Source organism: Lycium barbarum, chromosome 4 (assembly GCF_019175385.1).
Source record: "Lycium barbarum isolate Lr01 chromosome 4, ASM1917538v2, whole genome shotgun sequence".
In the NCBI taxonomy this organism is placed as follows: Eukaryota; Viridiplantae; Streptophyta; class Magnoliopsida; order Solanales; family Solanaceae; genus Lycium; species Lycium barbarum.
The window spans coordinates 5,506,753-5,564,987 of NC_083340.1; the positions used below are offsets into that span (position 1 = coordinate 5,506,753).

Below are 58,235 nucleotides of genomic sequence, written 5' to 3' on the forward strand. Positions count from 1 at the left end.
ACCAAGCAAAAGCGGGCAGCCTTGGTCCGTAGCGATCGTGACTCCTTCAGGTCCTTTGGGAGCTTCCCATCACGCAAGTAGTCGATGTACTTATTGCGCCAATCCCAGGTCAAGCCCATTGTGTATATTTCGGCGTGCCCGGTTTCTATGGCCGTGTTTGATAAGTGCACCGTTGCTCCAAGGTTGATTTCCTCCCCCTCGACCGAGGATCCCAAGTTTGCTAATGCATCAGCCTCACTGTTCTGCTCCCTCGGTATGTGCTGCATGGTCCACTCTTTAAATCGATGAAGTACCACCTGTGTTTTTTCGAGGTACCACTGCATCTGTTCATCCTTTACCTCGAATACGCCGTTTATCTGGTTCACGACCAGAAGCGAGTCACACTTTGCCTCGATTGTTTCGACCCCCATGCTTCGAGCCAATTCCAAACCTGCAATCATAGCCTCATACTCGCCTTCATTGTTAGTCAACCTAGTAGTTCTAATGGACTGTCGGATGACCTCCCCGACTGGGGTCCTAAGGACGATCCCCAGGCCGAAACCTCTAAGATTCAAGGCCCCGTCCGTATGTAGAGACCAAATGCCCCCGGTCTTCCCCGAGGTCAGCAAAAGTTCCTTCTCGACCTCTCTTATCACATATTCCGTTTCACCGGGGCCCATGCCCGGGGTAAAGTCTGCCACAAAATCGGCCAAGATTTGGGATTTGATGGCCGTCCTAGGCTTGTACTTGATATCGTAACCGCTAATTTCTACAGCCCATTTTGTTAACCTACCGGATAGCTTAGGCTTATGCATGATGTTTTTTAAAGGGTAAGTGGTTACCACACATATGGGGTGGCATTGAAAATAAGGTTTGAGTTTTCTGGAAGCGCTTACCAATGCTAATGCCAGTTTTTCCAAATGGGGATAACGGGTCTCTGCATCCCCCAAAGTTCTACTTACATAATAGATAGGGAATTGCGTACCTGATTCTTCTCGGACCAAAACGCCGCTTACCGCCATTTCGGAGACTGCTAAATAGAGGAAGAGTGGTTCACCGGACCTCGGTGTGTGGAGCAACGGGGGGCTGGATAAATACTTCTTCAATTCCCTTAGGGCTTCTTGCACTCCGGTGTCCAAACGAAGTCGTTCTTCTTTCTGAGCAAAGAGAAGAAACGGTGACTCCTGTCCGAGGACCTCGAAATGAAGCGACTCAGCGCCGCTATCCGTCCGGTGAGCTTCTGTACCCCCTTTATGTTGTTCACGACCTCGATGTCCTCGATGGCCTTGATCTTGTCCGGGTTGATTTCAATTCCCCGGTTTGACACCATGAATCCCAAAAATTTACCAGACCTGACGCCGAAGGAACACTTCTCCGGGTTGAGCTTCATGTTGTATCTGCGGAGTACATCGAAGGTTTCCTGCAAATGCTTTAAATGGTCCTCTGTTTCCAGGGACTTAACAACCATATCGTCAACATAAAATTCCATCGTTTTCCCTATTTGTTCTTCGAACATCCCATTAACTAGGCGTTGGTAAGTTGCACCGGCGTTTTTTAATCCGAAAGGCATGACGTTATAACAGTAAGTCCTGTAACGGGTAATGAAGGATGTTTTCTCTTGGTCCTCCGGGTGCATCTGGATCTGGTTGTACCCGGAGTAAGCATCGAGAAAACTCAACATTTCATGCTCGGTCGTCGCATCGATCATTCTGTCGATGTGAGGCAATGGAAATGAATTCTTCGGGCATGCCTTGTTTAAATCCTTATAATCGACACACATTCGAAATTTGTTACTTTTTTTGGGCACCACCACCACGTTAGCAAGCCAATCCGGGTATTTCACCTCCCGGATGGAACCTATATTCAAAAGCTTCGTTACCTCGTCCTTCACGAAGGCGTGCTTCGACTCTGACATGGGCCTTCTTTTTTGCTTGACCGGGAGAAACTTCCCATCCAAGCTGAGTTTGTGTGATGCTATTTCCGGTGATATACCTGTCATATCTATATGCGACCATGCAAAGCAATCGGCGTTAGCTCGAAGAAATTCAATTAATTTACTCATGAGCCCCGGGGTGAGCCCCGTGCCCAGGTATACCTTTCTGTCCGGTAAGAACTCGAACAAAATGACCTGCTCCAGCTCCTCCACGGTTGACTTGGTCGCATCCGAGTCATCCGGCGTGACAAAGGATCTAGGCATCCCGAAGTCCTCCTCCTCGTGCACTGGATCCGATCCAGTATACTTTAGTTGCTATTGGGGTCCTTCCCCTCCGGTTGTACCCTTCTCTTCTCGAGCCGGCTTCTCGGGCCGGGGAGCTGCCTCATCTACAGTGAACATTTCCTTTGCTGCGGGCTGCTCGCCCCGGATGGTTTTCACCCCCTCCGGAGTGGGGAATTTCAGCAGCTGATGCAGCGTTGAAGGAACTGCTTTCATACCATGTATCCAGGGTCTGCCCAATAATGCATTATATTTCATGTCCCCTTCGATCACATAGAACATCGTTTGCTGAATGGTGCCATCCACGTTTACGGGCAACGAGATCTCTCCCTTCGTGGTTTCACTTGCCATATTGAACCCGCTCAATACTCGGCCCCGGTACGATCTGATCGAGCAGTCCCAGCTGTTCAACCACTCTCCATCGGATGATGTTGGCCGAGCTACCTGGGTCAACCAAAATACGTTTGACCTTAGTTTTAAAGACAAGTATAGAAATTACCAACGCATCATTGTGGGGTTGAGTGATGCCCTCAGCGTCTTCGTCATTAAAGAAGATAGATCCCTCGGTCGAATGACCCCGAATGCGTTTTTCACAAACAATAGAAATCTTCGTCCGCTTCATTACCGGCCCTCGAGGGGCGTCAATGCCCCCCACTATCATGTTGATTGTATGTTGGGGTTCGACAGGTTCGGGCCTTTGGTAAGATTCTCTTTCCTTATAATGATTTTTGGCCCGCTCGCTCAGCAGGTCTCGGAGGTGACCATTTTGCAATAACCGGGCTACCTCATCTCTCAATTGGCGGCAATCTTCGGTCCTATGACCGTGGGTTCCGTGATATTCACAAACTACGCTCGGATCCCGCTGACTCGGGTCCGACCTCAATGGTTTAGGCCACCTCACATCGGGGACACGTCCAATAGCCGAGACAAGTCCCGAAGTACTAGCGTTGAAGTTGTATTCCAAAATTTTTGGCGGAACTTTATTACTGGCGGAACTTCCGGCATCGCTCCTAAACGAGAGTCCCCGACTGTTTGACGTGCGTTCGACCCGCTTGCTGCCCCGTCCAGAGAAATGTCTTGGACTCTCGATTAACTTTTCTCACCTGAAATTTTGTCTCTCCGAGTGGGAATATGGCCGAAACCTCTCTTTCGATGATTCGGGCTTCGTTTCGTATCCCTTCCTTGGTGTTTTGAAACCTCTATTTACTTTGATCCTTACCGGTGGAACTCGAATTGATCGTCCTCCACCCGGATCTTCGACTCATACCGATTGTAGACGTCGGCCCATGTTACGGCCTCGTATTCTAGCAAACTTTCTTTCAATTTGGCCGAAGCCACCGAACTTAGCATGTTGAGACCCTTTGTGAAAGCCTGCGCGGCCCACTCCTCTGGCACCGGGAGGAGTTCCATCCGTTCCCTCTGGAACCGGGTGACGAACTCCCGTAATAGCTCATCGTCCCTTTGGGTTATCCGAAAAATATCTACCTTACGGGCCTGCACCTTTATGGCACCGGCATGAGCTTTTACGAAGGCGTCGGCAAGCATTTCAAAAGAAATGATCGAGTGCTCGGGTAGATAGTCGTACCACGTCAATGCCCCCTTCGATAGGGTCTCTCCAAATTTTTTTAGCAATACCGACTCTATCTCATCTTCTTCCATATCATTACCCTTTACAGCGCAGGTGTATGAGGTCACGTGCTCATGCGAGTCTGTGGTGCCGTCATATTTCTGAACATCCGGCATCTTGAATCTCTTCGGGATCAACTTGGGGGCCGCACTCGGAGGAAAAGGCCTTTAGATATATCTTTTTGCGTTTGCCCCTTTTAGCAAAGGCGGAGCCCCCGGTATCTGATCCACCCGAGAGTTGTACGTCTCGACCTTCTTTTCGGTGGAATCCACTCGCTGCGCCAAAGTTTCGAGCATCTTCAGAACCTCAATGGAGGAACCGGCTCCGGAATCATTACTTTCGACCGCCCGTGGCCCGTTCCTTCCGATTTCCACTGTACCCTTAGCCTTTTCAGGCCCAGCTTCACCCTTTCCGCTCTGCAGTTGGGCAATCGCTAATCCTTGCTCGGCGATTGCCGCCCTTTGTTCCTGCAACATTTCAAAGATTAAACGCAAGTTAATGCCATCACTTGGTGCGTCCGGTTCTCTCCGGCCCCGATCCCGGGACAATGTAACAGAATGGTGAGTGTTTAGGGGGTCGGTGGGACGGCGTTCTCTTGATCTACGGTATTTTGCCGGTTGAGTCCTTCCCTTGGATCAACGGGGTTCGGATCAGCGGGGTTAGGCAATGCCCGCAGTCCGCTCCCTTCATTTTCCGCCACGATCTCGGTATTATTGACATGACCGGATTGTTCGACGTCAGCCATCTGGACCGTTTTCACAGAGATGGGCAGGGACGCTTTTGTCTTTGATGAATATGGTAGAAATCAAGGCCAAAGACCACTATTATCCTAGCCCCACGGTGGGCGTCAAACTGTTTACCCCGGTTTCGGGTAATCAATTAAATTTATAGGTGGGTATAGGATATGTGTTTTGTTCTTGATGTGTGCTAGACAAGGAAAACAAAATATTTGATGATTCGTTGGTAGAACGGCTAATGACGACGATTGACTAGCGATACGGAGGTTTGTGAGCAATGTATGATATTTGATGGATGAAATGCAATAATAACAATAACAGGCGGCCTTGGCCGAATTAAATGATGAAAGAATTTGTATATATGGGTTCTTCTATTACAAAATGTTCTTGGAAAAATAAGAAGAGCCAACCCCCTTAAGGGAGGAGGATATACCCTATTTATAGCAGTGAGCCCATGGGCCTCATACAATATGAACTAATAAAATAGCAATAAAAAGGACAGCCCCTGCACGGATTTGGTGGGATTGGACTGACGGCGCCGTCTGACACACGCATAGTTGGTAGCCGACCATGATGTGACACCACTGATGCGTTTCAGCAACGGTCATAACGGACACACGGACAAACGGTTGTCCGGATCAACGATGACGAACCCTCGGGAAGAGTCCCCGAACCATCGGTGGCATAGAGACCGGGCCAAATGGCGTTTCTGCTCAGTTTCGATTGAAGCTCTTGTCCGGAAAGGTATGATGCCCCTCGTGCGAACCCCCGGCAGTCTCCTTCCTCCTCTCCATAGTTTCCCCGGATTGACTCGTATCCGGTTTTTACCGTATACAATAGTATTGCCCGATAAATTAAACTTCTCAAACTTTGTTTCTAGTTTCAATATGGAGGAGAGCATATGCATTTCAACCCTTCTTTCAAAATCATTTCAAATGATCCTAGAAAAAAGATCGTTTGAAATGAGTAAAGAAAATTATTAATGTTGAAACCTGCATCTGATTTCAAATGCTTCCGTCCAAAAACAAAGATGAAGGTCGGACCTAGTGTACAATATTGTGTGTCTATAGGCAAGGATTCACTAGGACTAACTCGCACATATGCTCAAGAGTGTAACATACAATGACTGAAATCAGAAATTTTGTTAGATATTCATAATTTTATATATATGTATAAAAAAAAAATTATCCTATTTATACAGTATAATTTTTTGGCCACGGACTACCTTGAGCCCATAATGTGCTACTGATATTTGGATGCATTGATTGGTATTCTTCATATGAATTCAGTAACTCTTATCCTAGATCCACCCTCCAAAATGGATCCTAAAGTAAACTGACATCCAAACAATTCAATTAACAGTAGTCTGCAAGACATGGCCCTTCTGGAAAATAGGCTGAGCACGCCAGTGTGGGTAAAGGGCACATGCTTTGGAATTTGGAAGCACTCAACAACCACCTGTAATATGCTCACAGTGTATTAACTGTATATGTAGTGGCGTCTTCTATATTTACTTCCAATTATTGTTATTGTTATTATGTTTATATATGGAAGAAAATAAAATTATATTAACAGGAGGAGGAGAAGATTGAGGAAAAAGTAGTACCTTCTGTCTGTGCCGTGCGCATGGGGAAAGTATTAATTTCAATCAAACTTACGACAATGATCCTGGTCAACTGCCTTTAAACTAGTTCTCCCTCTTCCTAAATTAACTCGACACCTAAGATTTGTGACCTCTCACTTGATGTATGTTTGTGCTGAGTCGCATTCAAGATTTGAAATAATAATCATCATGCCCGTCATATATACTATTTGAGGTGCAATCCTTCTCTGAATTCCACGTAAACTTCGAATGCTTCGTGCACTAGACTATCACTTATAAACATGTTAGGATAATGAGAGCGAGTTTTATGTGTGTGTGTCTATTTGATTAATATATAATAGATTTAAGTTATATAACATGGCTTTGTAAAAAACAATTATATCATTAGTTCAATTAATTAGTAGTTATTGCAGGTTATTATTTTGTTTTCCTTACTATTACATCAGGATTTATTATAAAACGTTAGTCATTTGTTGTAGGTACACTAATTAACCGAATGGTGTGGAAAGTTTCTACATTGCCAATATATTAAACTTAGTAGGCGTTTGGCCATGAAAATCAAATATTTTTCACTTTATTTGGTATTTTGGAGTTGAAGTTGGAGTTGGAGTTGGAGTTGAAGTTGGAGTTGTGTTTGGTTATAGTTTTTGCAAAGAATATTTGGTTGTTTGAATGTATTGAAAGTGAAAAAAGTGAAAACAAGTTTTTTGGTGTTTTTCAAATTTTAAATACAACTTCAAATTGTATTTGAGATTTTCATTGTCAAACGTTGATTTTCAAATAAAATGAAAAGGTTTTCCGGAAAAAAGTGAAAAACATTTCATGGCCAAACGGGCCCTTAAATTTATAATTATTCACCTACATTACCACTGAAATCATGCACCTACCCTCAGGTGCCTGTTACCTGATGTTATACATAGGACAAGTGGTAAAAAGCAGTCAAATTAATTGCTGAATCTCCGTACCTACGTTGACCAAAAAAATTGACTAGGCAATGGCCTAGCTAATAGGTTCATATCGAAGCAAACAAAATTGAACAAAATGAGAAAACAGAAATTTTGCATCCTCTCGGGATTCCATAGGCATTACGTTATAGAAATAACGTTAACTTGCTACGTTCGGCCCTATCTTTGAAAAACAGTTATTGTCCTAGAGTTTTAACTTTTACAAGTAAATTTTATGACAGTATACTGGAGTTTCACTCGTAAGAAGTTAAAATTTCATGAGCTGAAATTTTTTTACCCTTTTAGGTTAGGGGTTTTGAAAAGAAAATTACATTTAAAACCGACCAGAATTCAAATATGCTGCATTTTCCTGGAAATAATAGAACTATGAACAAGTGCATCAAGCTCTCTGGATTCAACAATTTTGGAAGCCCCAAAAAAAAAAAAAAATTGCATGTCCATGGGTAATCTTGGAAATGGTTTTCCATACAAGTAAATAGTAGGGAACTCCTTGAATTTTGCTCACATAGTTCTCGTCGTTTGACTTTTGACTAGTTAGGTGCTAGATTTTGGAATTTTTAATTCGTTGGAGTATGAATTCATATAGGTTTTAGGTACTTTTTATGCTTAATCAGATAAAAATAATTACTTCTGGGAAGACGTTTAATTAGTGTTCTTCACATTTCATGACGCAAAATAAGTCTTCATTACAGTGTCAATGAAATATCCTTAATTTGAGATATTTTCATACCTAGACAAATTATGTTGGAGTTCTGTTCTAAAATGACTGCCCTTTAATTGAGAGAAGGACTATCCGGATTCTCGAGTACTCTAGAGTAAATGAGATTTATTACTCTCCAACAATTAGAATAGAAGAAAATGACCTTTACAGATCTCTTATTTGTTATTTTTCTGAGTAAAAATTAAGATCTCTTATAAAAAGACAATAAAACTAAAAACATTTTGTAAGTGTCCTACAAACCCACTTCTCCCACGAGCTCTCCGTCTTAATCAATCTCCTTAATTATCGTCTTAAAAATTAAATAAATTGGAGAAGAACTTATTAATAAACTATCCGAACCCCTAATCTGCAATCAATATGAGACTAAGGTCCTGTTATCAACATAAGATATATGATCAGTGTAGAATTTTATTATAGATGGATGTTGATAATTAGTTTGTTATATGCGGTTCTCTTCTCGTTTCTTCATTTCCAATTTTATATCTAAAGAAAGACATTTCTTTATCTTCCTCCCAACCTTGTCATATATTAAACTAAGTCATAACCGATCTAAGGCAAAATAGTGCAATCTTTTAAATGTATGTAGTGTTCATATATGAAGCATTTTCACACTATATTAAATTATTTGTACAGACAGGAGTAGAAAATTTTGTTGTTTTATATATTATCCGACTCAATCGTGATGATTGGATGCAGAAAATAGTGTCATTTGGAAAACTTGGTCGATTGTCAGATCTTATATTAACATTATTATTCTACACGTTGAGTATCCTAGACTTCGTATGATCAAGTTAATTTGAGCACTAAAGAAGTAAAATATGTAAAGACAGTAATATAACTCTAGTTTCCCTTTACCCACAGAGGTCATGGATATATTCGAGTCCCGGTATGGAGTCGCCTTTATTAGGTTGCACTTTATCCCTAATGTGGAATTTCCCAGCATGAACGAATTTTGTACGGGCCCCAGTATGAATACAGAACACCGGGTGAGAAATCAAAAAATGAGCTCTAGTTTCTACTTTAGGAAAACCGTGAAAAGATATTTATAAATCAGAAGACAATTACTATACATTAATTCATACTTCTTACAATTTGATAAAAGAAATTAAACTAAACTATGAAACAGTACGATGACCATAAGGAACTTAATTGAGCAATAGCTAAAAAATCCAACGAAAAAAAGTAAAGAGAGATCGAGAGAAGAACTAAAGCACAATGTTAGAGATTCTTGATATAAATAAATTCCCTGCTTCATTAAAATAAGATAAACGATAAGGTAGAAATTGGAATCAGTACACTAAAAGAAAAAAGAAAAAACAATTAAAAAAAAAATCCAATAGGTACTAGGCATAAGTTGTCCTACTGTCACTAATATTTAGAGTTTGACAATTTGTTCTGCCCTGCACGTTTAATGATAGGAAATATAATATAAGTTCCTGCTCTCCTCATACATGCATAGATTATTCACCAAAATAATAAAAAGTTGTTAAGTTCGCAGACTAGATTATCCGAAAGTTATGATGTAAGAATTGCACAAAATTCAGGGATTGACAAATATTGAAATTACTTAGTACGGATGAATTACATTAATATGGATACCCGATGTTACAAAAGTTTATAGTTTTTACGCTTATATTTGAAAGTAAACAAAAAGTAAAAATATGGAATCCCCAAGTTATTTTGGTCTCTTTTAAGTGTATCTTCGTATAAATTATTACATGTTGGAGGTTCGGTATAAAATAATATTGAAATTATGGTATAAAAATTTATGAATATTACTTCTATATCCGAAGAATGCCGAGCAAAGTTGGTGGCCTGAAAAGTGAGGCAAATCCATAACATCAACTACAAAAGATTGAGCTTAGAGTTAATCAACATGAGAAGGCTTTAATACATCTCCATGATTGTTCTCCCTCGATGCTAATTAATTAGGTTAAGAAAAATATGAGGTGACCCAATTAAAGATACATTGACTCTCTTGGATTTCATGTGATAGCATAAAGCGACGGAGTCAGAATTTTAAATAAGGGATTCAAAAATATAAAGAAGTAGACAAATGAAGAAGTCAAGGGGGTTCATACAAGGTGAAAATTATTTTTTATGTAGATATAGAGCCTGTTTGGATGGACTTAAAAAAAAAAGCAGCTTATAAGCTGGAAACAGCTTATAAGCCAAAAACAAAAAATAAGTTGGTGTAGTCCAACTTATTTTTTTGGCTTATAAGTTGTTTTCAGCTTATAAGCTGCTTTAGATAAGTTAAGCCAAACAAACCCAATTAATTTTTTTGGGCTTATTTTAAGCACAAAATGGCTTTAAGCTGGCCAGCCAAACACTCAAAAAAACTGAAAACAGCTTATAGGCAAATTATAAGCCAATCCAAACGGGCTCATAGTAATTTTTTGCTGAAAGGGGTTCGGATGAACCCCCTTGGCCCTTACTAGATCCGCCACTGATAGCGTGTATGTACTCCGAATGAGCATATCGAAAAAAGACACAAGTGATTGCTCGGGGGACACCTTTTCTCTTAACTATGTAGGAATATGAACAAAACATGTGCATCCAAATACTAATGTCTATTATAGTATCGCCAGTGGCGGAGCCACACTATGCCGAGGGTGTTCATCCGAACCCCTTGGTGGAAAAAAACACTGTTTTTACAAAGTTAAAATTATTTTTTATGTATATATAGTAGATGTTGAACCCCCTTAGGCTTCTTCGTATGTTTACTCTTTTATATTTTGAACCCCTCGGCGGAAATCCTGGCTCCGCCACTGAGTATCGCCGCGTAAGAAATTCGTGAGGTATTGTAGCAGCTTGGACTATAGTAGAATAAGAGAAGTCGTTTTAATTTAGGAAATGACTCCTCTAAATGCTGTATTTAATTTGGATCCACATTCACTTATGCACGACCATTTGCTTATTGTATTATTAGTAAAATAATTTACGTACGACGGTAACTGATCTTACTAAGTTAATTTAAATATATGCTACTTGGAATACTAATCAACTACACCATGTACTGATGATGTATGAATGAAGTGAGTTTCTGTTCAACATATCATACAGACGACTTCTCGTTAATTAATTACTACCAGCTATATATGTCATTAGTGGAGTCCCTAGTGCCACGTTCACTTATCCACAACCATTAGTTTCTAGGGCGAATATAATATTATAATTTATGGATTCATCCTAACTTAATAGTTTTGATCCGGGTTCTATATATGTGGTAAATTTTTTGTCAAATAATAATTTTAAATCCAGTATACTATAGTAGAATCCTGAGTGTATGATCCCGCATAATATTCAAATCTTGAATCCAATTCTGATTAATTAGCCTGATTGTAATCAATATATATACCAGGGTTAATTGAACTTTCTTAGTTGATGTAAGTTTGTGCTATGCTGAATACTATAATCAACCAACTGCAATCCTCTCTTTCTTCAAATTTTAGGTCCATGAATTTGGGATTCTACTCTTTAATTTTTCAATTTATATATGTAATTTCTTTTTATTCTATTATGTATATTGTTAACCCTTTCTGCTCATTATGACAATTTGTTTTTTAATTTATAGAGAGAATGGGACCAAAGAGAAAAGCATCATATAAACTTGTGTTTTTTTTTTTTTTTGGTTGTAAACGTGTGTTTAAGGCGTCAATTATGTGGTTTTTTCTCGGTCTGTACTTTAAAGTAGCTTATTATTGATTTGTTTAAATCGAGGGCCTGGCACATGCATCGCACCATTGTAAAGAAATAATTTCACACTAGATGAGTGTAATATATCTAAGCACACGTACGCGTACACGCAAATTTAAGTGTGTGTGTAAGTAAATAATGTGCTTTTTCATAAAATTATATAGAAGAAAATAGAAAAGAAAAAGAAACATTAGAAATGAGATAACAAACTATTATGTTTTATAAAAAACTGTGAAGTTAATCGTGTTTGGACAAGAACATTATCAAGATATATTACCAAATATATATGTTATCGCGTGTCCGTAAAAGTAATATTACTATCATGTGTAACCCTGAAAAGTTATCGTTGCATCCTTTGTTTTCGATGAGAGTCCAAAAAAAAAAAAAAATGATGGAACCTTGCTTGTTTCTTTTTAGCTGCTGTAGCACCCTTGACAAATCAAGTGAACTTTTCGAGTAGAATTAAAGGAAGTGTATTGAATTTAGCAATGAATAAAAAAATTAAGTGAAGAAAGCCCTGAACCCATGTTCAACCTGAAATAAATGACAATATTAATAAGGCTCTACTGAATCCGAGGACATTATTAAACATTATACTTGGTTGTTTCTGAATTTTATTCTTTAATATTTTTTTATATATAGCAATGCTTGATGATCAAGGATTTACGAACATGAAGCAATAGCAGTTTGCTATTATACATTTATGTACAGTACAACTCAATTGAGGTGTTATTCTCAGGAAATTTCTTGATTAATTGTCCGTGCTTATCGTTCATTATCTAATTAATTAAAAGGTGTTTAATATTTAAACACGTTTAATCTTTGAGTTAGTAATTATAATATTGATTAGTAAAAATATATGCTCGTTGCATGTTTGGACGAAATGTCGATACTAGTGATAGATTAATTCTCCTTTGGTTCATAGGGACAAAAGCAAATAAATCAGCTATCTAGCTTGAGAGCAAAAGACAATAAGATTTAAGAGTTATAGTTGATTATAATCAACATGGTTCGACACTTAAACGAATTGAACACATGAGCCATATTAAACTTGTCGGTTAACAAGTTAATTAAGTATAGCTTACTACATGTAAATTCTGCTTAAAATGCTTATAAATTTTAAGTGAAATTAATAAGACTTATAATTGAAAACTAAATTAAGATGGGCATTCATTATAAGTCATAAATCACATCCTAAATAAATTAAAGGATATGCTCATGTTCTAGGTTTACTTAGCTCATATTAAATTATGAGAAATGGCATTTTATAACCAAATAACATTATTGTAATGCATAAAAAAGCACAAAATCAACAAGTTTGTACTTAGTTGCATATATAGGAGGAGACATTTCAGTTCTTCCTTCCATCATTTTAAGTTCAGATAGTGTAAACTTTATATTTTTGCTACTTATATTATTTATTAGTGATACAAGTTTTTACTTTATGAAACAACTCCTTATAAGTTGGACATCAAAACCCAAACTATCGTTTTAGAAAATTACAGTAGTTCACTTGAAAGTGTTAAAAGTATTAATTAAAGTAGTCATTAGCCGACTACTTACTATCCAAGAAAGTGGGATTCAGAAATGTATGAACCAAGTTAACGTATGGAATCAATCATACACAACTGTCCAATAGAGTTTTTATGGCTTCTTTAGAGTCAAGAATTAATGTAGAAATTAACCTTTTGGTTTGCCTCAACTGTACGTCTACTTGGGGAAAAAATAAATAATTATATGATATTAACTTGCAACTTAAGTGGAATTTGATAAGAATATCCTTTTCTTTTTAGTGGAAAAAAAATAATGCATGACGATGATTATTGTTAATTTTCCCTATCAAGAAGTGTTCAGTAATGAATGGGGTGGAGGGGAGTTATTTTATTTTTATTTTATTTTTTGGTTGTGGTGGGGGGTGGGGGGGGGGGGTGTGCGGCTTGTGAATGCACGTAGAGGTAAAAGTTTCGCTAAGAGATTTCAATATGTATATTATATACATATTAGAACATTTTAACTTTTGTATACACTGCAATTTTCATATGAATGGGATTTGGATCAATCTGTTTGCATCCCCAAGCTAGCTCTATACCTGAATGCATGCAGTTATGAAGAACGGAACTCTACGACTTGCTTGAGCCGTGCGTTAGGATAGGCTACCTACATTATATCCTTTTGAAGTGCGACACTTTTTCTAGTTCTACATATACGCGAAATACTTCATGCACCAAGCTATCATTTTATTTATATTGGGAAAAAAAAAGTCATAAAACGAGTTGTGCAAGAGCTATAAAAAAATGTTTACCGCATAAATATGTAAATTAAAGTGGAACACAAGGCTATTCAACACTCTGGAAAACAGGAAAGGAGACAAAAAACTCTCCTCTTTCGGGTTAAGGTGGAAAATGGGGAAAAGAAGACGAATATAATTCATTTTTGAATCCACTATTTTCTCTTTTATTTTGCGATGGGAACTTTTCTCCTCTAATCGGTTCAGCCTGCTAAATCACCTTTCATTTTTTGGTTTCTCGTATAAGATCAGAATATGATACTCAAAGCATTTAATTTTCAATGTGAGCTCGAACAAAAATCACTCTAATTGTTTTGAAAATAAATATCTTAAATACTACGTACTACTTAAAAGCACTTAAATCAAAGTAATTTTTACGATAAAAATGATTTTAAAACTTTATTTTAAGAATCACAGTTAAGATAAGTTATCATTAAAAATGGACAAGAGGTTATGTATAATTAATACCTTCCCCAGAAAAATAGGTAAGCATACTTCTCCATATTGATTAAAAGTTTCAAAATAATTGCTTGAGGTGATATCATGCATGACCTTATGTGGCCATAATCAAACTAGGGGACTTGCGCTCGGGATGTGGCCTAGTGGTCAATAAAGTGAATTAAAACTATGAGGTTTCAGGTAATAAACCACAGCGGAGAAAGGTGATTTCTTCTCATCTGTCCAAGTCTTGACGTGTAGAATTGCCCGATACTTGTATTGATGGGAAGTAACATGTATCCAATAAAATTAATCGAGGTGTGGATAAATTAGGCCGCATATAACGGTTATTAGGGAGAAGAAAAAAACAAACCTAGGGACCCGAAACTCTGTTCCTCACTTCTTGTTAAAAATACAAGTGAAAAACATTGATCAAGCCGGAAGGAACACACGATTTTATATTACGATACGTGACTACTATACTCCTTTCTTCTTTTGCAATTTTTCATTGTATGTCACATGCCCTAGCCTATTTTAACTTGGATTTTGTTATTCTATGTTGTTGATCACATTAAAAGGGACGAAGCTATTAACTAAGCATATTTTTGGACACCCACCCGAACCCCTCTGTGCACAACTTTTGTCAACTTCCAATTATGTTAGCTGGTAGAATTGACAACAAAAGGGGGGGGGGGGGGGGGGGAGGATATCACAAATAGTCACTTTTAAGCCCTTGTAATTGAAAAATAACCACTATCTGCAAGTCTCAAATTCAACAGGTAAAATCTCAAGATATTATCGTGGAGTTTCACGGAAAAAACTTACCCACATCGAATGTATACACCCAACTCAATTAAATTAACCATAGATAATAAACTAAGGTTTAGAGTCCTAATTTTAATAAAGAAAACATTTAAAAAGGAAGCAAGGTTGATAAGAGAATTTTTTTTAAAAGGAAGCAAAATTAATAACGTAACATCACAACTTAGGGTTGCCGTCGTCGGATTCATTATTTGTCTACTGTGCAAATTCCGAAGCTTTGCATCATCCTTGAAGTCGTTGGAGTTCAAATTAAGCTCATTAAGCATAAAAAGTTTGACTTAAAACAGGTGATTCCTTAACTTGATACTTCATTAAGTACATATGCAAGTAAAAAGATGCAAAATTAAAGATCGTATTTTGTTCAAGTTAAAAGGAATCCTGCATGATGAAAAAGAACAAAAAAAACGTTGCATATACAATAGATAGGAGTAAATCCCATACTCTAGTTATGTTAAGTGTAAATCTACGTACTTTTTTGCGATGTCTATTGTTATGTTAAATAGAGCGCGCCTGTTTTGATGATCATCAGAAAATGAACAACCCAAAACATGTTGTAAAATATACTAGTTAAGAAGATAACAAAAATATTTAAAAAGTATTCAAAGTTGAAACAAATGTTCAACTTAATTATTTAAAAAATACTATACTTATCGAGTTATGGTTAATATACTTTGGTAATAATCTTAATTAAGATCACGTGCAAAATACTTGGTTAACTGTGATTAAGTGTTAATAATTATTATTAAATAATATGACAAGTATCATTTTAGTTGGGTGTATACATTTGGTGCGGATAAGTTTTTCCCGAGTTTCACCTATTGGATTTTTCAAATACAGGGTCTTAAAAGTGCGAACGAGTGCTCTTTCTACAAAAATGCATTACATTTTTTTTGTGCGGATTTCCCTTCAAATGCACTGGTCTTTAATTTTTCCCCTCAAATTGGTGGTCTTTAATTTTTGTCCTTCGCCTAATACCATGAGGTTTGGGGTTCGAATCCTGGCTCAATAAAAAATAAAAAAAATAAAAAGATTTTCGCAAGGCAGAGTCTTGTAGCAAAGTTAACCCTATTCGGGCAAAAGTTAGGCCTTAAGGCAGAGTTTTGCAAAATTCCAACTGAGTTAAAAGAAAAAAAATTGCCTTTAATGCAAACCTCTACCTTAAGGTACAGTTTGACTTATCCCTGAAGGCAAAACTTTGCCTTAAGTCCCTAAAGGCAAAACTCTGCCTTAAGTAGAGTTTGCAGTCAAACTCTGCTTGATCAGGCAGAGTTTGACTGCAAACTCTACTTAAGGCATATTAACGGGGGTTCGAACTCGGAATCGAGGGATTTTAGCAAAGGACAAAAATTAAAGCCCAATAAGAACAACTTTTTTTTGCGCGGAGTGCCCTTCTTTTGGGCTGGTCTTTATATTTTGCCCCTCATTTACGTCTTCTTTAATTTTTGCCCTTGCCGCCTGTTTAATGAAAGTTTTTTGACGAAATTACCCTTACCCCATTAAAACCCTTTCTATTTCGTCATTTACCTTTTTCTTTTCTTTTTTTGCTTCTTCGTTCCTCCTCTGTTTTGTGTCTGTCTTATTTGTTCTAAAATTTATGTACGAATTTGGATCTTTTGCTCGTTTCAATATTTGTTTTTATGTTAAATTGTTGTTTGTTGAATTGATATCTTTGTCTTCGTCGTTTTTTATATTTAATTGATCCTTTTTTATTTAAAATTATAGTGTTTTGTTAAAGTGTCTGTATGATTTTTTGAACTTTAGTTTCGTTCCCCATGTATATATTTTGGTTTTTTGAATGTCGTATTATGAATGTCGTAATATGTTTTAGTTGATTTTGATATGCGTTTTGGTTTTCTCTTTGTTGAATCTTTGAAGTTTTGCCTGTGAACAGCTGTTTTATGTTGTTGCTATTGTTTTTGTTTAATAATCTGGTTTTTGTGAAGAATGTGTTTGTGCGAGGCGGCATATGCATGTTCCGGCAAAATTTTTGTTTTTTGAAACTGAATTTATGCCTATTCCAGCACAATTTCGTGGTTTAAGTTAGTTTGTATGTGTTTTGATTTTTTGGTGTTTTTTTTTTTTTTTTTTTGTTAATAATGTTGGTTTTTATGAAAGTTTATATGTTTTCCTGATTATAAACTTTAGTTTAAGATTTTTGGTGTTTTTTTTTGTTTAGTAACCTGTGTTTTCATGAAGACTGTGTTTGTCTGAGGCAACATATGCCGAGTCCGGCAGAGTTCTTGGTTTTTGAAACTGAAGTTATGCCGGTTCCAGCATAAAGTTATGCCTGTTCCAGCATAACTTCATGAATTAAGTTAATTTATTTGTGTCTTGGTTTTTTGGTGTTGTCTTGTTAATAATTTTGGTTTTTATGCAATCTTATGTGTTTTTGGTGTTGTTTTGTTAATAATGTTTTTGTTTTGGTTATGAAAAATGAAAGTTTGCCTCTCACGGCATGCTTTGTAATTTTGTAAACTGAAGTTTTTGCCCTTCCGACAGACTTTTCTAGTTCGTAACACTTGCATAAATTTTTGTTTTGCTCATGAAAATGAAAGTTTGTCTCTAACAGCATACTTTGTTCTTTTGTAAAGTGAACTTCTGCCTCCTCCGGCAGACTTGTCTAATTCTTAACACTTGTGTACTTTTTTATTTTGCTTATGAAAATGAAAGTTGCCTCTAACAGCATACTTTGTTCTTTTGTAAAGTGAACTTCTGCCTCCTCCAGCATACTTTTCTAGTTCTTAACACTTGTATACTTGATGTTTTGCTTATGAAAATGAAAGTTTGCCTCTAACAGCATACTTTGTTCTTTTGTAAAGTGAACTTCTGCCTCCTCCGGCAGACTTGTCTAATTCTTAACACTTGTGTACTTATGAAAATGAAAGTTTGCCTCTAACAGCATACTTTGTTCTTTTGTAAAGTGAACTTCTACCTCCTCCGGCAGACTTGTCTAATTCTTAACACTTGTATACCTGATGTTTTGCTTATGAAAATGAAAGTTTGTCTCTAACAGCATACTTTGTTCTTTTGTAAAGTGAACTTCTGCCTCCTCCGGCAGACTTGTCTAATTCTTAACACTTGTGTACTTTTTTATTTTGCTTATGAAAATGAAAGTTGCCTCTAACAGCATACTTTGTTCTTTTGTAAAGTGAACTTCTGCCTCCTCCAGCATACTTTTCTAGTTCTTAACACTTGTATACTTGATGTTTTGCTTATGAAAATGAAAGTTTGCCTCTAACAGCATACTTTGTTCTTTTGTAAAGTGAACTTCTGCCTCCTCCGGCAGACTTGTCTAATTCTTAACACTTGTGTACTTATGAAAATGAAAGTTTGCCTCTAACAGCATACTTTGTTCTTTTGTAAAGTGAACTTCTACCTCCTCCGGCAGACTTGTCTAATTCTTAACACTTGTATACCTGATGTTTTGCTTATGAAAATGAAAGTTTGTCTCTAACAGCATACTTTGTTCTTTTGTAAAGTGAACTTCTGCCTCCTCCGGCAGACTTGTCTAATTCTTAACACTTGTGTACTTTTTTATTTTGCTTATGAAAATAAAAGTCTCTAACAGCATACTTTGTTCTTTTGTAAAGTAAATTTCTGCCTCCTCCGGCATACTTTTCTAGTTCTTAACACTTATATACTTGATGTTTTGCTTATGAAAATGAAAGTTTGACTCTAACGGTATACTTTGTTCTTTTGCAAGGCGAACTTCTGCCTCCTCCGGCATACTTGTTCAGAACTTTGCCTGATTATTTTTTGTCAACTGAAGTTACTGTAATTTCAAGTCTAAGTCATTGAGCATTGTATACTAATCAAATGGAACGTATAAACTAATCAAAATCAGAACAAAGCAATAAATTTGATCAATTCTATGTTGTCGAGTAAAATTATGATTCGCAATGTTGAATCTCAACTGAATATCAGTTGTTTAGTTCATAGAATATGATTTGTTGTTATTTTCAAATATTAACAAATCTAAACTTAATAAAGCATCAAATTGAGTTGAATTACGTTCAATTGAAACGCTATATATTATGTATTTACCTTTTCCGACGTTGTAGCAGCAAAATCAATGGAGATTTCTCCGGTGAAATGTTGGAACGATGGAACGATTGAAAGGTTTGTTGTTGGAATGATGGATAGGTTTAATTAGATGTTTGGGGTTTGTTACAGACTTTCAGGTTTTTATATGTTATGGGTAGGGGTAGTAACGTCTTTTTCTTATTATCTTTTAGCTCAGAAGGGCAAATATTAAAGACCACGCATTACAAGGGCAAAAATTAAAGACCAGCGCATTTGAAGGGCATTCGCGCCAATTGCATTAAGAACAATCGTGCAAATTGCCCAATGCACAGGGCTACAGATGAATGGGCTGAGTAAGCCCAATAATGAATTTTTCACTTGGATTAAGCAATAGTCATGTCGACCAAAAGGCATAATACGAACAGCTATGTCGCACGTAATTACTGCTACTCAGTTGTCTCTTTATTTTGTTGTCTAGTATATGATATCGAGGGGAGAAAAAGAAAGAAAAGACGACAGCTTCAATAAGCTTGTCCTAAAAGGTATTTTTTAAGAAAAAAATTGTAGACAAAAAACTAGAAGGACCAAGTATGAGCTTAAGCTTAAACATTAGAATCATTACGCATACAAAAAGGCCTCCGGGAGACTAGGAATAGCGTAGCAAGGTGTACCTAACAATCCTTGCTTACAACATCTCTTTTTCATGAATTGCTTTCTTATTTTGTTCTTTGTCCCTTTATTTACGACGGTGTCAACTGGGAGTCGGCCTAGGCAATAAGCAAAGCCATCATCACCAAGCTCGCTATCAAACATGTATCGATTGATGAGAATATAACCAAGCACATTGTAAATTGTAATTGATCAGAGTGAGATTACATTGGTATACAACTTGCGTGTAATAGGCAGAATTCAATGATTTGGTATGAGTTTCCACGTCTACACCAGTAAACAGTATGACACATCCATTAAATGGCCATTCCATGGCCATTAGCGGAAACTCCCATCATGGAAGAAAACTCGGATCTAGTTAAGTTGCAAGGGAGTTGATCTAAAGAAACTGCAACCTATGGCATGTGATCGGGGTGCATTCCTATATTGTGTTTTGATCTCAAGCTTATGTGGCTGCAACCAACTTTCTGATCTTTCTGTCATGGTTCAACATAGCACTTACGCTCTCAACAACCAATACAATCTGCATATGCAAAAATATACAACATTAAAATAAGCAAATACAGATGAGGAGCAGCGTCCCAAAAGTTAGGGTGCACAATAATGCAATGTGAATGATCTGAGACTCCATAGAACACAACAGCTTAAGCCCCGTCCAGCTATCCTCGCAAGAGACTGGTCAATTTATCAGCTTAAACAAAAGGGTTCAAACCTTAACAATGATGTTATAACAAGAATGATTGTACTGTATTCTATGCTATGTTGCTCGGACTCTCCAAAAATTTTGCCGCACCCGTGGCGGATGTTCCAAAAATGCACTACTTTTGGAGTATCTGACACGCATCCTGTCAACATTTTTGAAGAGTCCAAGCAACATAGATTCTATGCATGTTTAATGCTAGCCAATTTTTAGAAGTAGTTCATTTAGATTCACGCAACTTTGCTTTCTCTGAAATTTGAAGCAGCCATGTTACTCGACAAGAATACCATTAGCTGCCTAGCATGGTATTCCGTGAGAAAGAAAGAACGCAAAATAAGACCAAAAGCAAACCTGGAAGCAAGCATAAGCCATTCCTGTTGCAAAGTAAAAGTTGGCATTTCCAGTACCCTGCCAAGGTAGCATGTTTGCATAAGCACCTAATACTGATATCTGGAATTACCTTCAAGTTTATAATACATTAGGAGCAAAAATGCATAGAAATGAAGCAGATACATACCCTCCATATCCACAAGTTATGCATCACTGGACTAAGAAGGGAAACTCCAACATATCCACAAAAGAGAAAGAACGAAAACTGCATTTCTGCAATGAGTATAATGGTCAGATATAATCCAATTAGGACGTTAATCAAGAGAAAAGCGCATGCTTAATACCTGCTAACTCATTGAAAAACAAAGCTAACAAAGCCAAGTACAGAGCAGAGTCCCCAACCTGATCAAATTTGAACCGGGTTAAGCGGGAGTCAAGAAATGATCATAATGTATCGCAAAAGACGAGCAATACAAATACCGAGCAATTTATTCTTGACATGAAAGTTAGCACTAGGAAAACTGAAGCAACCATCTAATTATAAGAAATTCGAGCAAAGCTACAAGAGATAGTATCCGATAGTTAACCAATCATGCTAAGCATTCGTAAAAGCAGCTTATTTTTGTCATACAAGGTAAATCCAGAAACATAATTTCAGAATCAGCCTAACATAGAAAGATACATGTACGACAGCATCATGACTGAACCAAAAGTGTCAGACAAAGGCTTCACAACTAGATCCACTAGATGATAAATTCAGCATCCTACTGACAAACGGAAAAATCAACAAACTCCCAACTACACAGTCCTCACACATCCTCTTAGAAAGGAAACTGCAAATTGCTTTGTAGCATGAACCTCCTCACCCCCCAACACCCCACCCCACCCCCTCAACCCCAACAGAAGGGGATTACCAAAGCCAGGCAAAAAAAATCACACACATGATACCAGTTATCCTGCAGAGGTCATAATTTCACATGTCGACAATTAGCTCATGATGTAAAAGGTTGAAGTGCTCAATCTTTTCTTTTATCAGGGCTGAAGTGCTCAGTCTTCAAACATCAAATTTAGAAATTTTTTAATATTCAAGAGTGAAGAGAAATAGAGATTCACATAGGAAAAAACTCACTGAAGGATAGGGTTTAAGCATTGAACAGATTGCCATGTAAACAAACGCCAAGAAGCACGGTCGGTGTTTTAGCCTTATAGCTAGTGGCAGTATCATGAAAAGGATGTTCACATGAAAAACAATCAGAAAGAAATCTCTGAAAAATTCAAAGACCTCAGCAAAGAAGTACCTGCAGCCAAGATGCACAAAGAGGTTACTGAAAGAAGAGGCAATTCATGGAGCAAGCAATTTTATAGTCACTTACCACAAGACACCTATGTTTGGAGACAAATCTTTGACAGTAAGAATAAACCCATAGGTCCTGCAAGTCAATAAATGATACAGAGTTATCAACAAGTCTCAATATAGAAAAGCAAATAAACTCTACCAAGATATTTTCCAATGCACAGGAGTATTTGCTGACAAGCAAAAAACTATAGCATTGCAAAGAAATAGATAATTATGCAGATAATTACAACAACAACAAACCCAGTGTAATCCCACAAGTGGGCTCTGGGGAGGGTAGGATGTACGCAGACCTTACCTCTACCTTTGTAGGGTAGAGAAGCTATTTCCGATAGACCCTCAGCCTTTAAGGGCAGCCCAATGCACAAAGCATCCCACATTAGCAGGGTTGGGGGAAGGGCCGCACCCAAAGGGGTGTGATGTAGACAGCCTAACCTAATGCAAGCATTAGTGGCTGATTCCACTGCTCGAACCCGTGACCTATAGGTCACACGGAGACAACTTTACCGCTGCTCGAAGGCTCCCCTTCAATTATGCAGATGATAACCTTGTTACTATATACTTGGCCAAATTTACTTAGCTTAAAAAAGGACCTATAACTTGGCCAAATGCAGTGTTCAACAAGTAAATCAATCATTGCCATCGAGTTGATTCGGCAATAAAACATAAGGAAAAGCTCCAACTGTTGAAACTTGATAGCAAGTAGCAACATGGTCATAACTGAGAACAATGACGAGCTATCAACCATGATAGGCAATGATATGAAGAAACACAATAGAATAGCTGCTGCTTCACTCATACCACAGCGTAGCAGCACAAGATTACCATTTATCAGAGAAAAATAAGTTAAAGTACCTGAAGGCTGGGGCAATAAACACTTAGAGCCCGTTTGGCTTAGCTTATAAGTTGCTGAAAACAACTTACAAGCTGTTTTCAGCTTTTTTGAGTGTTTGGCTGACCAGCTTATAAGCCATTTTGTGCTTAAAATAAGCCCAAAAAAATAAGTTGGCCTGTTTGGCTTAGCTTAAAAAAAGCAGCTTATAAGCTGCTTTTTTTAAGCCCATCCAAACAGGCTCTTAATTTATAATTAAAATTTCCATTCACATTCAAGAACTATAAAATAAAAGTCTACTTTTTCTATGTCAAGTAAAATTTATAATACAAAAGGGCTGCGAAATTTGTCCTATCAACAGTACAAAGTTCAAGTTAAGGAAATAGCAAAAACAAGAATTGCAACAACTAAACCTCAATCCTGAACTAGTCAGTCTCGGTTACATGAATCCTTCCTATCAATGTCGCTCCATTTAAACCCAGCTCAATCGAATATTTAATAGTTAAGGTTGTCTAGGCAAAGACAAGCACAAGAAAATAACTAGTACCTGCTAAACATTTCTGAAAGGCCACCATAGTTTCTCATAAAGATGCCACACAGAACCAATGTATATAAGCTCCAAATAAAAACCCAGACAAAGAAGAGTCCAACTGGTTTCCATGAGAAACTTTTTTGTTCTGTCAAGCCATTGTGTTCCAACCGGCCTTTACTTGAGCTGTCATCTTCATCTTTCTTATGCATTAGGAACAATTTCCTTGGGGTTGCATCTGGACCATTACCTAACAGTAAGATTACCTGGAACGAGAAAAACCTAATAGAAATTAGAAGAACTGATAGACACTGACGTTCACAAACTAAAAAAGACCGACTTCTATATGTATTCCCACACTTTCCATTTAAACTTATGCAATATTTCAGCCCTTTACGACATTAGGGGGAAAAGAACTTACAGGTATAATCAGAATTGCCGGATAGAGAGACAAATGAGATGCTACAACCCACCCAAAAGCTGCCAATGGGGCTACTCCTGTATATGAATGAGCAAATTAATCAGTTCATGTATTACCTCTACATCGACAATGCCTCTGTACAAGCACCATATATTCTTTTTGGAGAGGGAAATTTTTCTTTTTCAAAAAAAAAAAAACTATATTCATTTCAACAAGATGAATATTTATTTTTGAACAGAAAAAAATCACCTTGTTGTAATGAATATTATAGAGTATGTTTTATCAAGAGAACCGAGAAGGAAGGAGTATGTTTTATCAAGAGAACCAAGAAGGAAGGAGTAAATATGCTTAGATTCCCCCTTCAATAAAAGCAAATAGAAAATGGGTAAAAGGTGAGGAAACTATATATAAAAAGAAGAAAAGAAAAAAATCACTAACATATAAAAGGATTATTGACTTCTTACGGATGCATGCTCCATAAAGTGACAAGACAATAAAAAGATTTTCCACAGGGGTTGTATTGAAACCCACACATGTGACTATGGTGAAAGGGTTCCACAAGTACACGAGAGCAGCAATGTCCTCAGATGGTAGAATCTCTGAAACAAAAAAATGGTGGTTATTGCATCATAAACTAATGAAGAAGCAAATAAATTTCGGCATTAGAGCTGAATATTCACCAGAAACTTCAAAGAGCTTCCCCAAACCCAGCAATTTTAATCTCTCGCAATATGTCATGCGAAGTTTAAGGCCAGTTGCCCGGATTAGCATGGCAGAAATGAAATCTGCAATCACAGAAACCAAACTATATCCAAAAATAGGTTGAATGTCCATAAGACTTCATAATATTGAAAGAGCTACTCAGAAATAATGCTGCATGAGGAAGTAACAGATAAACTCAACATGAGATCTTTTCTATCTGCAAATTTTATAGTCACAGGCAAGATTAATAGGATAAAATTTTATTCGGCACTGAAGGAACGCAAAAATGGAAACATGTTATATGCAGGTAACTGGTTCCAAGCTGTATGATCTGTCTCATGTTAAGTGTCCTCTCTGTTTTGGTCTGTCTGAATGAGTCTAATTTCTCAAAATGAAAACTTTCACTGTGCGCTCTGAGAAACTTAATATTTCGGCACTATACATTTTAATACTTTTTCATTATCATACTACTAAATAGGTACATTCAGACTAGATCCCACATTTATTCTCTGGATCTACGTCTCTATCTAAAAGAATATATGTAGGTAAAGAACGAAAAAACTAAGTGCTATGAAGTGATGATGATGGACGCGGATAATACAATAAACCAACTTGTGTGCTTTAAACAGTTCTCCTGAAGGAATAACAAGAACCATAGCAAACAAGCTTTTGTTATAATTTACACACAACTCTCGAAGAAGCTTCACGGAAGTGAACCAACCAACCTTCTAGAGAGTGCAGGTATACAAAGCTACTCAGAATTATTACTCTTATTTGGATCTTCTGGACAGTATTTAAGTTTTTACAGAGAATGCTTTTATTCAGTTAATAATAGTAAAATAGGGTAATGCTCATCACTCATCCATCTTCATTCGCTTCATATATGCTCCTCACCACATTTAACTGATATAATGACAGCCAAGAACAATGAATATGGAATCAAGGATAAAAGAAAATGCCATTTACTGAAGTTCCTTTAGTATATCATTTACGAACCCATTCAGAGGATAATCATTGTATGGTCTTTAATAAAAATGCAGCAGTTGAAAGTTCTATAATAACCAGCCCTTTTTTTCCATATAGGAGTTAGTAAGAAGTTCCCTTAAATGTCATTTCCAAATTCAATGATATAAAAAGTTATCACTTAATGAATGCAAGTCTTAATTATACATCCGCACTGATATGTACGACTCAAAAGAGTATTTCTATGTTTTTTATGGAAAGCAAGAAAGAGATAATACCTGCATAGAAGATGATAAGGCTGTCCTTCAATTCTACAAATGACATTACGAAAAAATAAAATAAGTTACAATAAAAAAGCAAAAAAATAAAATAAAAAAAAATCAACAACGAACAAATGCTTAGCTGAAGCTAAATATATTACTTTTTCATTGTAAGCGGACCGAGAACCGAGAGCAAGAGCGGAGAACCATGATACATAGAACCTTCCAGAATATTCAAAAATCAAAGCATCAAACAAGTGAAATTCTAAACCACATCGAATTAAACAATAAAAAAATATACTCCCTCCGACCACTTTTACTTGTCACGTTTCGCTTCTCAAGAGTCAAACCACGTAGACTTTAACCAACATTTTAAGATATATTTTTTCATCTGAGAAGAATTGCAACTTACAGTATTTTTCGTATATTTTTGAACATCTAAATTTTATTCTTAAAATATTGAATTAATCTAATTCAATTTAGCTGTGAAGATTAGTCAAATTAACTCTCGAAGTAAAAGTGAACAGAGTGAGTAACAAAGTATTAAACACATCACTTAAAAGTAGAGAAATAAACTAAACAAACCAGCATACGGAGACATCGAAAATTACATCAATATTTTAAAACTCAAAATTACATGTTCGGAGCTAAATTAAATTATATTAATTCAACATTTCAAAACTAAAAATAAGATGTTCTGGCACTATACGAAAATTACTATAAGTTGCAATTCTTCTCATATTAATATCAAATCCATGCAGTTTGACTCTCGATAAACGAAAACAGTGACTAGTAAAAGCGAACAGAGCCAGTATTAAACACGTCACTTGAAAGTATAGAGAAATAAACGAAACGAACCAGCATACGGTGACATCGATGATTGCGTTAACCAGTAACCTTCTGCCACTGTAAAAAAAAAAAAAGGTCAGTGAAAATACTGACAGATACAATTGATGTTTAGTATGTGTAAATGTGAATGGAGAAAAAGTGAATTACGGCGTCGTAGACTGGTGACGGGAGTGGAAACTTCAGGACGAGTAGCTAAGTTAAGGTTTTTAGGGAAGTAAATGAGAATTAATCTGAATATCACTGATGCTATTGCCCATCTCCAAAACTGTGGCTTCGTTTTCATATTCTTCTTCTTCGTTATTGCTACTGTAACAGAGGTTCTAGATCCAGCTCAACAATGGCTCTAGTAGCAGAATTGCAGCGATCAAATTCGAACCGGAGAAATCCCCAACTTGTAACGACGACGTATAATGCTTTTAGATGGGCTTGGTTACTTAATTGGGCCCACCGCAAGATATGGGGTGCAAGTGCACACATAGCATAGCCTATTTGGGGTATTTAGCAGGCGTTTGGACATGTTTTTCAATCTCATGGTTTAGTTTGAAACCCCAAATTATTTAAAAAGGCATGATTTGAGGTTTTAGACTATGATTTCAAAAAATTTAAAAATAAAACTTGACTCATAAATTTATATTTTATAAAATAAGATCCATAAGTTGGTAAATATTTTTAATAATTACTCCCACCAATCATTTACCAACCTCATTAACTTCTACCAACCTTTATTTATGTTAACATGTGGGAGGATTATATTAAAGAGTAGTTGCATTACTATTCATGTTAAATTTTCGTTTTTGTTGAATTAAGTTTGATCAATTCATGTTGCATTTTTCAAAAAAGTCTCCTAGTAGCCTATTAATTTTGTTATGAACTATGACTGGCTTATTTGGTAAGATTGTATAAGAATTGAGAATGTTTTGATAGTTTTCACAATTTGTAGGATTTTTATGTCTATAAGAGAAAATACAACTTAAGATGTCCAAATTACATATCCAAACATGGTTTCAAATCTTGGTTTGAAACCGTGGTTTCAAACCATGTCCAAACGGCTCCTTATTTAAGGGAAAGTTAGGTAAATGTACCCTTCAGCCAACTAGTTTACTAAACAGGGCCGAAGTATACACTATCTATACACTTTGGTTGTATATATCATCTATAGGTATGTATAATATATGCATATATCTTATCTAAATACACTATTTATACACTAGGTACATATTTTTATTTTGCTGTAATTTTTTCTTTATTTAAGTCGTGGCCTAGGTTCCTGAATTTTTGTAAGTTTTGCTACTTTATATTCAAATACAAACATACGTGTTTTGAAGTTGAAAATTTACGTCTGAAGTTACAAATTTTGCCTGAAGTTTAGCATATTACTTGTGCAAACAAACTTCGGATACTTTATACTAAACTTCAAGCACGTGTGAACTTTGAATGTTTATGTGTAACTAAACTCAGCCAAGTTACTACTAACACACTGAATTTTGTTTCTCTCAGTACTCAAGCGCGCGCGCACTCATTTACAAGGAATTGTGGAATTTATGACCAATGTCTGATTAAGAACCAATGCCATCCCTAATGATGTTTTCTCTCCTTTCTCCAGTATTGTTTTCCTTTTCCCTTTTCTCTTTGATCCAATTTTCAAGAGAATGATGAATAAATAAAATTCAGATGAAAAAGTATTGAAATTTGTTTGGTGTAAATTTTTTACATTTAGAACAGTGCACTATAATCAAATCTACTACTAATGTAAAATTAGAAAATTAAAGTACTTTGCGATATACTTTTGCCTTTGAATGTTCACTCTTTTTTTAGACAAAAAAAGTACTGCACGGAGAAGGGGAAAAGGGCTTAGGCTAGATAGTCCGTTGTCTGAAGCTTGCCAATTAAATAATTAAATTTTTTCGAATATACCTGAAATGGTATGATGAAACTTGGCTATTGTATTTTCTTTTCCATATTTGATTTTTTTTATTTTTTATGTTTTACTTGAGCTGAAGGTCTATCGACAACATCCTCTCTACAGATTCCACTTATAAAATTACACTGAATATGTTATTGTTGTTGTAGTACGGTAAAACTTGGCTACCTATTGCAATTCCTACCAAGATATGTGGTCATTGAAAATCGATGGGCTGGGAATAATGAATTGGGCCTACTGCAAGATTTATGCGGCCCTGGCATGAAGTTTTCCATTTGAGAAAACCTCAAACCATCTTGGTGTTTGGGTTGAAAAGTGTGGAAGAAGAATTTATAAACCAAACATCATTAGAGAGTGGATTGAAACACTCTTCTACATTGATACGCCTTTGCGCATTTTTGTTTGATTTTTCTCTGTTATAAACCACCATACCAAAGCATGTGAAATTTCATTTATGCTTAAATTGATTCGCCGAAAGCATGTTTGGATTTTTCTCCAAAATTTTTACATGGAATGATGGTTAATAGTTCCGAATCTCATTTTGTTACATAGAAATAAGATATACCGTATACATATAGCTATTAGAAATCATTTTATATTAAAAACGTCATGACTTAGACATTATAATCCATATTTTAATAATATATCATTGAAAGCACAAATCATTCGAGTTATAATGCTGGGTATTACCAATAGAAAGTCAAGTTAGAAAATTGAATAGACCAAAAAAAGGGTTATAAAACTAAAGCTTACCTAACTTTTATTCTTACGTCTTAGGGGATGGGGAGAAGGAAATTACAAAGAAATCACATCTCATATCTCTTTTCAATCTTTCACAATAGGCTATCAAGAAAGGAGATAGTGAGAATTGAATTTGGGCTAATAATTTTTATCGGTATCACTAGATTACAAGTCACATCGAACAAAATATTATATTCATACTATATATAAAATTTAAAATACTAAATAATAAATATATACTTTAATATCAACAATAATTGTGGTATTTTATAATACTTATTTCAAATTTAAAATATGGATCCCTTCGATTGGGAGCAAAGATTACTTTATCTCCTCGCTTTAAGCTTTTTGGTCCCACATTTATGCCAAATGACACATTAAGTCCCCAAATCGACTTATGCTCCAAGATATGCACATTTTACAGTCAAGGCCTTATAAATGCGTGGAAGTTAAAGAACACTATAGAAGGGTCCAGCTATTTCAGTTTATTTACCCAGAAACCCCTCAAATTCCACCCTAATATCTACTCAAGCCCCTCTTCAATATATATTCCTTTCTGCTCTCTTTCAGTTTCCCCAAAATATCTATCTCTCTATATCCATTTCACTCTCTCACGTTTCCTTCATTTGTTTACAAAAAGATCGCAAAATTTAGGGATTTTTTTATAGAAAAATGGTGAGACCTAATCAAGCAGAAATCGAAACATTTATGAACATTACTGGTGTTTCTGAAGCTATCGCTATTCAGAAACTCGAGGTAAATCTTTTTTTTTTTACCTCTGATTTACTGCGATTGTTACCGTAGGTGAATGAAAGCTTAGTGTAGCATATTATTGCTTGCAATTGATTTTTTTTTTTACTGCGATTGTTACCGTAGGTAAATTTTCGCTTAGTCTAGTATTTTATTGGTTGCAATTATTGATTTTTTTTTCACTTCTGATTACTGCGATTGTTACCGTAGGTGAATTTTCGCTTAGTGTAGTATTTATGTTGGAATTGATTTGTTTTTTCCACTTGTGATTTACATTGTTACCGTAGGTGTATTTCACTTTGTGTAGTATTTTATTGCTTGCAATTTTTTTTTTTTTTTTTTACCGCAGGTGTATTTTGGCTTAGTGTAGTATTTTATTGGTTGTAATTATTGATTTTTCTTCTGCTGTAATCATCTGGTGTTTAATTTGATTGATTGTTAATAGTATATATATATTTGGAATTTAATTTCTGATTACTGTGATTGCTTGATTTCCTGATTTTCACTTAGTGTAGTTACGTTAATGCTTAGGATTAATTGTTGTTTACTTAATTTTAATCAGCTACTTCAGCTAATGCAAAAATTGAAATCAGCTTCTTTATCTATTCGTAAATGTTGGTGCTTTTGTTTCCCGTGATTCAAACTAATTGAACTTTGATCAACATTTTGGAACGTATCTCTTTCACTATTTTGGTATTAGGAGAATAGTAAATTGAGGTATTTTTGTGTAGTTTTCGGATATCTAAGCCTTAATTTTAAGAGAATGAATTAAGAAAAAACTAAAATGATTTCTTTTTTAAGTTCTGATTATTGCAGTTGCTAATCGGAGGCTTTCTGATTGTTTACAGCTAATGATATTAGCTTCATCTAGTGTTTTATTGGTTAGACTTTATATTTGTTTTCTGTAATCAGCCACTTTTCGCAATCTCAAAACGTTTGGCGCTTTTTTTCTCCAAGATGCAAACTCAGTGAATTCGATCTAAATTTTGAGTTGTATTCTTTCACGATTTTTATATGTGGAGAGTTATCATTTTTAGTAGTGTTTGTGTAATTTATGAGTATCTAATTCTAGTTATAAGGATCTTAGTAAATCAACTCCAATTAAGCTCCAAAAGTTTGTCAAACTGTCTCTCTACAAGCTAAGAGTGCCAAACAAATTGTATGAGTCATTTTTGCTGTTCGTACAATGATGTTTATTTGGATGAATTGGATATTAACTCGACAAAGTTGTGGTAACGCATGTGTGCTGATTGTGAGGCTTGTTGCTGCAAGTCTAATGAGGAAAATTGTTTTGGATAGTCCCTATTTGGTTGTGCTGTTCAATTTTGCTGCTTTATCTTTTCTGAATTGGAGCTATTTCATCTATTGTAGTGTAATAGAGTTTTGTGCAGCCGGATATTTTTTTCTAAGGTAAATAATTTTTTTAATGTGGGAAAACTCAATTACACAGGACCGTATTTTAAAGACTAGAGAACCTACACGATTATATTGTTCTCTACAAATGTCACCCAACTTTCCTACAAGTAGGAACAACAAGAATACACCGGAAACTATGAATAAGAGTCTATTCCATATGTTATATGTGTAAGGGCTCGGGTGAAGGCATGGATGACTTTCTTGTACATTTTCAGTTAGCTTCTTGCTTATGGCTGAAATTCTAGGATGGTTTGGTTTATATTGGGTGATGCCGTATTGCCACGAAAGAAATGTTGTTTAGCTGGGACCATGAAGAGGAGGAGGAGATGCTGAGCATGGAGGGTTTCTCCATTAGCACATGTATTGGTTGTTAGGAGAGAGAAGCAGGAGAGCTTTTGAAGGGGTAGAGATTGATTTTGACAGTCCTTTTATCCCTTATTTCTTTTTTATGCACCCATGAGATTCCTCTTTGTATAAGAGATTGGCTGATATCCATAGAAACCGTATCTTATAGGTTTTTAGTCCCAGACACTTCAATAAAATTATTTATCTTATCTGTGGAAAAAGGAGGTTATTCTACAAAATCATTCCTAATGATCTAATCCCTCAATTCTCTTATTTCTCTTTTTCCACAAGACCCACATGATGGTTAGCACCAGAAGTTGAATGCAACAACATCAATAACAATTACGCCTCAGTCCCAAACAACTTGGAGTTGGCTATATTAGTCCTTCTTCATTTAAGCTCATTTCATATCCTCATCATCATCAACAACAACAACAGCAAAAACAACAATTGTGCCTTATCTTTTTTTGATTAAGCACCGGGTGTCCGAGGCTCTTTGAGCCCCGACTAATCCCGGGGGTGCACAGGCCCTCGGCAAGGAGTTTCCCGCAAGTGCACCACGGGTACAATTGTGCCTTATCTTTAATCAAGTTTGCACTATTACCAAGGATTTGTAGGTCTTTCGATTAGGTTTACCCCTCCCCTTTTAACACCTTCACTTACCATAGTTTCACGCCTACATGCCGGTGCATTTTGTTGGTTGAGGCAGTACATGTCCAAACCATCGCAAGCGACCTTCTCGCGTTTATCGTGCTACTTGCACCTTCTGGCGAATTTTGCCATCTCTAATCCTATCTAATTTGGTATGACGCATTTCTCTGCAACACTCATCTTATGGATATGTTGGACTTTAGCAGCCCAACATTCACTACCATATTAACATTGCCGTTCTTATAGCTGTTGTTCTACAGAACTTACCTTTCGCTTTGGTAGGCATCGCCGGTAGCACTTATCCACTTCAACCATCCAATTTTAATCCTATGAGTAACATCTTCATCTATCATTCCATTTTCTTGAAACAAGGAGCCTAGGTATCTAAATGCACTTTGTTTAAATACTAGCTAATATGTGTATTTATGGAGTGCTTTGAATTTGATGGTTTGCGCCTTACAAAAAGGCATTCTGATATTCATCATAAGGAAAGAATTCTTGGAATCCCAAAGCATTAACTTTGAGAAGAATATCTGACTATTTTATACAGATAATAGGTAGGTGATATTCCATAATAAAAAAAAAAAAAAAAAAAAAGGGCATGCCTGGTTATGATGCATGAGTGCTCCATCGAATGTTCCTTTTTTCGTCCTGTTTTACTGGTATAAGAGGGAGAGGTATGGAGAGTGATCTGGTCAAAGCATGCATATGATGTCAAATTGGAGTCAAGAAAATGATAGAATTTCAGGAAAATCTGCCGTCATGTCTTTTTGGCTTCTCTATATATTTTTGAGAAAAAAGTTGCATATATAAATGAACTTAATGCTCATAGGCTCTTGGTTTCCACCTCCCTTTGCCTTACTCGATAGATATAGTCTCTACTGTAAGGAATTGGCCGCGTTAATTTTCATTTTTTTCCCCCACAATTGATGTTGAATTACTAAAGTACCATATTATCCTTCCAATACATGACCCATCATTTGCTTAATCACTCCCCACCGCCTGTAAGAAAGAAAGCGTAGAGTCTTGTAATAGAAGCTTAAATAGAATTTATGAGACAGTAGTTTTTGGTCAAGTGCTTTTCTTTAATCAAGTGTGGTTTATCTTCTTGGAGCTTGGTACTCTATTAGCATAACATAGAAGTGACTAGACATTCTCTTGATTGATATAAGGTTGGAGATGTTACTTTAGCGTCTTTTGCATCTTTAGGACATATTTTGAAAAAATTCAGCCATTGTCATTGCTCGATGCTTGACTTAAATCGTAACATTTGACATAGGAGCTCCATAAATCCGTTCTTTTGCTCTTTGAATGAAATAGCTTTATTATTCTCTTATATGCTGTGTTCGTAGGAGCATGGTGGGAATCTGAACGAAGCTGTGAATGCACATTTCAATCAGGGAGACAGCAACAGGTTAGTAATACACGCCCTGGGTCTCATTAATACATCCCCCACATTGAGATTTTCTGGTAAACTGTTATTTCTGCTTCTTCTTCTTCTTTTTTTCTTTTTTTCTGGCGGCTGCTAAAATGATCTTGCTTACTGTCAGTTGCTGATTTGTTGTTTCTAATTATGCAGAGTGCATGCAGCACCTGTTGCTGCTGCTCCACATGAGGATGATATGGAAATAGATGATCCAATTACAGAGGAATTTCGCAGACCTCCCTTTTCAGTTCTTTCCTCTTCTAGGATTCCAAATGCTTTCTCCCTTCTTGATCCTAGTTTCACCAGAAGTGTGTTTGACACTGATTTTACAAGCCGGGCTCCATTTGTCTCACATCCAAGACAAGCAAGAGAGATCCCTATTGAGGTGAAGGATGGGGATGGACAATCTGGTCATTCTAGAAATGCTCCTGTTATTGAGGACATTACAGAGACTGACCAGATCCTTGGCCCAGAAACTCGTGGGACTGTTATAATTGATGACGATGAGGACGAAGTAGTTCCAGGTCCTCTGCCAACACATGCTGTCAGGCGTGATAGAACAAATGATGATATCATTGACGGAGACTCTACAGCAGTGTTTTCAGAACCAAGTGCTCCTGGTGATGATGTCTTGCCGGACTATGCCAATGATATTGAAGAGGAAATGGTCCGTGCTGCGATTGAAGCTTCCAAACGCGATGCTGAAATGTCGACCCGACAACTTGACGTCAGCAATGTATGTAGTGATATTGCTAGTTGTGACGTCCTTAGAGATTCTTCCACTTTCAGTCATTGATATTCCGTTTGTCATGCCACAGGATCTAAGTAATAATCCAAGGCCTCAACCAAGGCAGTCTCATCTAGAGGATGCTCAACTTGCAGATGCGGTGTCTTTGTCTTTAAAGGTTCATTTTACTATTGCTATACTTTTTTTTTTGTCCTTTTAGTGGGTATTTCTCATGCTAACATGGATGAAATTTAGAATGCTGAGCAGGAGAAAGCTATGCCTGATTCTAGCAAAGCTATACCAGAATCAGAAGGTTATAAGCCAGCTGAGGAGAATGAGCTTGGAAAAACTACATTCTCTAATGGAAGGTACTTGTTATTGTCTGGAATGTTGATTTATAAAGGTTAATTGCTCTATTTTTCTTCTTTTACACGTCGTTTATCCGTTTGCGCTTGCAAGCAGGACATCCCTGCTTCAACTACAGCTACCCTCCATGTGTATGTACTTGTGAGAGTAAAGACAACATGTTTCTGCATTTTTGGATTATCTAACTAGTCTCTGCAGGCAATTTAGATCAGAGGTGGGAAGTTCATCCGTCCAAGATGAAGCTGAAGATTTAGAAGAGGAACCACTGGTTTGGCGCAGAAGAAAACCTATGTCTTCAGGTTCTGAAACAGCCCAAGATATCGAAGAACGTGTTGTTAGCCCATTATCAAGTCCTCGACCGCATGATAATCTTAATCACTCCCCGAGAAACGGTGCTGCTGACTTCCAGTCTGATGAGGTATATGCTCCCTGTTTTAGTGGTGGATGTCATCATACGTACTCATCTTGGTTTTGGACTATGCATATGCTTACCCTGTTACTTCCATATTCTTTCTTTGAAGTGGGGTGGTATGTCATCCCTGGAACATGATGAAGCTGTAATGCTTGAGGCTGCAATATTTGGTGGAATACCTGAGGGTACTGGATATCGTTTGCCTTATGCACCTCGTCAGCCTATGCAGAATGGTGCTGATGGACCTATGGGTCCCTATCAATGGCGCACGCCTCTTCCCCCATCTCCCTCTCTTGTGGCTGAGCGTTTACTTCGAGAACAGCAGGTAGCATTTTAAGCCCCAGCTGCAATTAAATAGGCTATTTTTCACCTGATCCTGCTTCTAAAAATATTTGAACGTAGGATGATGAATATCATGCTGCATTGCAAGCTGATAGAGAAAAGGAATTGAAGGCCAAGCAAGAAGCTGAAGCTGAACTTGAAGAAAAGAGGCAGGAGGAGGAGGAATCACGAAGGAAAGCAGAGGAGGAAAAGGTATAAAGTACCACATCTCTGGCCTAACAAAAAGCGGGAACATAGAACCCGAGTACTTTTTTTACTTATGAACTTTGTTGGTACTGTAGATTTTTTGTCATCCAATCTCCTTTCCACAATCTGATTGTACTTCATTAATGTTCTTCAACAAGATTTTTATTTTAGTTGGGTGGGTGATATACTCCCAGCCTCTCTTTCTGCTTGTCTGTGTCGTATGGTGTATGTGCGTATGCATGCACAAATGCGGCTTTATCCTTTAGGTGATAAAAGTTTAATTTTTCCTTCTCTGTGATTGTTATCTATATTGAAATCGAAGGAACTGGTGAAACCCTTATCTTATCTCTGTAGTAGGTCAAGTATAGATAATCTGCTGGCTTTAGAATCTCAGACTCAGTTATTGATCAGGAAATGGAGAGACAATTAGCAGCAAAAGAGGCTTCTCTTCCTCAGGAGCCAACAGCAGATAACGAGAATGCTGTGAATCTTGTTGTGCGTATGCCGGATGGAAGCCGCAGAGGACGGCGCTTTCTCAAATCTGATAGATTACAGGTATATTGGTGTTTGGGGAACATGATTTCTGCAGTTTCTATGGTATGATTTCATGATGATTTAACTGGATCAATGTGTGCTTCGCAGTCTCTTTTCGATTACATTGATGTTGGCAGAGTGATCAAGCCCGGCACATATAGATTGGTAACTCTTTTTTAACTGAGTGGTAGTTTCCTATTAGTTGGGGTTTGGTTTATGTATTTGAACAAATGTTTCTTAGTTTGACTTTGACAGTATTTGTGTCTTGCAAAATAGTGTATTGCAAAAAGTTCATGCACGTTTCAAATGGTCGTTTAGTTCTTGTTTTGTTGGTTTAGAGAAAGTGTGTGCGCACTTTCGTTGTTCATAATTTCGTAAATTAGTAGTTTCATTTTGTTTGTTTTCTAACAGCTAAAATTGATACTGAATACCTGCTAAATACAATATGCCTTACATGCAGGTAAGACCATATCCTAGGCGTGCTTTCAGTGATGGAGAAAGTACCCTGTCTCTGGATGACCTGGGGTTGACAAGCAAACAAGAAGCCCTGTTTCTGGAGTCGATATAAGTTATTCATGTTGTAAAGTAGTTTCAAATTGCTCCCCTAAAGACATAGATTATACATAGGTTGAAATTGGTGTTCATGGGTTGGTTTGTTTTGGTTGGTAAGCATCGCTGCAAATTATCTGATTGCGAGGGGAAACGCCAAATGATGATCATGGTGAGGAGTATTACAACGATTTATGGTGCTTTATATGTGGAATTATTTGCTTTCTGAAAATTGAAAAAAGTTACTGTAAAGTTCGCCAAATAGTCATGTGACATAGCTAACATAATGCGCATCATCGACCGGCTTTAGAGAAACGTGAGCATATATAAAGCAAGCCATATGTTTCTAATAGAGAAACTAGAGAATGATAAGTCATCCTTCCTAATGGAGCACTTTACGGTGGGTTCTTTTTTCCATAATCGAGAGACCTCCTAGAGCTTGTGGTGCTTACCTTGAAATTGAGTGGAGGATGAGTCCGTCCCTTTTATTTCTCTACCACTTAAATATTAGGTTAAGCTTTGAGCACGCTGTGCTTTTACTGGCGGACGTTTACTCATCGTGCATTTGAAAGAACAAACAGTTTATTGTTATTAAATAACAAAATACACGACAATAAGTGATATAGCCAAAAAATGTTGGGTGGGAAAGAGAGAGATTTGTTTTGATATGCAGTACAAATGACTTGAACTGGCTTCGTATTTATAGAATGATTGAAGCTGCTAGGTAAGCTACTTTCAGAAGTTGATGTGTAAGCTCACAAACTACTTGCAAGTTGCTTCAGAAATTTGCTTGTAAAGCTACTTAAAAGCTATCTATAAGCTGTCGGAGTAGTAAATGTATATTTGCAATTAAGTGTATCCATAGCATTTATCAATTTTATAGCAAAGCGAATAACTTTAATTGCATAAGTATTAAACCTGGTTAAGCTGCTAGGTAAGCTACTTTCAGAAGTTGATGTGTAAGCTCACAAACTACTTGCAAGTTGCTTCAGAAATTTGCTTGTAAAGCTACTTAAAAGCTATCTATAAGCTGTCGGAGTAGTAAATGTATATTTGCAATTAAGTGTATCCATAGCATTTATCAATTTTATAGCAAAGCGAATAACTTTAATTGCATAAGTATTAAACCTGGTTAACGGTCCCAATATGGTAAATGTGTCTAGTCACAGAATGAACTGGGCAAGATATTTGACCAAATCAAATCTGATGCTACTATGCTCTGACGCTTACTGCCCTGCTCCACGTGCTCCGCAACTCTTGGATTTCACCTGTTCTACTGAAATTAAGTAGATCAGAACTAATCTACCTACTACGGCAGCAAAGGGTTGTCGACAATGTAACAACAATATTTTGTGGCTTGCATGTTTTAACTGTTCAAAAGTTTAAATTATTATAAAGATGTATTTATTTGTATATTGGTACGTCTACATTAATACGTGAGTTTGGGTTTCTTCTTTAATCAAGCACACGAAAAGTATTTTTTGGCAAGACTCTAACTCAAACCCATTTGCTTGCTCCATTATCGTTTTATCTAAAAATCTAAAGTGTTACAAAAAAAATGTCTATTTATTTATTATGGTCTTCAATAAGGTAACTTAATGTGCTTCTATCAAAGATATTAGTAATCATTTTGACAAATTGAATTTACCTTAAATATTTGAAGTTTTAGGAAAAATCTAGAGGTTATTCATTTCCGTTTTTGCTATGTAGTCGAACGCTTACATTCTCTTACGACCAAGGGTACAACTCCATTCGTCCCTAATTAACAGTCATTTTAGCTAAAAAAAAAAAAATTGTCCCAAAATTATTATCACTCTAGGAATTTAAGATTAAAGTTGTCAGTTAGTTTCAATTATACCCTTCATTAGTATTTAAGAAGAAGAAATCAATCTTTTTTATATATAATAAAAAAGGGTTTCAGCCGAGGGTCTTTCGGAAACAGCCTCCCTACCTTCCAAGGTGGGGGTAAGGTCTGCGTACACTTTACCTTCCCCAGACCTCACGTTATGGGATCCAACTGGGTATGTTGTTGTTGTTGTTGTTGTAATAAAAGAGGGTTTCAGCGTGTGTGCTTAATTGCCATTTGCAGAAACGTTAAGGGCTATTTTGAAATTAAGTATTTTAGTCTTTATACATCAATTAGTGGACAACATTTCTAGATTTCTATGTATAAAAATAAAAGAGGGTTTCAACATTTGTGCTTAATTAACATTTGCAGAAAGGTTAAGGGCTATATATATAGCCGTGTTTTCTACTTGTTCTTTTTAATTATATTGATACAATTAAACTTTATTGTAGTCATTTTAAAGATACTCAAAATACTCATTTTAAACTTTATTTTAATTGACAAACTTTATTTTAAAGATACTCATTTTATAGTAAATTCATAAGTTACATTGAGATATTTTAGAATTTAAAATAATAACACCTCTGTGTTTGTAGATAATGTTTTGCTATTTTATCAATTAGTTGCTTTATTATTTTTAAATGTAAAATGTTAATCTTAAAATTTTGTGAAAAAAAAAAAGCAAAGGAAAAAAACTGAAAGCCCCAACTTTAATATGTCTCCATTTCACAACCAAAAATCGATTAGAATTTCTAAATTTTAAACACATACATGAATTGTTGACTTTCCAATTTGGTATCAATTTTTGAACAATTTATTTAATTTTATAATACTCAATTTTATTTTCAAATAAAGCCGATTGTTACCAATTTCATTCACCCCTAATTTTTTTTATTAAATGAAAGTAACTTGATAAACTATGTCTTTTATTTATTATTTTTCTTAATTGACGGGATAAAAACACAATTACAATGGATATGGATGGAGGGAGGGAGTAACTACTTTTCCTAATATGTGCGCAAAAATCTTAAAATAGACATATAATATGAAACATATAAAACAAAACATCACTCCAACATTGGTACGAATCTTTTTGCAACTGGCCCTTCTTTGTCCTCATTGATATGGCCATCATTAAAGCAATCTAATTAATTAAACTACTATAAATTAATTTCTACCACTGTTGTCTGTCCCTTGTGTACTGTAATTTCCTGATTAGTCAGTTAATAATCGTAATCTCCCAGAAACTTCACTAGTAATAAAAAGGTTAAACAAAAAAGCAACGGTCGAGTAAAAAACGGGTATCATGACACATGCACGTGCATCGTACGTGACTTCAAATAGAAAACTAATTTCAAGTCCTTCTCAACGGTTATATTCCTCTGACAAATTTCACAACGGTCATATTTCTTGTCCCATCTCCACCGTTAGATTTTGATCTAACGGTGATAGATCAAGGTTCTTACCTCCCCTTTTTCCAACATCATCTTTACCAAAGCCATAATTTGTTTCCTTAGAGAAGTAAAAAACTAGAAGAGGGTTTGTTTGTTTCAGTCCTCAATATATAAAAAACACAGTTGTATATGTGTTTTAGCTTTTTTGGGTAGTGGGGCTTTAGGAAGTTATAATCTTTTTTCTCTTCAGCTGTTTCTCTTTGATGGTGATGATGATGACAGTTGATGGTTTGTTTGTTTTCATGCATGTTTGAAGGTTTTGTGGAAAGTTAAGGGGTGGGGTGGTGTTTATTTTGGTTAAGTTTTAGTTAAAGATAAGGGGTGGTGGTTGTTTGAAATGTTGTTTGGTGTAATGGGTTGCAAAAAGATTCAATTTTTAGTGTGTTGATTGGTTCAGATTGAGATTGGCATGGGATTCTTGAAGTTGTTGTGCTCTAAGTTTCAGTTTTTATGCTGCAAAAAATGTGTTCAGAGATTCTTCATTCATGGTGTGAGTTCTTCTTCTTTGAATCCTTTGGTGAATCAAATTTCTAGACAATGAGTTTTATTCTATTTTGAGAGTTTTGGAATCCGATGATTTTTTTTGTTTAGGTGTTAAAAATTGTTGATAATAGGAGAATTCTTTGATTCTTTCCATTGGTGTGTGTATTTGTTGTTGATTCCATTCTTTGTTGCATATAGAAATATTATATAGAGATTTTATAGGTCATCATCACATAGGACACACAGATATCACATTTTGTTTTTTTGGCATCGGATTCCAGTTTTTGTTTTTCTTGGAACTTCACACACACTCGCATATAGACATTGTTCTGTTTCTCTTGGATCATCTATAGAAATTTAGCATTATAACAAATTGTATATTTCATAGTGAAATTATATATACATAGAGAAAGATAAGAGAGACAGACATAGAGAAGAAAAGGGGTGGTGAGTTGGAGTTGAAAAGAAAGAACAAAAATTGGTAAGGGTGGTGAAGAATGTTGGCTGGTTGTTCTTCTACATTGTTGTCACCTAGGCATAGATTAAGGAGTGAAGCATCTGCACAGTTTCAAGCTTGTAATTTCCCTTCAATGAGCACACAAAGATTGGACTTGCCATGTAGTTTTGCTAGAAAAGATAGCTCAAGGTCCCAATCTATTAGGCCAGTTGGCAGCCTTTCTGTTGAGAAGCCTATTGAAGCCAAGAACACTAGTTGCTCTCTCAAGCAGAACAATATTCGTCTACCGCCAACTTCGACCGAAGCTAGGAGAGAAAGCAACGATGAACTTTGGGAAAAAGGTAGGAGCTTGAAGAGGTATGCTGAGCAGATTGATGATGAGACCTGCATAAGCAGAGCTAATAAGAGGAAAAAGGGAAATAGGAAGTCGGGTGATTGTTCCGAAGAAGGCTATGGTTTGAGTTTGAGCCAATTGGGTGGTGGTGATTTCTGGTTACAATCCGGTTTCAATGTGGCACGATCAGTTCCTCAAGAAGCACCATTATCCTTTTCTTGTTCAGGAGAGGAAGAGAGTGTATGTTATGTGCCAAACAATCCTTGGATCGAATCTGTAGTGACCCAGATTACTAATTTTGGTGACAAAAATGTCTCAACAAGTCAAGATCCTGCTAAAGAGGCGTCGGTATCAAGTGCTTCTTTAGACAGTCATGGTTTGGTTCTTAGGCTTAATGAGAACCCTTCGGGGGAGCAGCATGAAATAGGCAATGGTTCTTCTAGGATACCTAATCCAAATGAGAGGGGTGAAGTTGTAATAGCACATAATGAGCCCAATAATCGTCGGGAGGATGATGCAGCTGAGCTGCTCAGCTTACTTGTGAGTTGTGTTGAAGCAATTGGCTCAAGGAATGTCACTGGTGTTAATCAACTGATAGCTAGGCTAGGGCAGCTTGCATCTCCAAGAGGGTCACCAATAAGCCGGCTAACTGCTTACTTCACTGAGGGTTTAGCTTTGCGTGTTGCTCGTCTTTGGCCTCACATCTTTCACATTATACCCCCTCGGGACCTTGATCGATTAGACGATGATAGCGGTACGGCGTTGAGGTTGTTGAATCAGGTTAGTCCAATTCCAAGGTTCATCCATTTCACATCAAATGAGATTCTGCTTAGAGCTTTTGAAGGAAAGGACCGGGTTCACATTATTGATTTCGACATTAAGCAAGGCTTACAGTGGCCTAGTTTGTTTCAGAGTTTGGCTTCTAGGCCAAACCCTCCGAGTCATGTTAGAATTACCGGTATAGGAGAATCAAAACAGGATCTTGTTGAAACAGGAGACAGGCTTTCCGAGTTTGCTGAGGCGTTGAATCTGGCTTTCGAGTTCCATCCAGTTGTTGACAGGTTAGAAGATGTGAGGCTATGGATGCTTCATGTTAAAGAAGGAGAAAGTGTTGCAGTGAATTGTGTGTTACAGATGCATAGGCTTTTGTACGACAGTTCTGGCGGGATTCTAAGGGACTTTTTGGGGCTGATTAGAAGCACGAATCCCGATATTATTCTGATGGCTGAGCAAGAAGCTGAGCACAATGAGCTTAGTTTGGAAGCAAGACTTGTTAACTCACTAAAATACTATGCTGCTGTTTTTGATTCTATTGGTTTCAGCCTTCCATTAGATAGCCTTGCCAGGATTAAGATAGAAGAGTTGTTTGCTCGGGAGATTAGAAATATCATTGCTTGTGAAGGACGAGATAGGACTGAAAGGCATGAGCTTTTTGGGAAATGGCGGAAGCTGATGGAACAAGGGGGTTTTCGATGCACGGGGATTACAGAAAGGGAAATGCTTCAGAGTCAAATGCTGCTGAAGATGTACTCATGTGAGGATTACAGGATCACGAAGCAAGGGAACGACAATGCTGCACTTACACTGAGTTGGTCAGATCAGCCTCTATGCACGGTCTCCGCGTGGACTCCTCTTGATGCTGCTGGAAGTTCATCCTCTTATTATCAGCCAAGTTGATAGACACACAATTGTTCTTTTCGTACACAGGAGAAAGGTTAACAAATTCTTTGTAGGTAGAGAGTCATTCATTTTTTCATTCTTTATTGCAGATAGATTTGCCAATCTGGTAAGAAAAGAAAATCTTTTAGATAAAAATGCATAGGGTCATTTTGTTTGTACCTTTGAATTCATATTTGTATTCATTCTTTATTCTTCTTGTAAGCAAGCTTAGGTATTCTTTCTTAGTTCAGTATATTCAGTCGATTTCGCCGATGTATTCTTTCTTTGGTTGTAATGATTTGTTATTGTTATTCATTCCATTGTAGCAAGAAGATACCGAATATTGTTTTCAATGAAGTAGTAGTCTCTCTAGTCAGTCACAACTTCTTTGCCTTCATTTTATATATTTGTATTTTTGAATCCCCTGTGTCTTTGTAAATGATATGCAGTCCCACACAATAAAATGCTTAGCTCCGAAGCAAATAATACTGCATTACATTTAAGCCTTGAAGTAGTTTAAGACCATCTGATAACAATTCTCAAAGATCTGTGCCAAAGTGCATAAATTTTCGAGTGAAAATGTTTCACTTGGGTCTACTCTCCTTGCGCTCAATGACAATGTAACAATCAATATGCACAAAATGAGTTTTGCAGAGATGCAGATTTTAAGATGGATAGGTTAAAATAGTGGAGTAGCATTTTAGGCGGAACGTCTAATAGCTTTAAGCCTGTCATGAGCTTCTCAAAACCTAGATAATAATTGCTTATCTATTGTACAAGAGGTTTTTGAACCGATTAATTTTTTCACCTATATAAAAAACAAATTTCTCCAAATGACCCCCCATAGTTGTTAGTGAGATTTCTGCTTCATGACAAACAGAGAGAAAAATTGAGTACTTAAATATCTTCCCCTATATCACCCTCTTCTAGAATCACACTTTCAATACACGTGAATAATACAAGTCAGTCCAAGAATACTTGCTCCCCAACTAGTAGACAAGGAATTATAACCACAGGATCTAGTTTATGAGGTTACTTCAATAAATCTACAAGAAAATTCTACACTGAAATATATTTGAAAGTTAAAAAAAAAAAAAAAACTTGTTTATTTGCAGGGTCATGGCTCAGCCATTTGAATTTTTTTTCCTGCTTCCATATTTCCTCTTACCCTTAGTCTTTTTTATCTTCAAAGTTCTCAACTCATCACAACTTCCACCAGGACCAACACCATGGCCAGTCATAGGAAACATTCTTCATATGGGGAAAATGCCTCGCATAACTCTGACAAATTTTGCAAAAACTTATGGCCCCCTTATCTCCTTCAAGCTTGGAACTCAATTGCTAGTTGTTGGATCATCACCTTCTGTTGCTACAGAAATCCTGAAAACCCATGATAAAATCCTCTCAGGGAGACATGTTTTAAATGTTGTTCGGTCAAAAAGATCAGATCTTGACAAGATATCAATAGTCTGGACGACTGAATGTAACAATGGATGGAGATACTTAAGGGCTTTATGCAAAACTGAGCTTTTCTCTGGCAAAGTATTGGAGTCTCAAGCTTGTTTGAGGGAGAAGAAAGTGATGGAATTGGTAGAATTCTTGAGGTCAAAAGAAGGTCAAGTGGTGAATCTTGGAGAGCTAGTCTTTGCAACTATGTTGAACATGTTGAGTAATGTTCTGATATCTAAAGATATGGTTAATTTGGAGAAAGAAACAGAAGAAGATGGTGGGATGGAAAGTCTAGTAAGGGGAATAGTGGAAGTGAACTCTGCTCCAAATATATCTGATTTTTATCCAATTTTAGGTAAATTGGATCTTCAAGGTCTGCGAAAAAAATATATAGATTTAATGACAAAGATTCGTTCCAAGTGGGAACCGATTCTTGAAGAAAGAAGGAATAGTAAAGAGAGTGGTTCTTCTAGCTAACAAGATTTCTTGCAAACTCTCCTTGATAATGGTTTTACCAATGATCGTATCCACCAGCTATTTGTGGTGTGTTCACTCTCTCTCTCTCAAATTTGCTTCATTAGATTCATTTTCTGGTATAAACCAATTTAGTCTTTCGGTAGTATCTGAAAAATGAAAGTCAAAGTAATCATGTTAGTCTTTGTGCATATATGCTGTTACACAACTGATATCAATGCATTGAGCCTTTAGCACTTCTCTTTTTGAAGTTTTAATATTCAAGAAAGTTGTAGCATATACTCACAAGTTTCCTTCTAACCCTGTGAAGGAGTTATTCACTGCTGCTACAGACGCCAGTACCACAGCAATTGAGTGGGCGATGGCAGAACTGATTAAAAATGCAGAGTCAATGAAGAAAGTTCATGACGAGCTCAAGATAGAACTCAGCGGAAATGATTACCCGAAAGAATCTCAATTGCTGCAGATGTCCTATGTCCAAGCCTGTGTGAAGGAAACACTTAGGTTGCATCCTCCAACACCATTGCTGCTTCCACATCGTGCTATCGAAACCTGCCAAATAATGAGTTACACAATTCCTAAAGATGCTCAAATCTTGGTTAACGTGTGGGCTATCGGGAGGGATCCTTTGATATGGGAAGAACCAGAGATGTTTAAACCACAGAGGTTTCTGAGTTCCGATATGGACTTCAAAGGGAATGACTTTGAGTTCTCACCCTTCGGTGCTGGAAGGAGAATATGCCCGGGCATGTCCATGGCTGCAAAAGAAATTCCCTTAGTCCTTGCTTCACTTGTTCATTTCTTTGATTGGGAACTTCCTCATGGAAAATGTCCCGCGGAGCTAGACATGAATGAAAAGTTTGGAGTATCACTGCAAAAGAAAGAACGGCTGCTTCTGATTCCCAGGGCCAGAAAATGACCATTGGGATATATACTATCAGTATCTCTTATCTGTGCTATACCTTGTATTGTGCATTAGTTACCAGTAGAATTTTTCGTTCTGCTGTAATCTTGTGGTTATAAAAACAGAAGTTCTTGTGGTGATAAGAGGCAAGTTATAGTCCTCTTAAGATAAGATCTTGTGCCCAAGTGCATAAATTTTCAAGTTAAATTGTTTCACTTGGGTCTACTCCCCTTGCCCTCAAATGACAATGGAACAGCCTCTTCAAGCTTTAAACCTATTAGATGGTCTTAAACTGCTACAAAATTTCTAAATGCAGTATTATTTGCTTATGGAGCTAAGCATTTTATTGTGTGGCACTGCGTGTCATTTACAAAGATACCAATGATCGCATCCACCAGCTATTTGTGGTTTGTTTCCTCTCTCTCTCTCTCTCTCTCTCTCTCAGATTTGCTCTGTCGGATTCATTTTCTGGTATAAACCAAGTTAGTCTTTAGTAGCATCTGAAAAATGAAAATCAAAGTAACTGATATCGATGCATTGAGCCGTTAGCACTTACTCTTTTTGAAGTTCTTATATTCAAGAAAGTTAAAGAGTTCTCTATAGGGATGTAGTACTCACAAGATTCCTTCTAACCCTGTGAAGGAGTTATTCTATGCAGAACTGATTAAAAACGTGTCACGCGATGAGAGTTTAAGGCATTGAGTGTCAGTCTCACACATACTTATTTTTGGGACATGGCAGATGGTGATGTGTTTGAATGATCTTAATTTGTATATATTGAGTAAACCATGTTGGAGAGTTACGTACCTGTTTTTAATATTGGTTCGAAGCTATCGTTATTAAAAAAATATATGTTGGTTTAAGTAAGGTTTCAATCTCGTAAGAGGCATATAGGCATACTGTCCGTGGAACTTTCAATTTTCATTTTAAATGAATGATTGTGTTAGCTTTACTGGTTATCATACATTGTACTAAACTCACTTATGGGAATATGGCGAAGAATGGTTCATTGAAGAGTACTAATAGGGACCTTATTCTAACGCTCTTGCCAATGGAAATTTTCTCAGATTCGTTGCCTGTTGTACAATACCAAATTAAAGGACCCCAACTTTTTGAGTTGGTCTGTAAGGCATTGATGCAAATGACTTTAGTACGTTGCTTTTTTTAATTGTTGTGCCCCACTACTGCAGTGAAATTGGAAATTATGGTGGGGTATCTAACTTTCTCGGAGAACAAAAATCCTTTGATTACGGACTTTTTCATGACAGGAACATAACATTGATAAACTACTAGTCCAAGAGTAACAAGGATTGAAAATGTAATTTGAATTACATTGATTTCACAGTACCCCTTTCTGATTCCAGTGTCACTGCTGCGAATAGAAGCATCTTCCATAACCTGATTAATAAACCAAAAAAAAAAAAGCAAGAAAGGTCAAATAAAGTGATTCTAGTTAACTATTACTCCAATTATTTTGTTGTTGTTACTGTTCCTTTTTTCTGATTGCTATGTAATGTTTTCCCTATTATTTGCTATGTTTTCTTTACTCTTGTACTTTCATTTTTCAAATTGCTTTGATATGCGTTACTTGAGACGAGACGAGGGTCTCTCGAAATATATGTTATTGTTTGTTTGTATTGATCGAAAAATCAACAACTAAATGTGGATATGTATACATTAAGAAATGCAATATCAAATCTTTGAATACTTACTTGGATCACTGAAGGTAACAAGACCAGTGCCTTTGAAGTCACAGTTCCAATAGTTCCTTCCATGCATCTGGTAATAAGCGTTCATGGCGTAGGATGCATGGGCGTGAATTTTATCTGGCGGAAAGCAGTTGCCATTTTCATAGATCTCCCTACAGTCGACACCTCCAGGTCCACAACAGAAATCCAGCACAGCCTGTACCACCTTCTCATCTGCATGTGGCTTAGCTACACACCAAACTGAAGGTCCCCTTAGTGACAATTTCTCTCCAAAACCCCCCATTTTTTCAGAATTTCCGCTACAGAATTGACAACTCAAATCCACATCATAAACCTTCGATCCATCCGCATTGAAAATCCCAAAGTTCCTCTCACCAGTCCCTCCTTGTTTCTTGTTTTCGTTGAACAAGGCAAACACAAAAATATCAATGCCATCTTTGGGGCTCATGGGGGTACCTGTTGGTTTTTCAAAAGATGGTGCAGCAAAAAGGTTGAAATTATTGATTTAAGATGGATCTCAATAATTTAATTAAGCATAAAAGACTATAAATAGCAAGTTTGAAAACATAATCTACAGAAAATCTGCATAACAAAAATTCAAAATAACTAAAATATCTCAACAAACTAATCTATCCAATAGAAATTTAAAATTCAACTAAAGTCGATCTATTCTAAACCTAAGCAACTTATTATGCTAAAAGAAGTAAAGCAGTAACTGAAAGCAAATTTCAACAATACCTTTATTTGACTGAGCACGTTCAACTAATCGGCTATTATAGGTTCTAGCATTTTGAGTGGTTGCAGCGGTTTCTCCTGCATCTCCCTTGGATGGCCATCCAGATTCTGATACCATAATCTGAACCGACCGATTTCCAAAACCAAGTGCATTGATTGCTGATCGAATTGCATCAATTTGTGCATCTAGCATGTTATTGTACACGTAACCTTTAGGGTCACGTACCCCGGTTGCATTTCCTAGTAATGCATACTCTAAATTGACCGTACTGGGATTGTCCCGGTAAGCAAAATATGGGTACGCATTAACCATGAAGGCGGAATTTGTATCTGCTAAAAGCGTGACAATGGAAGTCATGGTAGGAAGGAGGGTAGTGGCAAATGTGGAAGATGAAGGTGGAAAAGAAGTAGCAAGAACAGCCATGCTATGTGGCGTGGACACTTTGATTTTGCGGGCTAGCCCGCGTGATAGTAAAACTGAATGCAGATTTTGCATTGCTTGGACTAAGGCATTAGGGTCTAATTTATCATCACCATCACCATCACCATCCGTGGTTAAATACTCATTTCCTACGGCAATGGCCACGATGGAAGTGGCAGGAATGAAGGGCAAGATACGAGTGGAGAACCACTCATCAGCAGCAGACTGGTTGGCGCTTAAGTTTGTGACATTAGAATTTTCAACAGCAACAATGATGTCAATTCCGGTGTTGGAAAAGGCTTCAAGGATTTCAGGATTGGTATCGTAGATCTTAACCTTGTCAATGATGGTGGATTGAAGTAGCTGAGCCACTTTCTTTGGTGAGGGCAAGTTGCTTCCAACTGTCCCATAGTTTATTCCGACACCGTAAACATTATTGCAGCAAAGAGGAAGAAGTATGAGGAGGAGTGGCAGCACAAGATTACCAAGGAGAGACATCTCGCCAGCCCACAAGTGGCCCTATAAATGTAACTGTGAGCGTAATTCTCACTACCACGTATAATGGAAGTATGGGGGTGTGAGAGCAGTGTTAGTGTAGTTTATGTATCCACTGATATCAATGTGGTAAAATTACATGATTATCTATACTGTGTCATGTGCACTATGGCAATTCTAGTCAAAGTGGTGGGTCATTTTGTATCAAAAAGTGCTTACACAATAATGAGCATCCTAAGAGCTAAGCTGGATGGGTGTGAAATCTGCACCTGCAAATACAAAAATGTCAAAGAAATTAAAGGCACTTCATAAAAGTCCTGACATTGAAACCCGTGAAGCATTCTGCATCCAGCTATACCAGAAAATTTATCAACTTAGGCACATGATCTTATCTTCATAGGACCATAACTTGTCTGTTATCACCACAAGAACTTCTTTTATAACCACACGAGATTAGAGCAGGACAAAAGATCTTGTATCTGAGGCACAATACAAGTTTAAGCTTCAGTATAGTGTTGCGTGTTGACACATTCCATCTAAATTAATTCCAGAACAATCATTGTTACAGTAGGAAGGAGAGCATTAATGCCAGTCAATCATCAAACTTAACTTTGAGATGAAATTTACAATCTCTAGCTTTTTTGACAGGGAGATGGCGTTCATATTATTCGATTAGTTATTTATCTACACAATATTTATAAAACAATCTTAGGCAATACATTGCTCTTAGTGAATGAACATGGAGAACCTTAATATACCAGCTTATAGTGGATTGAGTATACATAAAACAATAACAGCAGTTAAGTATTTTCCTTATGAAGTAATCAGGAACCACTATTCATTACTGAAATAATGTTAACTGGTACCTCTCTAAAACTTTCAACTAGGAGAACAAGAGTTGAATCACAAATAACCAAGCAAGAATATAAGAATGAAGAACCCAAACAATAGCATTTCCTTTTCTTATTTTTGTAATTACCAAATAATACGGGATAACAATACGATCGGGAAGAGAAAATAAGTAATCCTCGTGAATAGCATGGAGGAAAAAATAAAAGAAAAGACAGAATAGGGAATAGTGAATTTAAGCTAAGAATTGAATTATTAATGTAGTGTAAGCCAAAAAATGGAACCTGATTTCGTATTCTTTGATTTAACCAAATCCTAACTTACCTATCCCTTTTTCCAGCAACGGACGTGTAACAAACATCATGTTACAGTAATCCTTGACTCTTAGAAACAACCTCCCAATCAATCAGAGGAAAACTGAAGGAGAAAATAGTTTTCACTTTCCCTCTGGAATGTGAGTTTAGGCTAATTTTCATCTCAGTTTGTAGTTAGGAAGTGTACATAAGACACCGCACTATGCGAAAAAGGTTGGGAACTATTTCAGTCAAAAGCTTTAGTTACCTTAAGTGCAAAATGCTGAACTAATCTATCTGTTTCATCATGCAAAACTCCTGGCAAACATTTTCATCTGCTTTCCTTTGAAGAATTCCAGAGAAATTACGTTACGAAAATAATGCAACATAGGAGTGCTACTTTACAAAGCCATGTGTTATTGGTCAAGGTAACTGCTTGTATGTTCATGTAATTGCCAATCATGCTTGCTAGATGACATAAGATTCATAGGCAAATGTGGTTGCAATTAAATCTGAAAATATAATTTTCTTACCTCATCCAAGACAAGAAGAGAACCTGCACTATCACAGGCGACTTCCTCAGCGCTTGTAAAAATTCTTGTAGCATTCTTCTTCTTGTAAACTGGTATTCTTTCTTAGTTCAGTATATTCACTCAATTTCATCGATATATTCTTTCTTTGGTTGTAATGATTTGTTATTGTTATTCATCCCATTGTAGCAAGAAGATATCAGAAATTGTATTCAATGAAGTGATTCTTTTAGTAATTTCTTTAGTCAGTCACAAATTCTTTGCCTTCATTATATATTTGTATGCTTGAATCCTGTGTATCTTTGAGGGCAAGGAGAGTAGAACCAAAATGAAATAATTTCACTTGACATTTATGGAATTGCACATGATCTTATCTTAAAATATAACTTGCGTCGTTATCACCACAAGAACTTCTGTTAATATAACCACACGAGATTACAACAGGACAAAACTATACTTGTATCTAATGCATAATGCAAGGTATAGCACAGATAAGAGATTTAGGGGTCATTTTGTACGAGGTATTAGAGAAAATGATATTAGTATTAGCTTTCGTATTATTAAATCCCTTATACATGTATTACTTATAACTATTCCTATTCATTTAATACAACAAATCAAACAGTCGATAGAATATAATGCCAGCATAACTAATCTTGGCATTACTAATACACCTTATTCAATACTATTATTATACACCCTACCGAACGACCCCTAATTGTATATCCCAATGGTCATTTTCTGGGCTTGGGGATCAGAAGCAGCGGTTCTTTCTTTTGCAGTGTTACTCCAAACTTTTCACGCATGTCTAGCTCGATAGGACATTTTCCATGAGGAAGTTCCCAATCAAAGAAATGAACAAGTGAAGCAAGGACTAATGGAACTTTTATTGCAGCCAGAGGCAGGCCTGGGCATATTCTCCTTCCAGCACCGAAAGGTAAGAACTCAAAGTCATTCCCTTTGAAGTCCATATCGGAACTCAGAAACCGCTGTGGTCTAAACATCTCCGGTTCTTCCCATATCGATGGATCCCTAGCGATAGCCCACACGTTAACCGAGATTTGAGTGTTTTTAGGAATTGTGAAACTCATCACTTGGCAGGTTTCGATAGCACGATGTGGAAGCAGCAATGGTCCTGGAGGATGCAACCTAAGTGTTTCCTTCACACAGGCCTGAAGATAGGACATATGAAGCAATTGAGATTCTTTTGGGTAATCACTTTCACCGAGTTTAATCTCGAGCTCGTCTTGAACTTTCTTCATTGACTCCACATTTTTAATCAGTTCTGCCATCGCCCACTCGATTGTTGAGGTACTGGTGTCTCCACCAGCAACGAATAACTCCTTCACAGGGTTAGAAGCGAACTTGTTAGATATACTACAGACCAATAGAGAACTCCAACTTTCTTGAATACAAGAACCTCAAAAAGAGAAGTTGCTAAAGGCTCAATGCATAGATATCAGTTGTGTAACAACATATATGCACAAAGACTAACTTGGTTTACACCAGAAAATGAATCTCAGAAAGCAAATTTTGAGAGAAAAGAGGGAACAAACCAGAAATAGCTGGCAGATACGATCATTGGTGAAACCATTATCAAGGAGAGTTTCCAAGAAATCTTGTTGGCTAGGAGAACCACTCTCTTTACTGTTCCTTCTTTCTTCAAGAATCGGTTCCCACTTGGAACGAATCTCTGTCATTAAATCTATATATTTTTTTCGCAAACCTTGAAGATCAAATTTACTCAAAATTGCATAAAAGTCAGATATATTTGGAGCAGCGCCCACTTCCATTATTCCCCTTGCTAGACTTCTCATCCCACCATCTTCTTCTGTTTCTTTCTCCAAATTAACCATATCTTTAGATATCAGAACATTACTCAACATGTTGAACACAGTTGCAAAGACTAGTTCTCCAAGATTCACCACTTGACCTTCTTTTGACCTCAAGAATTCTACCAATTCCATCACTTTTTTCTCCCTCAAACAAGCTTGAGACTCCAATACTTTGCCAGAGAAAAGCTCAGTTCTGCATAATGTCCTTAAGTATCTCCATCCATTGTTACATTCAGAACTCCAGCCTATTGATATCTTGTCAAGTTCTGATCCTTTTGAAGGAACAGCATTTGGAACATGTCTACCTGAGAGGATTCTATCATGGGTTTTAAGGATTTCTATAGCAACAGAAGGTGATGATCCAACAACTAGTAATTGAGTTCCAAGCTTGAAGGACATAAGGGGGCCATAAGTTTTTGCATAATTTGTCAGAGTTATGTGAGGCATTTTTCCCACATGAAAAATGTTTCCTATGACTGGCCATGGTGTTGGTCCTGGTGGAAGTTGTGGAGTCTTGTTGGATGATTTGAAAGCTTTGAGGATAAAAAAAACTAAGGGTAAGAGGAAAAATGGAAGCAGGAAAATAATTTCAGATGGCTGAGCCATGGCCTGCAAATGGACAATTTTATATTTTTTCTCTTTCTAATGAGTATATATTTTAGCGTAAAATTTTCTTGTAGATTTATTGAGGTAACCTAATGAAGCTAGATCCTTATCTACTAGTTGTGGAGCAAGCATTCTTGGACTAACTTGTATTATTCTTGACTTCTTGTGAATTGAAAGTGATATAGTAGAAAAATGTGGGTTTTGGGGCTGTTCATCGTCTGTCATATGCAAAATTATTAGAAAACAAAGAGGCAGTGGGTCAGGGGCTATCAGGACACGTGCTGTTACAGTACAGCTTTTTTAAGAAAATGAACAAATTACCTCTGCAATTTCCTTTGTACAGTTTCTATTACCTTTGGTACAACAGAATGGAGTTGTTCAGTCATTTGCTTGCTTAGGAAGGCTGTTCCATCTGCTTTATTATTTGTACATTGACAATTACAACATAAGTCTACCCTCTGATAATGTAATCATTACGTGCTCGAGACAATCATTTCACGTGGGGCCTACTGGCCAACTATTTTATATCTTCATTGCACTTTTTAGGTTGTCTTGGATTTACATTAATGAGTCCGGAACTAAAATGCCCCTAAAAAAAATATTTTGAACCAAAATACTCCAATAAAAAAAAAAAGTTACCAAAGTATTCATAGCGCAGTAAAATACTGCGCTATAGCACTAACAGAGACGGAGCCGTTAAGTGCTATAGCGCAGTATTTTACTGCGTTATAGAAAAAAATTATTTTTTTTGGTACTTCTATAACGCAGTAAAATACTGCGTTATAGAAGTACCAATTTTTTTTTTCTTTCTATAACGCAGTAAAATTAAAATACTGCGTTATAGAAGTATCAATTTTTTTTTTGTCTAACGCAGTAAAATACTGCGTTATATAAACAGTACAAAAAAAAAAAAAAATTGGCCAACTTTATTTTTTGCAACACTTAGTGTTATTTTCCATACTTTAACCAATAATTAGTCGTGTGTCAAGATTCCGAAAGTCAATATTTTATATAGAACTTGATATTTTTTTTCTGCGTACAATAATGTAGGCCCAATACATCAAGGATACATAGAAGTTCGGATCGTCATTTTAGGGGTTGAAAAGGTGCACGAAGTAAGTTTTGTTTGAAAAAACTTAGTGTTTTTTCCATACTTTGACCAATGATTAGTCGTATGTCAAGACTCCGGAACGTCAATATTTTATATAGAACCTGATATTTTTTTCTGCGTACAATAATGTAGGCCCAATACATCAAGGATACGTAGACGTTCGGATCGTCATTTTAGGGGTTGAAAAGGTGTCCAAAGTAAGTTTTGTTTGAAAAAGCTTAGTGTTTTTTCCATACTTTGACCAATGATTAGTCGTGTGTTAAGACTCCGAAACGTCAATATTTTATATAGAACCTGATATTTTTTTCTGCGTACAATAATGTAGGCCCAATACATCAAGGATACGTAGACGTTCGAATAGTCATTTTAGGGGTTGAAAAGGTGCCCGAAGTAAGTTTTGTTTGAAAACTTTAGGGTGTTTTATTTTTTAAGATTTTGATTTAAGTGTGTTATTTTTTAATCAAGACATAACTTTATTTTGAATATAAATATAATTCTAAAAAATATAGGGACAAAAACTAGTTGTAAAGTCGTCAAACTTTAGATGGTCATAACTTTGCGCTCGGACGTCCGTTTTACGCGTTTTTTTTTTTTTGAAATTGCGTATTTTTTCGAGATCTATGCGGACAAACTGTCACAAGGCGGTTTGGCCGAGCCGATTTTTAAAAAAACTCCTTTTATCCCATTCAATTTCGATTTTCTCCCAAATTGGCGTGAAATTTTCAGTTTTATTTACTTATAAGATGATGATACGCAATAAATTTCAACGTAAAAATCCCGGGGTAATGTAGCTGTGAATGTCAATTTCACTTCTTCGGGCACCTTTTCAACCCCTAAAATGACGATCCGAACGTCTACGTATCCTTGATGTATTGGGCCTACATTATTGTACACAAAAAAAAATATCAGGTTCTATATAAAATATTGACGTTTCGGAGTCTTGACACACGACTAATCATTGGTCAAAGTATGGAAAAAACACTAAGTTTTTTCAAACAAAACTTACTTTGGGCACCTTTTCAACCCCTAAAATGACGATCCGAACGTCTACGTATCCTTGATGTATTGGGCCTACATTATTGTACGCAGAAAAAAATATCAGGTTCTATATAAAATATTGACGTTTCGGAGTCTTGACACACGACTAATCATTGGTCAAAGTATGGAAAAAACACTAAGTTTTTTCAAACAAAACTTACTTCGGGCACCTTTTCAACCCCTAAAATGACGATCCGAACGTCTACGTATCCTTGATGTATTGGGCCTACATTATTGTACGCAAAAAAAAATATCAGGTTCTATATAAAATATTGACGTTTCGGAATCTTGACACACAACTAATTATTGGTCAGAGTATGAAAAATAACACTAAGTGTTGCAAAAAATAAAGTTGGCCAATTTTTTTTTGTACTGTTTACATAACGCAGTATTTTACTGCGTTATACAAAAAAAAAAAATTGGTACTTCTATAACGCAATATTTTACTGCGTTATAGAAATAATTTTTTTTTTTTGATACTTCTATAACGCAGTATTTTACTGCGTTATAGAAGTACCAAAAAAAATAATTTTTTTCTATAACGCAGTAAAATACTGCGCTATAGCACTTAACGGCTCCGTCTCCGTTAGTGCTATAGCGCAGTATTTTACTGCGCTATGGGTACTTTGGTAACTTTTTTTGTTTTGTTAGGGTATTTTGGTTCAAAATATGTTTTTTGGGGAATTTTAGTTCCGGACCCTACATTAATAGCTTAGGTGAAGTATTGTGTTTTGCTATTCCCTTAGGTGAATAGTTGGATTTAGAATCCGCGACTTAAGTAGCACAAAAAATAAAAAGTTGAACCAAACTAGTACAAAAAAAAAAAAAAAGAACATAAGTAGTATTCACGCACGAAATTCGTGCGTGAAAGGGTCAAACTGCAAAATTGCAGATGAGGCCTTTCACGCACGAAATTCGTGCGTGAATGGGTCAACATATATTGACCCCATCTTCCCCACCAACGACTGCTCCCTTCCCCACCCCCATTAAACCCCGTTCCAGTGGTCCCACCCCCCTTAAAACGATAATTTCGTGTTATTTTTCAATCCAAAACTCAATATTCTTGGTATATTGAAGTGTAGGAACAAGTTTCTAAGGTTGGATTTCGGAATAGAGCGACGTATAACATATTTCAAAAACTCAAAAAAAGCTTCAATCTAGGTATTTCACTATGAATTTTCTATTACATTGTTAAATATATTATTATCCTAAGCATAATCATTGTATAACTGTGGTGCATTACCCTTTTTTTTTTTTTTTTTTTTTTTTTTTGCGTTTTTGGGCAGTCCGTGCACTGTTGGGACTGCCTATTTTTTCATTTTTTTTTATTTGTTTATCTATTGTTAATTAGTTAATTATTTATTGCTTGTTTATTTAGTATTTGTTAATTGTTGGATTAGCGACTTAAGTATTTGTTAATTGTTGGATTAGCGACTTAAGTATTTATTAATTGTTAGACTGGCTAATTATTTATTTTGTTTTTGTTAAGCCAATTGTTTATTTGTTAATAATTTATTAATTGTTTCATTAGTTAATTAATTGTTTATTTGTTAAATATACGATAATAATTTATTAATTTTTTGATTAGTTACTTAATTGTTTATTTATTAAATATGTGATAATAACTTGTTAATTATTTGATTAGTTAGTTATTTGTTTATTTATTAATTATTTATACTAATTGTATGCTAACTAATTGTTAATTATTTGACTTATCTTTATATTTTAGGAATGAAAACCGTTAGTTTAGGATTCTTAACCCGTAGCTTAGGATTGAAAACCCTTAATATAATTTTCTATAAAAGATTACATAACTAATATTACTTGTTAATGATTTATTTAAAATACGTAAAACAGATGGGTCACCACAATCTTTAATAAATATTCGATAAAAGATTACATAACTAATACTAATACTACTTGTTAATGATTTATTTAAAATGCGTAAAATAGATGGATCACCACCCTCTTGATCCGGGGCCCTTCTACCGAGAGTTACTGTATCTTCAGCCCGAGCATAGGTCGCAACATATATGGACATCCGACTTGCAGCCTGAGTCTCAGGTCCGTACCCGGTTAGGGGACTCAGCATGGGAGATCTTAGCTGCTCGCCCACCACATCCTCGTGTCCTGGATATACTACGTCGGGGCGGTATCTACCGGTGCGTCGAAGTTGGTCGGGTACAGCACGATAGGTCGCTAGTGACGGCATTGATTGAGAGGTGGCGACCGGAGACGCACACATTTCATCTCCGCACCGGTGAGGCTACCATTACCCTTCAGGATGTGGAGGTCATTTATGGGCTACAGGTTGATGGACGCCCATTGTATATTGAGGAGCCTCCTGTGCTGCCGCCTTACCGGGGTGAGTTGATTAGGCTCACCGGTTTCGCGGCTCTGGATGGTCATATTTCCGGCCAGAGTCGGCTTTTGTTGTCGGCCCTTTACGCTCACTTGCGCCT

At 36.6% G+C, this 58,235-nt stretch overlaps 6 protein-coding genes across 9 annotated transcripts; 3 read left to right on the forward strand and 3 right to left on the reverse strand.

The window, feature by feature from the left end:
- Positions 1-19,936: 19,936 nt before the first annotated feature.
- Positions 19,937-27,199, reverse strand: LOC132634961 (uncharacterized). Its single transcript, XM_060351155.1, has 14 exons — positions 26,873-27,199; positions 26,735-26,782; positions 26,038-26,098; positions 25,895-25,927; positions 24,632-24,756; positions 24,416-24,550; positions 23,952-24,028; positions 23,549-23,796; positions 22,189-22,245; positions 21,945-22,113; positions 21,160-21,217; positions 21,003-21,088; positions 20,837-20,893; positions 19,937-20,308 (listed from the first exon to the last, which is right to left on the reverse strand). The coding sequence occupies exons 1-14, from the start codon at positions 27,006-27,008 to the stop codon at positions 20,231-20,233; spliced, it is 1,368 nt and encodes a 455-aa protein (XP_060207138.1). The 5' UTR covers positions 27,009-27,199; the 3' UTR covers positions 19,937-20,230.
- Positions 27,200-29,945: 2,746 nt separating this feature from the next.
- Positions 29,946-37,343, forward strand: LOC132634960 (plant UBX domain-containing protein 8). Of its 4 annotated transcripts, none has more exons than XM_060351152.1 (11): positions 29,950-30,143; positions 33,902-33,963; positions 34,129-34,711; positions 34,794-34,880; positions 34,970-35,070; positions 35,267-35,486; positions 35,590-35,805; positions 35,883-36,014; positions 36,420-36,563; positions 36,651-36,707; positions 37,003-37,343. In XM_060351152.1, the coding sequence occupies exons 1-11, from the start codon at positions 30,060-30,062 to the stop codon at positions 37,108-37,110; spliced, it is 1,794 nt and encodes a 597-aa protein (XP_060207135.1). In that variant the 5' UTR covers positions 29,950-30,059; the 3' UTR covers positions 37,111-37,343. The 4 variants fall into 4 exon arrangements, with proteins under 4 accessions (XP_060207137.1, XP_060207136.1, XP_060207135.1 ...); XM_060351151.1 differs by having other exon boundaries at positions 29,951-30,143; positions 34,958-35,070; XM_060351154.1 differs by lacking the exons at positions 36,651-36,707; positions 37,003-37,343 and having other exon boundaries at positions 29,946-30,143; positions 34,958-35,070; positions 36,363-36,496.
- Positions 37,344-40,318: 2,975 nt separating this feature from the next.
- Positions 40,319-43,707, forward strand: LOC132634962 (scarecrow-like protein 28). The gene has a single exon (XM_060351156.1). It carries the CDS (start codon positions 41,372-41,374, stop codon positions 43,340-43,342), a length of 1,971 nt encoding a protein of 656 aa, XP_060207139.1. The 5' UTR covers positions 40,319-41,371; the 3' UTR covers positions 43,343-43,707.
- Positions 43,708-44,099: 392 nt separating this feature from the next.
- Positions 44,100-46,428, forward strand: LOC132634964 (probable (S)-N-methylcoclaurine 3'-hydroxylase isozyme 2). Its single transcript, XM_060351159.1, has 2 exons — positions 44,100-45,316; positions 45,558-46,428. The coding sequence occupies exon 1, from the start codon at positions 44,444-44,446 to the stop codon at positions 45,248-45,250; it is 807 nt and encodes a 268-aa protein (XP_060207142.1). The 5' UTR covers positions 44,100-44,443; the 3' UTR covers positions 45,251-45,316; positions 45,558-46,428.
- A 944-nt stretch (positions 46,429-47,372) lies between these two features.
- On the reverse strand, positions 47,373-49,844 carry LOC132634963 (glucan endo-1,3-beta-glucosidase 12-like). Its single transcript, XM_060351157.1, has 3 exons — positions 48,599-49,844; positions 47,864-48,316; positions 47,373-47,549 (listed from the first exon to the last, which is right to left on the reverse strand). Exons 1-3 carry the CDS (start codon positions 49,512-49,514, stop codon positions 47,518-47,520), a joined length of 1,401 nt encoding a protein of 466 aa, XP_060207140.1. The 5' UTR covers positions 49,515-49,844; the 3' UTR covers positions 47,373-47,517.
- Positions 49,845-51,707: 1,863 nt separating this feature from the next.
- LOC132634965 (probable (S)-N-methylcoclaurine 3'-hydroxylase isozyme 2) lies at positions 51,708-53,766 on the reverse strand. The gene is made up of 2 exons (XM_060351160.1): positions 52,740-53,766; positions 51,708-52,526 (listed from the first exon to the last, which is right to left on the reverse strand). The coding sequence occupies exons 1-2, from the start codon at positions 53,622-53,624 to the stop codon at positions 51,918-51,920; spliced, it is 1,494 nt and encodes a 497-aa protein (XP_060207143.1). The 5' UTR covers positions 53,625-53,766; the 3' UTR covers positions 51,708-51,917.
- Between the last annotated feature and the right edge of the window lie 4,469 nt (positions 53,767-58,235).

Coding starts and splice junctions, on each gene's coding strand:
- LOC132634961 (XM_060351155.1), bottom strand. CDS start 27,008: ATGAAAACGAAGCCACAGTTTTGGAGATGGGCAATAGCATCAGTGATA. Junction 22,246..23,548: donor CTTTCAGAAATGTTTAGCAG/GTACTAGTTATT, acceptor ATTGACTTGCAG/GACCTATGGGTTTATTCTTA. Junction 20,894..21,002: donor ATAACTTGTGGATATGGAGG/GTATGTATCTGC, acceptor CTACCTTGGCAG/GGTACTGGAAATGCCAACTT.
- LOC132634960 (XM_060351151.1), top strand. CDS start 30,060: ATGGTGAGACCTAATCAAGCAGAAATCGAAACATTTATGAACATTACT. Junction 30,144..33,901: donor TCGCTATTCAGAAACTCGAG/GTAAATCTTTTT, acceptor CTGTGTTCGTAG/GAGCATGGTGGGAATCTGAA. Junction 35,487..35,589: donor CTGACTTCCAGTCTGATGAG/GTATATGCTCCC, acceptor CTTTCTTTGAAG/TGGGGTGGTATGTCATCCCT.
- LOC132634962 (XM_060351156.1), top strand. CDS start 41,372: ATGTTGGCTGGTTGTTCTTCTACATTGTTGTCACCTAGGCATAGATTA.
- LOC132634964 (XM_060351159.1), top strand. CDS start 44,444: ATGGCTCAGCCATTTGAATTTTTTTTCCTGCTTCCATATTTCCTCTTA.
- LOC132634963 (XM_060351157.1), bottom strand. CDS start 49,514: ATGTCTCTCCTTGGTAATCTTGTGCTGCCACTCCTCCTCATACTTCTT. Junction 48,317..48,598: donor ACGTGCTCAGTCAAATAAAG/GTATTGTTGAAA, acceptor AAAAACCAACAG/GTACCCCCATGAGCCCCAAA. Junction 47,550..47,863: donor TGTTACCTTCAGTGATCCAA/GTAAGTATTCAA, acceptor TTTATTAATCAG/GTTATGGAAGATGCTTCTAT.
- LOC132634965 (XM_060351160.1), bottom strand. CDS start 53,624: ATGGCTCAGCCATCTGAAATTATTTTCCTGCTTCCATTTTTCCTCTTA. Junction 52,527..52,739: donor GTATCTGCCAGCTATTTCTG/GTTTGTTCCCTC, acceptor AACCCTGTGAAG/GAGTTATTCGTTGCTGGTGG.